At 46.0% G+C, this 71,772-nt stretch overlaps 2 long non-coding RNA genes across 7 annotated transcripts; both read right to left on the bottom strand.

The window, feature by feature from the left end:
- Positions 1-20,445: 20,445 nt before the first annotated feature.
- On the bottom strand, positions 20,446-23,970 carry LOC114087693 (uncharacterized). The gene is made up of 3 exons (XR_003581877.2): positions 23,358-23,970; positions 22,178-22,880; positions 20,446-20,810 (listed from the first exon to the last, which is right to left on the bottom strand). It is a non-coding gene; the product is annotated as an uncharacterized lncRNA (long non-coding RNA).
- Positions 23,971-30,435: 6,465 nt separating this feature from the next.
- LOC114087727 (uncharacterized) lies at positions 30,436-59,987 on the bottom strand. 6 transcript variants are annotated; one of them, XR_011708288.1, is made up of 7 exons: positions 59,718-59,987; positions 52,149-52,188; positions 41,565-41,680; positions 40,092-40,675; positions 35,521-35,663; positions 34,821-34,945; positions 30,436-30,707 (listed from the first exon to the last, which is right to left on the bottom strand). It is a non-coding gene; the product is annotated as an uncharacterized lncRNA (long non-coding RNA). The 6 variants fall into 6 exon arrangements; XR_011708289.1 differs by lacking the exon at positions 30,436-30,707 and having other exon boundaries at positions 33,652-34,945; positions 40,092-40,184; positions 40,280-40,675; XR_011708291.1 differs by lacking the exon at positions 30,436-30,707 and having other exon boundaries at positions 33,652-34,945; positions 40,092-40,184; positions 40,335-40,675.
- Between the last annotated feature and the right edge of the window lie 11,785 nt (positions 59,988-71,772).

Here is a 71,772-nt window from a genome sequence, read left to right as displayed (position 1 = left end):
GGGCTTCCTCCCACCTGCCCCAGGAGGTCTGCAGGCCAGGCGAGGTAAGCAGTGGTGCCCCAGGGTCCCTGCTCAGCCTTCATGTGTCCTGAGGCAGGCCGGGTTCCCAGATCTGCTGTCTTGAGTCTTCTGTAGGGCAGATCTCCGGGCGGCAGAGAGCTTGCCCACCTGGGGAGGGGAGTGAGGGGACGCAGCAGGGTCTGCAGCTCTGGGGGCTCACGCTGTCCTTGTTTGTGATCTTGTCCTCATACCTCAGGACTAGCTTTGCCTGCCTGGGAGGAAGTCACACGACTGAGCAGGCCCAAGGGTTTGGTTGATCCAAGGTTTCTCCAACCCCAGCAGTACTAACATTTGAGTCTAGAATCTTCCCTGTCATGGGGCCCACCCTGTGTATATAGGAGGGCAGCTGCCCTAGATGTCAATAGTGATCCTCTTGTTATCACAATGAAAATATCTCTAGGTAATGCCAAATGCCAAAGAACCGCCTGTCGAGAATGGCTGGTTTATTCTGATAACTCTAGAAATAATGAAAATTTTGGAATTAAATCCAACTCCTTCAGACCAGACTCCAATCCTCTGCATTGAATCCAGAATTAACCTAACAACCTCACGTTATTTAAGATGAGCCATGAAATGGCCACACGGATTGGCTCAAGGTGGGGACAGTGCCACATGGAAAGGGCCATTCAGTTATGTCCAGGAAGAACACAGGTGTTCTCCTCCTGTTTCAGGATTCTTGGAGGGGGCATCAGAAACAGTCTAACATGATACCCCACACTTTGAATGCAGGCCCCAGTGAGCAGCAAGTACGAAAGCAAAGCTGAGAAAGATCAGCGCCCTAAATCTCTGCCCAGTCAATGTGCGTGGGGCTGGACCACTCCCACTCCTTCCTGCCATCTGTAGACTATTGTGGCATCAGAGGGTCGATGCAGTGAGGCCCCAGAGGAATGCACATCTGGGAACCACGGCGGGAGGGGGAGGGGGCCACCCTGATCCAGCACTCAGTTTCTCCCTGTTGTGCTCACGCGCTGTCTGATGTCCACTCCACTGGGCGCCTGAGCACCCAACTCGCCCTGTGGGAGAATGCTTTGGCTCTTGCTCAGAGCATCATGCTCACATGCACCAGAGCCACTGGACAAACTTGCCATCACCAGCCCCTGTGGTTTCCACATTATTGATGGTCCTAGGACCAGACCCAAAGATGAGTCATAGGAGTTAGTTAGTCGACTTGCACAGGGAACGTCCATCCCCCCTGCTGGGAGACCATATGTTATTTGATGCTGATTTTCAATAAGCAAATCCATTTCAAATCCAGAAAACATTCCAGGGGGAAAGGAGAAACCCTTTCAGACTGCTTGCTTTCAACTGTGTCCCTCCCCGGAGGTATGATCTTCTTGTAGGGTAGGCAGAGTTCCAAGGACCCATGCCCTTGAACAATCCCTGCCCCTTGAGTGTGGGCCAAGGCTGTGGACAGGATAAGATATCACCTCTGTGGTCGTGTCACACATGACAAAGGGATTTTTGCAGCTGCAAACAGAATCCTTAAACAGTTGCATTTACACAAAGGGAGACTGTCCTGGGTGGGCTTTATTCAATCAGGTGAGTTTTTACAGTTTCAAAGGCTGAGACAGAAGTCAGAGAGAGACATGTTCCTGCTGGCTTGGAAGAAGCAAGCTGCCATGTTTGAACAGCCCATGGAAAGTATCCATGTAGCCAGGACTTGAGGGTGGCCTGGGAGCTGGGAGCCACCCCAGCCTGATAGCCAGCAAGGAAATGGGGACCTCAGTCCGACAACCACATGGAGCTGGATTCTGCCAACCCCCTGTGAGTTGGGAAGATGCCATGAGCCTCAGATGAGCTTGTGGACCTGGTTCACTCCTCCATTCAAACCTCATGAGGCTGAGAGGAGACTCGGCTCCACTGTGCCCAGACCCCAGGTAACTGGGTGTATGGCGATAAAAAACAAATGCACTTCATTTTGTTGCTGGACTGTATCTTCACTTTCTCCCCTTATTTTCTGTGTTCTCAATGCTCTGCACCTGGGCCTTGCTGGCTGTGGGGAGACTGCCCCTCCAGGGTGAGGCAATCCCTAAAGACAGCAAAAGACTGGCCCTGGAGCATGCCTTTCCCATGCATGCCAGCCACTATGGTGCCCACAGGCTGAGCCAGCTTCTCTTTGGGGCCCTTGCCCCAGAGTCCAGGAGAAGTGTTCATACTAGCCAACCCAGGCCTGCCTGGCATTGATGCAGCCTCACACATCCTTCAAAGCCCACCTCTACCTTTCCCTGGAGCCCCCTGCCTCCTGACAGACCCTCCCCATGCCACGCTACATCCTCAACCCCCAGGGGTGGTGTCTCCTCCTGGGAACCGCACGCAGCCATCTCTGCATCGAATGGCACTTGTCTCCTGACCTGTCATCCTCCCTGTTGTCCTCACGGTACTTCAGGGATACCAACCCAAAGCTCAAGCCCAACGGGTAGGGCCATGTCGGTTCCGTTCTTTTCTCTATGCATTCTCCTCGGATCCTTCCAAACTTCAGACGTGTAAAAAGTGTCCTGACTGTAGATGATTAAATCTTGACCTTGATTGGATTCCGACAGAAATTTTTTAGTACTGAAAAAATCCTTGACAAAGGAGAAGTAGCACATCTTGGCTTTTATCCCTTCTTACAGATTTTAGTATAAGCCAAACAGGAAATAGAAGGATGGGGAAGGTGTTGCCAGACCAAACAGAACAATAGGCAGGCTTCCACGTCAGACGCCGGACGGTTGCAGGCGGCCAGTATCCTCTAATGGAAAAATTCACAGATGTAACAAACATAAGTGAGCTTCACACAATGTGTTTGTCAATACCTTTGTGATGGTCCTATGCTAGAACGGCCATCGGAGGGCTGGTGGGGGCCAGCCTTCATCCAGAGTTGACCACCCCAGAGCTCACCACATGTCTTTTGCTATGTTTATCTCAGAGAAAAGTGAACTTCTTCTCTTACTAATGTTTTAAGCATTTTCCTCTTAGGAAACAAATGTAATTTAAGCAAATGATCTAACACCTACACTATTTTTTGCTTATAATATAAAAGGGTTACTTCTTTGAGAAAGCCAAGCTAGTTATTTGTAAACTGATTCTTTTCATTGGTAAGCTGCTGATTCTTTACAAGTGTTTTTATTGCTACTGTAGCCATGTTGACATTGTTAGCTTTATCTATGTAGCATATTTTCTCTAAGAGGCAGATTTCAGAGGCTAGTCAGGTTTGGATATAATTTGTTGCAAGTTTTTTTTTTTAATTTTATAAATAATAGTGTCAGAGACTCAGGCATCTGCAAATGAACTGATGACTACTATAAACACAAATGTACACGCCCTTGTGTATGACCACACAAATCCCCATATCTTACTCTTTTCAATATACCCTTGGAGGGTGTGCAGGTATGTGCCCTTGTATGCAGGTATGTGCCTTTGTGCCTATATGTGCGCATGCATGGGTTGTGAGTGATACTCAATTAAAGGTGGTCACTTTACATTACAGAAGCAACCCTTTGGAATTAGACATGCCCGTGATGGACATCAGTGCTGCAGCTTACTGACTTCATGACTATAACTTCAGATATTTAAATATATTTGTGCATCCACTTAGCTTTACAAAGAGAGTAATAATTGCTATGGCACAGAGATACTAAAACAAAGGTTAAATGTGGCTCCGTCTGCCTGGAATTTCTTTTGCCCTGATCATGCCACATTGGTTCCTTCCTGTCGTTCAAATGTCATACAAATTTAGAAAGGCTGACCCTGACTAATTAGCCCAAATCATCTCCCCAGTGACTCTTACATCACTTGATTCACAGCACTTGTTCATATCTTATTAGATCACATTCATTTAATTAACTGAATATGTGTTTGACTCCCTCTGCAAGAGAATAAGTGTCATGAGACCAGGACCTTGTCTATCTTATTCACTATTCTAACACCCAGTGCTTGAACACTCCCAGTAGAGAGCAGTCACTGGATAAATACCTGTCAGAAGGAAGGGAGGGAGGGAGGGAGGAAGAAGGGGGCAGGCAGGAGGCAGAAGGGAAAGAGGGAGGGAGGTGTTATCAACAGGACGGGTAGGAGAAGGTTGAATTGTCCAGCAAATGATCGTCACATGACTTGGGCCCTGAGATGCTTCATTTTTCTACCTGTGATTTCTGGCAAATTTCTGGTATTTCTTGCAAATTTGAGCCTCCTTTCTCTTATCAGTAGTAAGAGCTTCTACCTGACAGGGTGGTTATGAGGAATAAAGGAAGAACAAGTAAATACGTGCAGAGTATGTAACAGAATACTCTGTGTCCTTGAAATATTAACTACTGATATTGTGTTGCTTCCTTCAAAGGATATCAATTGACACAAGCTTTTGAGGTCTTACTCCAATGCAATCTACAGGTGATTGTCAGGAATTCATTCAAATAATACATTTCCTTTTAGAAAAGTAACCATCATGATATCATTAATAAATGAGAAAACTTTCATCCGTATTTGTAGTTTTTAAGTCAATAGGACTAGAGTTAAACTTCAGCACAAGGACTGTGTGACCCCTGAGTTAGAAATTGTAATCCCTTTCACTGTTGGGTGGTGGAATCAAACAAATCTCAAGTAAGCCGCACAGAAAGCTATGCTTAAGTTGCTTTGAGTTCACCTTTGTGTTTCTGCAGGGACAGAGAAGGCACCTTGAATTTTAAGTGAGAACAACAGTGAAATAATTATGTAAAATGCTATCAGAAAATGAAAAGCTGGTACTGATTTTCTTTTCATTGTCTGGAGTGTATACAGGGTTATTTCTCCCTGAAGCATAGTTTATTTTTTTTTTAAAATCTCTTATAACAAAATTGCTCAAGGTACTCTAAGGATAATTTTCTGCAAAATAGATTGAATTCTGAACAGCGAGGACAGGGCAGGTGCTTTCAGCCAGCATTGTCTTTTAATTGGCTAAGGCAAAGCCAGGATGCCATCCTCCCACTCTCCTTGCCCTGGTTTCCTGTTCTCGGAGCTTGCTGAGGATTTGCCCACCTGCCCTTTTGGACGGAGAGCTCCATTTATAATCCCAAACCATGGAGATGGAGAGCCTCGGGCGCTGGTGGGCAGCCGCCGTGGCTGCCTTCCCCCTGAGGCTGCCCTGACGAGATCAATGGGGAATACTTTGGTACTGACCTGAATAGCAGCCACTTCATCACATCCACAGCTGGCCGGGCTGGGCGGGCGTCGCCTGTGGCGGTGCCAGGGTCTTCCCTGGCTGCTGTCTCCCTGCTACTTTCTCTGCAGCTAAAGCAGCTGGAATATCTGCATCCACACACGATCCACGGCTTTCACTGTTGCCAGTTCCATAAGGAATCCGACCATGTGAACGTGGATATCTGTGGGGCTTCGGGAGGTGTGAGCCGGCCTGGGGTGTGCTGGAGGTGAGGCTGTGGTGTGCGCAGAGCAGCCTGACCCAGCAGGAGGACCTGCATCCTCAGGGTTCAAGGGAGATGCTTTTCCATCCTTCATCTTCTTCATCTTTCTCCTCTCGAAGCTGCCCCCAAACTTCCTCTGTTTTGGTTTTGAGTTTTCTGGAAAGAAGATTATTTGACCATCAACAGCTTTCAATAAAACGATCACAGCCAGAGACTCTCCCTGTCTGTTTCCTTCAGGAGACTCTGTGTCCCCTGCTGTTGCCTCTGACTCCCCCCAGCAGCTCCCCAGCCCCACATCTGCCTTCCCCCTGGTGGGTGCCTGAGCGGAAGTGCACCTGCCTACCCTCCTACACAAGAAGAGGCCCGTCCTGAGCAGGGCTGCGCTGAGGCTGCTGTGAACTGGACCACGGGAAGGTGCCCTGCCTGTAAGAGCTGGAGACCTCAAGGCACGATGCATGGGGTCTGTGCCTGAGCACAGGAGGGACATCGGAGTCTCTGGTGTCTCAGGAAGGCCTTGGGCACGTGGGAGGCCCCGACTTGAGACAGTGCTATCGGTGGAGAAGAGAGGAGAGGACGATCCTGGTGAAGGAAAACGAGGGGGCAGCTCAGAAACAAGAAGAGCCAGTGAGATCCGAGGCCTGTCCAGCTTCCAATGGGAACAGCGACCATTCCATTGGAGAGTGATGACCAGGTCCCAGGGGCCACTGAAGGGCGGACTGTGAAGCCTCAGGTTTGGAGAAGGGAGCTCCTGATGGATTCGGCAGGTTTTCTCTCTCAGTTGTTAGAGAGTGGGAGAGGCCCGTTTTCCACTAGGCAGAGCTGTCAGGACGTACCGCCTGCTGCTCGTGGGAGGTCATTCTGCATGCAGTGTGACAAAGGAGCCGAAGCTGGGGACGACCAGATAAGGGGCTACTGCAATGGTCCAAGTGCGTGACGGCTTGGGCCTGGACTAAGCTATGGCCAGGACAGAAGAAGAAGGGAAAGTGGAGAGTGGCAGATGTTAGGCCCAAATGTTAGCCTGAAGGAAGGGGATAAGCCACCCTATACAGAACGAAGGCCGTGAGTGGGACTTCCAGGCAGAAGAGCCAAAGAAGGGTTAAACTCCACGTCTCAGGCTTAACTGCCAATGTCCCCCAGAGACAGGAAGTGCGGCTGCAGAAGCTTCAGGTCCTAATCAGCCCGCACCGGGATCTTGCCAATTATAATGAGTTTCTAAGGGGCACATGGCCAGAGGAAATGCCCCTGAGTTTAAGTAATAAGCGATGCTCTGCCATCCAGCCCAGGGGCACTGTCTCTGATCCTTGGTTCATGCCAGGATAGTGTCCCACTGGCCGAGCAGATCCGTGTGTCAGGGCTTGATTTACTCCATCTCGTTTAGCCTTCCCCCAAACCCAGGGTAGACTTCTCCCTACACCACCATTTTACACATTTAAAACACAAGAAGCAAAGCCAGCCCAGGTGGGCGGGGCTAGGCACTGTGTACCAGGGCTCGCCTGCCCGAGTGCTGAGTTGAACTCCACCTCTACCCACAATACCAGAGGGTCCGTGGTTCTCTCTCCGAACTAGTGGGCATAGACTCAGAATGTGAACAGAGAGGTCCGCAGCCCAGGGAAAGCAGGAAACCGCATGGCTTCAGAGAGTGTCAGCCAGGTCAAGAGCAGCAGCAACTGACACTGTGGAACCTCTGCCAGACACCACTCCAGTGCGGTCCTCTTCACCATCTGCTAAGCGGGCACTGGCCTCACACCCAGTTTGGCCCCGGGAGGTTAGACCCCCTCCCCCAAGCTGACAGGTCTGACAAGGTGGAACCAAGAGGAAATTCAGGCTTCCAGCTTCAGAGCTCGCCTTTAATGACATACTGCTCTCTCTACGGCCAGGTTGAACCCCGTAGTTAGCTTTTACCTTCCTTCTCCATGTGGAATTGCAGCAGCCTAAAATTTTCCAAGATCACCCAAAGAAACCTCAGAGTCAACCTTCTATTCTTACTTCTTTCAAAAAAATAAAAAAGAAAGAAAGAAAAAGAAAAATTGATAGAAAAGGGTGGTCTTACACACAGAGCCCAGCAATAAATCATGTTTTCTTCTTTAACAGGGAAGGGCACATAGAAATGAAGTTAGTTTTTGGAGTTCCCGAGGATTACAGGGCATAGAACCCTGATCACAGATATTGCGCTGCGTAAGAAGGCCGACTGAGATGGGGACCTTAGAGCTGATTTTAGGAGGAGCTCATGCAGGAATCTGAGGTCTTATTTAAGAAACAAGCAGAGGATAGAGTTCAAACCTGGCACAGTGCTGGAGTAGGAGGGGTGGGGGATGTCACAAGGGTGGAAGTCAGGAAGGGGGATTCTCAAGATGAGGGAAAGCTCTGCCCTAATCCCTGGCTGACCTCATCCATGTTATGGTTTGGATGTGAGGTATCCTCCAAAAGCTCACGTGTGAGACAATGCGATGTGAAAGGGTTGAGGGGAAATGACTGGGTTGTGACAGCCTTCACCCAATCAGCCAATTGATCACCTGATGGGATTATTCAAGTGGTAATTGAAGACAGGTGGGGTGTGGCTGGAGGGGCATGGGGGTGTGGCTTTAGGATATATATTTTGTATCTGGCAAGTGGAGATCTCTCTCTCTCTCTCTCTGCTTCCTGATCATCACGTGAGACTCTTCCCTCCACCACACTCTTCTGCCATGATGTCCTGCCTCACCTCGCGCCTCAAGGAATGGAGCCTGCTCTCTATGGATTGAGACCTCTGAAACCATGAGCCCTCAAATCAACTTTTCCTCCTCTGCTAATTAAAACAACCCACACAAGGTGCACGTTCACATGGAAACCATTAAGGAAACAGGAAGGAGGTAGCAGCCAGAGGTGAGGGAAGTGAGAAGACACCTGCAGTCACCAGAGGGGAGACGGTGGGTTCAACTGTCTCTTAGAGCCACATTCTTCACTAAGTCTCTAAAACAAACATCCACAATGCCCATGATCAAACAAGACATCGGTCAGTGTGTGAATACATAGAAAAGGTGACCCTGTAATAAACAAAAGCAATCATTGGCAACCAATTCTAAGAAGACTGAAATGTTGGAGTTAAAAGAAGAACTGTGAAATACCTATGATAATTGCACTCAAAGACTTAAAGGAAAATATGGTCATAATGAGAGAGTTGATTATGAATCTTGATAGGAAAAAAGGAAACCAAACATGTAGGAAAAATAGAGAAAGAAATGACAAGTATTATTATGTATAAGCAAACAATTATAGGACTTAAAAATCTGAGAAGAAAAATTACAGCAGATTGGAAACAGCAAAATAATAAACAGATGAGGTAAATAGAAAAGAACAAAATCATAAAAATAAAACTAATCACACAATTAATTTCATAAACATGGGTGGATTAAATGCTTAAAAGGTAGAAATGATTTGATTGCATAAAAACATAAAGTTTAACTATATGCTGTTTACATTAGTCAGGGTTCTCCAGAAGAACAGAGCTAAGAGGTGATGTGTGTGTGTGTGTGTGTGTGTGTGTGTGTGTGTGTGTGTGTGTGTGTGAGAGAGAGAGAGAGAGAGAGAGAGACTGAAAATTATTCATGCTACTGTAGAGTCTGGCAAGTCCAATGCCTGCTCAGCAGGCTGGACAGATGGAGAAGAGCTGATGTAGCTCTAGTTCAAGGGGAGAAAACAGACATAATTCCTTTTGCCTTGGGACTTCTCAGTCATTTTTCTCTGAAGACCCTCAACTGATTGGAGGAGGCCACCACACAATGGAGGATAATCTATCTGCTTTATTCAATGGTCACTGATTCTTTGTTAATCTCATCTAAAAATACCTTGATAATAACATCCAGACTGATGCTATACCCAATAGCTAGGTACCACAACCTTGCCAAGTTGATGCATAAATTTCTGAACCTCCTTATCTCCTTATGGTCTTGGCTGATCTTTGGTTTTTAATTCTTCTCATCTTTTCCCTTTCATTGCAGCCTATATTTGGATTTTGATTTTCTGATCTTGTTGCACATGGGGAGTGTCTTCTTGTATTCTATTGAGAATGAAAAATTGTTTCCAAAATAATTTATTTCTTGTTTCTCCAGTAAATACTTTTGAGAAATCTCTGCATTCTTCCCTGAATCTTTGGGGACATTTTTCTTTCCCCACTTTTGGATTTTTTATTCTAATTGACATTATATTATTTTTTATTTTATTCTTTGATTCTTCATTTAAAAAAAAAAAAACACATTTATCTAGACTTGATCAAGACCTGTAGGAAAATGTGCGAGTTGCTCTTTATTGTCGATTGGATTGCTGGGTATATTGGTCAAGGATCACAGGAAAAGAAAACGAAATGCTTCTAGTCCATTAGAAAGGAAAGTGATTTATCAGATGGAATTTTGAAGCTCACAGAATCTCAGTGAGGTCTAGGGCATAAGATTTAATTGCCTCACAATAAAAAATATAGCAATCAAAGAAATGCCCAATCACTTGGAACTCCTCTCTTATTGCCACCATCTACTGGTCTGTACCTAAGTTTCTAGGAACCAAACTTCAGAAGCAGCCAAATGGCCTCAGGGGAACCAGTATATCAACCACCTTGTTTACAAAGACTTCCAGCCTGGAACCTGGCGAGAACCTCACACTGCTGACATCCTGCTAGTCTCAAGGTGGCATCTGCTTGGCAGAAGCCAGTCCACATATAAAATCATGGCTCTAATATGTCAGGTTTTAATTTCCTAGCATCTGCATACTGGAAACTAACCCAAAGGAAATGGGAATGGAAGTTGAGAGAGCCAGTAAAAATCCTGCTTCACTAAGAATGTTTAGTAATGGATGGAAGTCCTGCACCCACGGCTCCGGTGTAGGAAGCCTTCATCATGGTGGCTTTGCTGTGCAGGAGCGACCCCTACATCATACACTGAATTTCCTGGGACTTTGTACCAAAAACCAAAAACCAAACAACAACAAAAAAAAAAAAGTGTTTTTTTTTTTTTTTTTTTAACCACAATCACTTCTTGCTCTAACTCTAGGGTACCTGCCACCTCCATCTTCCTCAACAGAATTTCATTTTCTGAAATAAAATGTGTCACTAGCAATTTCCTCCCCAAACCCTCCATCACAACTCACCATATCCACTCATTTTTTGGTTTTGTTTTGTGAGAATTTCAGTCTCTTAGTGGAAACACAAGAATTTCAGTCTCTTAGTGGGGAGAAAAGGAGAAGGAAATCAGCCTACCAGTGCCATAGAGAGCCAGCTCAGGTTCTGGGCTGGTGCAGTCCTGAGTGCCTGAGTTAGGAACAGAATTTATTCAGGGATAACTTTGGGTAAACCATTGACCTTCTTAAGGGCATTTGGAATAAGTTTCCTGTGAGATTAGTTTTAGAGGTAGTGTTCTCTGACTATAAAATTTGAAAGTTATCTATTTATATTTCAAAAAGAATTTTTTCTTAACAAAAATGATACGTGTATTTGGCAAATTGTGCTGGAACAACTGGTTACTGGCACGCAAGGAATGAAAGTGGACCTCTTCTTTACTTCATGTGCCAAAATTAACTCAAAATATATCTTAGGCCGGAAAGTGAGGATTAAAATTGTAAAACTCCTATATTTTAAAAGAAAATATAGGAGTACATTTTTTCTGAATTTGAATTAGGAAATATATATTCTTAGGTAAAATACCAAAAAAAAAAAAAAAAAAAGAAGAAGAAGAAGAAGAAAACACAAGTGGTAAAAGAAAAACTATGGACTTCACAAAAATTAAGAACTTTGTGCTTTAAGGGATGATGTCAGCCAAATGAAAAGCCAACCCACAGGACAAAAGAATATATTTACAAATCACTTACCTGAGGAAGGACTTGTATCCAGAATATATTTTAAAATGCCACTTGTCACCCAGCAATAAAAAGACAGCCCAATTAAAAACAAATAAATTGAATAAGCATTTCACAAGGAGAAATTAAAGTGATCAATAAACACATGAAAAAAAAATACACAATATCTTTAGTCATTCAGGAAATACAAATCAAAACCACAACGAGATACCACTTCTCACCCAGTCGGATGGAATGAGTTAAAAAGGAAAAAAAGAAAAGATAAATGATAATAAGTATTGGTGAGGGTATGGCAAAATCACAATTCTAATTTCCTCCTGACAAGAGTATAAAACAGTGCAGTCACTTTGGGAAATAGTCACATGGCTTCTCAAAACACTGAACAGAGAGTTAACATATAACTCAGCAGTTTCACTTGAAGAACATGGAAGATATAGGTCCACACAAAATTCACCCATTATTGTTCATGGCAGGATTATTCATAATAGCCAATAAGTGGAAATCACCCCAAATGCCCATAAACTGGAGTATTTTCCAGCTAGAATGGAATACAAATGTGTGGTAAACATGAATGAGCCTTGTAAACATTATGCTAAGTGAAAGGAACTAGTCACAATAGTACACATAGGATATGATTCCATTTTTATTAAATGTCCAGAATAGGCAAATTCATAGAGACAGAAAACAGATTGGTAGTTGCTTGGGCTCAAAGAGGATGGAGAAATGAGAGTGTTTCCTAATAGGCACGGTGGTTCTGGAGGGGTGATAAGATGTTCTAAGATTCAATGGTGCAGGGGGCTGGGCTTGTGGCTCAGCGGTAAAATGCTTGTGTCGCATGTACAGGCCCTGGGTTCGATGTTCAGCACCACATAAAAATAAATAAATAAATAAATAAAGGTAAAAAAATATGATAGTACTTATGGTTGAATGACTCTGTGAATATACTAAAAATCCTTGAATTATCACTTTAGAAGGTTAATTTCATGGCATGTGAATTATATCTCAAAAAGCCTTTTAGAGACTTTCACTTAAACTTTACAAAAGGATTTGCTCATTTAGCTCAAATTTACTCATGATATGATCATTGTATGAAGTAGTTGTGGCTTCTACATAAACTATGAATCAAAGAAAAAAATCATAAAAGGGATTAATAACATTTTGAATTGAGCCAAAATTTAAACCCAACATTCCAAAATACATAGAATACAGCTAAAAATATAATCTAAACTTATATCTTAAAACATTAGAAAATGAAAAAAGTAAATCTCAACTAGAAACAAATAATAAACATAAAAGTAGAAATCAATGAAATACAAATACAAAAAAAAAAATAAGAAAGAACCTACAGATGGTTCTTTGAGAAAAGTCAGAGAAATCTAAAAACCTCTTGCTAGAATTATCAGCACAATTTATCACACCAGGAACCAAATAGGAGCATCACTACAGATCCTACAGACTTGAAAAGGATAGTAAGAAAATACTATGAGCAAATTTATTGCGACTGATTCAACGACCTAAACAAAATAGGTAAACGTTTTGTCACAAGGGTGTTTTGGTGCTATTGGAGATGTGTTTACTCCTAGGAGCTCTACATAGAGAAAGTGCCACTTATTTTCAAATAGTTCAGCAGAAGGTCAATAGTTATTGAATCTAAGCAATGAGTATGCAAATGTTCATCGTATTTTTTTAATCATCATATATTTATATTTATATCTATCTATCTATCTATCTATCTATTTATTGGTAATACAGGTTGGGAAAAATAAGTCAGGCTCAAACACTTTCAGTAGGGAGGCCAGGTGTCATTTGAAATGGTGGTGGGAAGGACAGTCCTGACTTTCCACTCAGAGGACAGGCCTACCTTCCCTCTGTTGGGCCCTGGCTTCTCATGATGCTGGTGGGCTCTGGGACTTCCTTCAGGATGAGTAAATGCCGTAGTCCGGCTGGGCAAAATAACTGAGAGGTGACAAGCAACTTGAAGGTTGAAGCAGGAACTACTTTATTTTTGCGAGTGATCTCAGCAGGAACTGAGAACTCAAAGTAGCAGGCACCCAAGGTAGCAGGAAGTGGCAGAGGTACATATACCCAACTAATTACACAAAGCTTAACTTAATTGACATCATCTAGACACAGCAGTCAGTCATTAAGGAATCCTCATCATCTTAATGGCTTGCTGGCGTTGGCTCACAAACCACTCCTCCTAGCATACTGCCAGGCGCCAGCTTAAGTTGGTTGTGGCCCTCATCAAGTAAACATGAAGACCTAGCTCACTGGGAGGCAAGTCATGCCCCTTTCACTAGCAGCAAAAGCCAACAACAACAACAAAATACTGAGTAGTTTTATCCAGTCCTCCGGCTCCTAGGACTAACTTGTGCAATGTCAGGACAGCCAGGCTTGGGTTCTGCTTTGCAAACAGAAGCCTGACCTACTTAATTCTTCCCAGGGATAGAAAACTCACACAGACATGAAACTGGCTTAATTGGATACTACGTACTCACCAGAGCTCTGTTTACTCAAATCTCCCATAAACCTAGCCCAGTATGAATGAGAGCAGCACCAAGAAGAAAAATAGAAGGGAGACCAGTAGAGTAGAGCGATCAGATCAGGGATAGGGAAGTGGGGGAGGGAAAAGGGAGGTACTGGGGAGTGAGATGGATCAAACTGTGTTATGTACGTGCATGAATATGGCATGGAGAGTCCCACTATCATGCGTGGTTATGATTTACCACTAAAAAACATGATGTTCCAGGTGCTGCTCAGGTAAGATACAAACAGATCAATCAGCCCTAGAAGTACTTTTTCCAAAAGTGATGTTGCTAATTAGGCTGAGAGCAGCTTTCTTACATTTCCAAGAAGCTGCATATTTGGAAATTTGCAAAGATGATTTGTATTCTAAAGCAAAGTTGGGTGAAACAAGCAGAATTTCCCATATTTTGATAACTCTCTTTGTGATAAGAGCATCTGTGGCTAGGCGTGGTGGTTCACGCCTGTAATCCCAGCAGCTCAGAGGCTGAAGCAGGATGATAGTGAGTTCAAAGCCAGCCTCAGCAAAAATGAAGTGCTAAGCAACTCAGTGAGGCCCTGTCTCTAAATAAAATACAAAATAGGGCTGGAGATGTGGTTTAGTGGCTGAGTGCCCCTAAGTTCAATCCCCCTGGTATCCCATCCCCTCAAAAAAAAAAAAAAAAAAAAGAGCATCTGTGAAGGAAACTACTGTGAACTTACTGATTTTAGAACTGTACTAGGAAAAGAAGTCAGTTATTGGGGGTTTGCTGTGGACCTTGGGTCTGGGCAGTGTTTTGGTGTCTAGTGACCCTCCTGGTCCTGAGTGCAGACATGCAAGGGAGTGCAGGGTGGGAAGAACACCCAAACCTCTTTGCAGGATGTGATCAATGCATCCTTCTTATTTTCTTATGATCCATTTGTTCAATGGCTTTTAAGTTTTATACTGAAAATCATTGAAATTTCAGAATGAGAAATGTTCCCTTTATCTTCCAGGGTAGCACTTCCAGATCCCCAGTGGATGCCTGAAGCTGCAGATAGAACCCTGTGTATATTGTCTTTCCCTACACATACATACCCATTATCAAGTTTAATTTCTAAATTAGGTGCAGGAGAGATAAATAACAATAATAAAATAGAAAAAGTATAATGATTTACTGTAATAAAATCACCAATATCACTACTCTTGTGCTTTAGGGTCACGATTATGTAAATAGGGTTAATTGTATACAAACACTGTGGTATGATGACAGTCAACCAGATAACCCAGTAACTAACGGGCAGGTAGTATACACATCATGGATACATTGGACAAAGAGGTGATTCATATCCTTGGCTGGAAAGTGCCAGATGGTACAAGATCTCAGAATGGTGTGCAATTTAAAACTTATGAACCATTTGTAGAATTTTCCAGTTAATATTTTTGAGTGGCAGTTGACTACTAGTAACTGAAACAGTGAAAAGCAAAACCCTGGGTAAGTGAGGACTGTTGTAATTCTACATTTGTAAAGAAGTCCTCTGCAATAACTGATTCTTCTCAAAGTTAAGGAGACTAACTGTGGTTTCCCCTGTCTTGGTGTCTAATAGGTAGGTATTTGACAAAATGTATGTGTCTACCAAGGTGACCAACAACCCATTTTCTGCATCCAGTGAAATCAAAGCCTTTCTTGTTCGCCCAGTGATGGACGTGACAGGAGGAAGCGCCCTCCAGAGTCCAAGAGAAAACCCAAGGGACGAGGTTAGATTTCTCGGTCAACTCGCACCTGCCCTTGCAGAGCAATCCCTGGGGGTCACCTCATAACACCTCAGACAGGAAACGCATCCCACGCCATGAGTCACAGGTATGGGTGGACACAGGGTTGCAGCCGTTAACAAGCGACATGGATGCAGCTGCCCGGTTGGTCTCCAAGGCAAGCAAGTCAAGGGGGTATATCCCACCAGGTGACCTGGGCCCTCCTCTGCATTCAATTACCTCCTGCCTCACCTGTGCTGGGATCCTGGATCCAGTAGGATCACAGGGTCCTGGAGGGTTGGAGCCACATCAGAATGTCCTTGGACCTGCCCCCCCATTGTGGCCACCTGTGAGGCTGCTCCTCCCAAGTGCTCAGCTGACTCAGCACACAGATCAGCTGGTCCCACAATGCCTTTTCCAGGGCCTTTGACTTACAGCCATCTCTATGGAGAGGGGAGAGGGGCGTCAGGGATATAGGATCAGATGCAGAATCCGCGTCCCTCCATGGACGCACCCCAGTGAAGACACCTTCCCCAGGATGGAGGGGGGACAGAGTGCAGCATTCACCTCCCCAGGGAAATGGATCTCCAGCTGTCCTGCACCTGTGCTGTGAGAGCAGGGCCCCCTGCTGAGCTGCAGAGCAAACCAGAGGCCCTAGTGCCTCCCCCAGCACCTGCAGCCACCCACCTGGCTCAAACAGCAAAGGTAACACCATCCTCAAGTTCACAGAACATTCCCCAGAAGGCTGCTTCTAAAATAAATACCTACAGGAGGGGCTGGACTGTTCTGTTTTCTTACTATTTGTGCCTCCTTGACAATGTGGAGAGCAGATCTCAGCCACACATAAATGTTGCTTTTAATGACAGCTCAGGCTGGGTGGGTTCCAGCTTGCAGGTTGGTGTGTGTGTGGCACTGTATGAGTTTCCTGTGGCTGCTGTATCAAACAAAGCTCCACAGACTGGGAGTCTTGACACAGCAGAAGTTCGTTCTCTCACAGTCCTGGATGTCGGAGTTCTGTCTGCAATCAAGGAGTGGCATATTGGCTGTTCCTGGGAGCTCTCGGGGCCTTTGGGACTCTCTGGTGCTGCTGGGAGCTGCCCACCCCTGGTGTTCCCTGGCTTGTGGCAGCTACACTTTGCGCTCCCCTTCTATCCTCTCATGCTTCTTGCCTGTGTTTTTGCATCTCTGTTTTCTCTCTTTGTAAAGACAACAATCTTTGAATTTAGGACCCCTCCTAATCCAGTATGACCTCATGCCAACAATCACACCTGCAAAGACCCTGCTGTCACACTCTGTGGCTCTGGGAAGGACATGGGTTTGGGAAGAGGCTATTAACCCAGCACACAGAGCACCCAGCGCTGGTTTGCCCCTCCCTCCTGCCCTTTGCAGTTCTGCAGAGACCCCTGTGACCCCATCACAGGACGTGGAGGAGCCTCGGGCCACATGTTCTGGGGAGAAGGCCTGGACCAAGGGAGGATGGGGCTGGGGTGCTCTCCCTGGTGACTCCCTCTCCAGTCTCTACAGTCCTCCCTGCCACTAGGGTCCTGTCCCTCCCCCTTGGGCCTGGATGATTCCTGAGCCAACGCCCCACACACAGGGTCCTGTGGGGGCCAGCACTCTTCCCCTCACCCAATAGCATGGGGTCCAGTGGAGCCACAGCTCTGGGAGGGTGAGGAGGCCTGTGCTTCCAGGAGGGGACACTGGGGGGTGCTGGGAAGGAGCAGGCGGCTGGGCTCTAGCCCTGGGCACAGGGCCCAGATGGGCCTGAGACCCACAGCACACAGGTCTCCTGGGGCTTGGCCTCCCTGCAGGACAAGAGGTCTTAGCTGGGCTTCGTGTCAACTGGTGGCAGAGACCTGGAGATTTAGTCATCGCAACTGTGTTCTAGAAGCTGAAGACAGGGCGAGGGCTTTGCTTTGGAGCCCCAGCTGGGGATTTCTCATGGGCATTTTCTATCAGGCATTTGGTGGACGGTCCAGTCTCTGCTTGGGGAGTCAGGTGCCCCCAGACAGGTGGCATTCCACAGACCCTGCTCCCTACGCCCCTGGTCTCCCCAGAGTTAGTGGACAAGGTGGCATTCACCTCCCCGGGGGAATGGATCCTCACCTCCGACCATCCTTCCCACACCTGAATGGATGGGTGAGAGCCGCCTTCTTTCCTTATCCTGTTCAGAGAACCTGCTGGTGCTGGGTGGCGGAGATGTGGTTGAGCTGGAAGGTTCTGTCTGGTGGCTGGAATTAGGTATCCAGGAGGCGCGGGAGGGAGTTGTCCTTTTGCATCAGTTTTACAATTACTGTGTCCATTTGGTTCATCCTAACTGTGTTTCAGACTGGAAATTTCATCAGCAGAGAGAACACGAGGGAATATTCAAGAAAAAACAGCCTCAAGGTCCTCTTGCCTTCTAACAAAACTTGCTTAGGACGTGCAAGCTCATTTTCAGATCAGCCATGGCTGCTACAGAAATGCTGAAGCAGTCTCTGTCACCAACAGGTGTGTGCATGGCCATGTCTGCTCAACATAAATTCATCTGCTTGAAATAAATCCATCTGCATTTTTATCCTTCAAGCCTGACCTTCCAACACGATTTCACATCAGAGTGGTGTCTCGGTCAGGACCTTGTCCACCTGAAACCCACACTGGACCAGGTCCTGGTTTCTTCCCGTGGTAGTTGGAAGAAACCAGCCATAGAGAGAATCACCATTCCTGAGATTTCTTGCACTTTCCTCAGGATTTTAAAGGCCTGACCTTGCCTCTGTGGTGGGTGGAAGAAACCTGGGGCTACAGACATAGAACTTCTGAAGGCCCCAACACAACACAACACACACATGTCATGTGGCCAAAGTTCTAGAAGTCAGAGGAATGCCAACCCCTGCCTTTGCTTCTTGAATATTCTTTCAGAAGTAAGCCAGAGCTGGGCATGGCAGCACGTGGTTTGGGAGGCTGAGGCAGGAGGATCTTAAATTCAAAGCCAGCCTTAGCAAAAGCCAGTTTCTAAGCAACTCAGTGAGACCCTGTCTCTAAGTAAGACACAAGATAGAAGTAAGCCGGAGAGTTAAGTCCATCTTTTGATGATTTTTAAAAGGCGGCCTTATTTATGGGGTATCTGGCCATATCCCAGATTAAAAGGGACCTGTGGTTAGCCTTTGACAGCTATGGGTGCTTAAGAGCTCCCTCTTCTCCAGACCAGTTGAATCTCATTTAAAAAGCAAGCCAAGCAATATAAAGGAAAACACGCTTTTTAGTCTCACAGGCTTAACCCATCTGGAACCGGGAAAGGCCCCCTCCCATCAGGTCCTGTCCTTTCTGGCCAGGACTCTTGCTCCCAGGTCACCTGTCCCCTGACAACAGACTTCCCACAGCATCCATCATCCATTGTCCAGTGGGAGCCTTGTGGAGAGCCCCAGCAAGTCCTCGGCACCTGACTGGGGACTTCAGTGCCGCTGGCAGGGGGACCATTCACCAGCACAGCTTCCAGAGTGGCCATGAGCTCTTCCCACAGCCCCTGTTCCGGAGCAGGCTGTCACGGGGGTGGGAGCCTCTGGGCTCTGTTGGATACCTACGGGGAAGGCCCTTGAAATACTCCAATCTCAAGATGTTCCAAAGTGCAGGGTCTTTGGGTTTTGTCAACCAAGAGTGAAGTGGTTCTGGCTGCTGTGGTTTGGGTCAGAAACGTCCCCCAAAGGCCGTGAGCTGACGGTTGGTCTCCAGCTGGGGTGCTGCTGGGCGGTGACAGCGCTCAGAGGGCAGTGGAAGGAGTTGGGTCATGGGGTGGGCCTTGATGGGGATGTTGGGAACCCCACCCCTCCCCTCTCTCTCTGCCTCCTGGGCACCATGAGGTGAGCACCTTCGCTTGGCCACAAGCTCCCACCATGATGTTCTGCCTCATCCCAGGCCCCTAAACAACAGGGCCAGCCGACCATGGACCAAAACCTCAGAAATCATGATCCAAGATAACCTTTCCTACTCTTGAGTTGATTTCTGCAGGTATTTTGTTACAGCCAAGGATAGCTCACTGACACACTAGTCAAAAACAAAGAAAGTCACATTTCTCCAGGGATAATTATAATTCCAAAGTGAATCCTCACAACGCTAAAGGTAAGTGTTAATAATTCCCCCATTTAACAAAATTTTTTTAAATTTTTATTTATTTATTTATTTGAGAGAGAGAGAATTTTTTAATATTTATTTTTTCGGCGGACCCAACATCTTTGTTGGTATGTGGTGCTGAGGATCGAACCCGGGCCGCACGCATGCCAGGCGAGCGCGCTACTGCTTGAGCCGCATCCCCAGCCCACAAATGTTTTTTTAAAAAAGGAGAACTGCAGTCTTGCAGAGTAGGTACAAAGTCAGAGTTGGAATACAAATCTAAAAAAAGCAGGTCCCGGAGCCTCCTGACCACTGTGTTGCAAGGTGAATCTCATGATTGTCCCCGTGTCTCCTTAAGGGGATCAGAGAAACCAGCTTCCCGAGGGGTCCGAAGGCAAAGGTGCACCATGGATGGGGGGAGCTGCTTCAAGGAGAAGTGTGTTCCCTGACTCTCTCTGCCTGGAGGCTTGGCCAGGTCCCATGGTCTTGCAAGTCTTCCCAAATTTTATTATCTGTGATCACTTAATGGGCACTTGATACTCTTTTCCTTATAAGGATAATCAATTTTGGGCAAAGGTTTTATAAAGGAGTCATCGGAAACCTTAAAATGATGAAGAGAAAATGCGGAGTTTAGGTTGGTAAGATTGTCCAGGTTCTGGTTGGTGATAAACGTGATGTCTCACTCTTTTCCCAAGATCTCTCTACTGGAGTTGAGGGTAGAGAACTTGACCCATCCAGAGGGTCTCTGCTCTGGGGTGACCTGCTGACCCAAGCTCCTCCCTGGGTGGCCCTGCCAGCCTCAGCACCTGACTCTAAGAGGCCCTGAAGACAGTGCTATCTGTCCAGTCATCTTCAGGGGTGGCCTTTAGGGACGGGTGTCCTTCAGGGACGGGTGTCCTTCTTTGGGCTCAGCTTGCTACCTCCACTGTCTTCAGCCACACCTCCCTGCCCTGGTGTCTCTGCAGACTCAGGCTCAGAGCCTCCTGGTGCACCCCTGGGACTCCACCCTGGGCTACCCACTGCAGAGTCTCTCCCTCCCAAGAGAGAATAAGAACCCTCAGCTGAGACCAGTCTGGGGACCCGAGGAGTGCAGAAGCTCAAGACCCCTGTGGGACTCAGGCCCTGCCAAGATGTCCAACTCCCTCCAAGACAGCAGGACCCAGTCTGCAAGTGCCCTGGTTATTCTCTTAAAATGGTCACAGTGGGCTGAGGAAATGACAGTGGTCTCCAGAAGATCAGCCAACCTAAGAGAAGGGAAAGAAAGCTACAGCCACAGGCCCTCAGAGTGGCCCAGGGTGTTGTGTTTTGTGACCTTACAAGACGCAAAACCACACGTACAGAGGAGATTCCTCAAAAACCCTGGAAGAGGCTCCCCTGCCTCAGAGCCTTCTCAGGAGTGGGATTCTCGGAAGTCAGGGGCCTTGTCCTCTCCTTCTCCCGAACCTCTGTCCACTGCTCTCATCTTAGTGGGCTCCTGTTTCCACTGGGCTTCGTGGAAGCAAGCGTGACCTACAGGGTCTTAACAGAGCTTGTGCGGATCTTTGACCGTCCAGATTGTCTCCTGCCCACCTGGCCCCCACTGTCCCTGGTGGGGCCTGCTCCTTCCTGCTTCCTCTGCTGCAGACAGAAGGCCCTCCGCCCAGCTCAGCCTCTGCCCTTGGCTCACACTGGCCTCATTTCCTCTCTGGGTCTCTGCTTACTCAGCTTACGGGTCCCCTTCCTGTGCTGGGCCCTGCCTCCTGCTCCACCAGGTCCCTGCAAGCCGGCCCCAGTGCGCATGAGTGAGCAGCACATGAGTGTGTGTGTGTGTGTGTGTGTGTGTGTGTGTGTTGTGTGTGTGTGTGTGTGTGTGTGAGAGAGAGAGAGAGAGAGAGAGAGAGCGCATGTGTGTGTGTTTGCTATCAAAGGAAAACTTATTTTGGCTGATAAAATTTAGAAACAATATCTTAAAACAACGAAGGTTAAAAGGATTATAAAATGAGAAACAAATAGTCGTAAAAGTGTGCAACTCCCTTGAATTAATCTAGAACTTAGGACTAATCTGAAAAAGAATGATGAGGTTTTAATGGTGTGTTGTCATTTAGATCATTTTTGTTAGCATTTTAAGAAACCCAAAATGTATTGAGCTAAGTATGAAATGATTCATACAGATTTCCAATAACTGCTCACAGCTTATAGAAACGATCTTTTACTGTTTGATAGATCTTTATCCGTGTCAAATGTTGATTTTTGAGTAAGAATGGGCCCTTTATTTAAATGAAAATGTGATACTGTGTATCTAATTCTAGAGGTTCACTGATATGGAAATAATGTCCTCAAAAGAGCTACTATTAAATGTATATTTGAAAAATACCATTTAGAAATTATAAAGTTGTCAGACTTTAGGAAGAGCAGCAGCAGCACCATTTAAATAATAGTGGCAAAGCTAAAAGGGGTGAATCAAATGTGCAAAAGATGAAATAAACACGGGCTGGGGATCTAGCTCAGTTGGTAGAGGGCTTGTCTCACATGCACAAGGGCCTGGGTTCAATCCCCAGCACCAAAACAAAACAAAAAAAGAAGAAGAAACAGGTCATGAAAACTGCTGGTGGCCCTGGGTCCCTGCGCTCACCTGGTGTGACCCTCCTCCTTCCTGGGCGTCCTGATGACACAGACCCCTGCCTCTGGGACTCTGAGGGCTGCAGAACAGCAGAAGCCGAAGGACCACCTGAGCAGGGCTGGACTTGGACTTGACATTGTCGGTGCTACCTGTTGCCCCCTTTTCTCTAGTGGACTCAGGGCCTGCCAGGTTTCTTGAGCGCTTCCCTTGTGGGAAAGAATCTCCTTTAGATAGAAGGAGTGTCATCCTTTGCCTGTCTTCACCCTCTCCTTGTAGCAGGTGTGCGTAGTGCGTGGTTCTGCACACGGTGGGAAGCGTCGTCTTCAGTTCTAAGCCAACAGAAGGACAGGGATTTAACATGGACATGCGCAGTGGATACCGTCTCCACTGAGGGAAGAGTCAACCTAAGAGTCAGTGGGATAAGCCCATCGCCCGTCTCCCAGTGTAATGCATTGATAAGGTGCAGCTGTTCCTGTGAGGTGCTTCTGCCAACATGCACAACTTGGATCTAATCTTGAGGAAACATCCAGCAAACTGAAGTGAGGGACCTACTACATGATGGCTGCCCCAAGACGAGGGCTCCCCGGAGACCACTGCCCCACAGTCTTCCAAACCAGAGGCCGAGAGGCCAGGAAAGACCAAGGAATCGTTTCAGAATGAAGAAGCTCCGGGGGAAGTGATCATCGAATGCTGGATTCTGGATTAGATCTTGCACCTGTGAAGAAAGAGTCACAGATGACATTATTTGGAAAATTGACTAAATTTGAATAGGACAGGGGATTTGATAAGGGGGTGCCAATGTTAAATTCCAATTTTGATGGCCAGGAAACCCTGGGCTATTTAGGGGTCAGGACCAAGGGACTTCAATGTCTTCAACTCGTGTCAAATAAAATCGCCCTAAGTTCCTCCGCCACATCCTTTCCTGCCCTGGAGACTGACCATGGCTCCCGCAGGTGCTCCGTCCTGTCCTGGTGGAGGCTGCAGCCTGTGGGGCCTCAGCAGCAGCCCCTCCGGCCCAGCTCTGCATCTGCTCGCTGCCCACTTAGCTCCTGAAAGGTCCCCGTGTCGGGGACTCAGGGTGTGCACGGGCTTCTCCCATCCAGGCCATCTTCACCCCCTGCTCTGGCCAGGATGATGTGTGAACGGCCTCAGGCCCCGCTATGAGATGCTTTGTTTCTGAATTGCCACCCACCTGGTGGCTGAAGAGAGCAGATTTTCTTCCCTCGTTCTGTAGGCAGGGTCATGCTCCCTCGGAGGCTCTGGGGCCAGTGTATCCTCTCTTCACGTGGCTTCTCCGTGTTTATGTGTCTTCTTCTTCTTTTTTTTTTTGTACTGGGGATCCAATCCAGGGAAGCGTAGCCACTGAGCCACATTCTCTCCTCTCTCTGTACCCACTAGACCTCCTTTTCCCTTATTCCATATCCCCATCCTGGGGAGGGGGAGGTTCCCGTTCTCAGGTTCCCCATGCTCCTGGGGGACTGTGGCTTGTCACGTAACTCAGAACCACTGAATTTCCCTGTTTTACTTCATCTCAGTTCTTTTGGCTCTAAGATAAAGAAAAGTTATTTTTTCTTTTGAGACAGAGTCTCGGAAAGTTGCTCAGGGCCTTGCTGTGTTGCTGAGGCTGGCCTTGAACTTGAAGCCTCCTGCCTCAGCCTCCCAGTCATTGGGATTAAGGGTGTGCGCCACCATACCCAGCTGGAGTCCTCTATTCTTTAAGGGTGCCAGTCAGTGGACTTAGAGCCAATCCTGATGTAGTGTGGTCTCATTTGTATCCCCAACTACTTCAACTGCAGACTCCTATTTCCAAAGAAGATCACATGCTGGGGTCTCAGGGGGCGTGAGCTCTCGGGGGACTATCCAACTACACGGGGCATTGTGCCCTCTATTCCTAGTCTCTCCAGGTCATTTGCAACCCCCCAGCTTGTCTCTCCTGGGTTCCCGTGTGATTTTGGCCCGGTGTTCATTCTCTCCACATACCCTTGAACTCTCCGAGGATTCCCCTCCTGTACCCAATAGACCTCCTTTCCCCAGACAGGCGAGCCCCTCCCACACCCAGTCCTGCTCTGGGGACCCAGGCGTGTGACAGGTATCAGTGTCCCACACATGGATTCCACGCAGGATCCCAACAAGGGGAAGACGTGCCTGGCTCTACTTGCCAGGGCTGAGGTGAGGCCATCCTGGGGAGATGGAGGTTCCTGCTCCCAGGTTCTCCATGCTCCTGGGGGACTGTGGCTCGTCACATAACTCAGAACCACTGAATTTCCCTGTTTTACTTCATTTCAGTTATTTTGGCTCTAAGATAAAGAAAAGTTAATTACTTGCATATTTTATCAACTGAAAAAATGCAGACTGTATATTTTGAGTCCTGATCAATTAGGACTACTTGCCCAAAGGAACCAAATTAATGATTTCCTTCACTTTCAAGTTGTGAAGAAATTCTGGCCGACTTTCTAATTCCACCTTTATCAAGGCCAGACTTTGTCAAAACAAGAGCTAGAGCGGTGATAGTGACTCTGATTGTTGGTCATGACAGACCTCTGTTCCATGCTTGGTCTCAGGAGAGGGTTCAACTCATGAGCAGTGGATCAGGAAGGTCCCTCTGCCACCCTCCCATGGAGGTGAGAGTCCCAGCCTGCTCCTCTTGGCCTGGTTGCCTGGGTACATAGCTTGGGCAGAGGTGTGACCAATTTATTCCTCCCCCAGTTTAAGTCTCTTACCTTTGAAAGTGAAGAAAAAACCGTTTAGGATCTGATCTTCATAAGACAAAACCAACTGTCTTGACCAATTCTCTCCCCTCTCACCTGCTTATCCATCGCTAAGATTCCTTCTGTTTCTATTTAAAAGGTGAGTTAGACAGATGAATTAGCACAGCGTGTGGAAGGAAGCCCAGACTTCAGAATGAGACACTGCCGGTTGAATTCTGCTCCTGCCACCTACCAGCGTCTTGACTTTGGGAAGTTCTCTCCCCTCTCTGAGCCTTCTCCTGCTCACCTGTGATGGTAACCTGGAAAGTCAAGTCGAGGCACTGGAAGGAATGACGGATAGAGGGTGTTCTGTGTGAAGCCTGTCAGAATTCAGGGGCAGCTGGCTCCTTCCGACCTGTCTCTTGAGGTGCTCTGATTTTGGAAAAGTACCAGTGCCAATGTCAGTCCTGCCCTCCCACACAGAAATCTTGAAGGGATCATTACTCACTCTGGGCTGTAAGCCTGGGGACCCTGTGCAGGCCCTGACCTGGCCATGCTCGGAGGGGAGAGCCCGCACCTGCACCGCCCAATCCTGCTTGATCCTACAAGCTTTGCTTCCCAGAAACTCTACTCCCTTTTTGTCCTTGGATTTACTTTCCCAAATGACAGGAAGTCATGTCCTCTCTCCCATTCCACCACGGGAAAGAACTATTGAAAACAACTGCCTTACGAGAAGTTTGAGAAGATGTTAAGTGGAGGCCACCAAAGCAACACTCAGGCGTGTCGGGAAGGAAGCCTGTTTTCAGTTAGCGCAGCCCCTAGCTAGGGGACATTAAAACAGCTTCGGCAGAGTTCATGTTATACAACGATTGCATCACAAGCGGGGAGCCAGCATCTCAGCATCCGGCAGGGAACCAACATCTGAAATACCTTTTCCCTTAATCCCCTTCATCCAAGAATAAACACTGTTAATGAAAGTTTCAAGAGGAGGTAAGAAAGAATTTGTTTTTCCAGTTCCTTTAAAGCATCTGTCCTAAAATAGGGGGCCATTCCTGCAGGCACCTCTCTTGCCTCTTCAGGCAAATGTGGCCAGGGCCACGGCTTCCAGAACGTTCTCTGGGTGCAGAGAATCAGGACCTGGCACCTGGCACGAGAAGCAGGCACCAGAACCGTGGGGATGGGTGAGCTCACAGGTTAGACCTTGCCAAGAGACATACCCTTGAACTCTGCAGTCCTGTCCCACCATGCAGAAAGCTTACAGGGGATCAAAGGGTTTTTCGTTTCGAAACACCAGAGCAAATATTTCTAAGACTGTCTTGAAAGCCTCCTTGGAATTAACATCAATCACTCACTATATGATCAAAGTGTTATGCGTCCAAGGCTGCTCTCTCAGCTGGAGCAGGGCTTGCTGGTAGCACTGCGAGGGAATTTGAGAGCCCATTCGTACGTCGGAACAGAGGACATACCTGAAGACAGTTCTTTTCCTTTGCAATAGTATTTGTTGCATCCTGGAAAGTTCTGTTTATGGCTTTACCATGCGCTTCAAACACCAGGCAGAAAATGAACATGCAAATGAAAGTAAACAAAGTAAATAGGAAAGTGCATGGAAAACTTGTCAGAGAATCCTATTTTTTTCTGATTGTGTAAGTAATACCCATGTTCTTTGTAGAAAATGTGGACACTTAAAATTGATCATGCAAAAGAAAATAAAAATCACCCAGCTAGACCACCAAAGATGGAGTGTTTTCTAATGTATATGTTTTCCTTTTCTGTAAAATTCTGTGTATGTTCTATTCTTAGTTATGTTGTGCTTTTTTTCACTTAATTTAATAATATATTATAGTATCCTAATGACCAAATACCTAGGAAGCCCATCGCCCATATAATATTTCTTTTATCTAAAACATTTGTTTGAATTTTGCTGTCGGACTGGGAGTGTAGCTCAGTGGTAGAGCATTTGCTTAGCATGTTCAAGGCCCAGGGTTTGCTCCACAGAATTGGGGAAGAAATTGAATTTTGCAGTCTACTCTAAAATATATCCATCTGTCTTATTATAAAATATATAGCCTATGAAGAGAAAATGTACATGTCTCATAGGTAAATCAATAAAATGCACACTAATACAAAATGTAAAATACAAAATTAATATATACAAAGCATGTCAAAATAAAATCTAGAAATATATCTAACTCTACATATGAAAGCTGCTATTTTTCTGCCTTCTGTGAAATTTTACTTTTATGCCATTTAAACAGTTGTGCTTACCACATGCTTGGGAATTCCTTTGCCCAATTCAAAATAGCATTCTTATCCTACTCAACAGGACTGAGAAAAACCGGATGGCAAGCTATTATATGCAGCCCCTGCTCCCGCCCCCCGTTACCCACGCACATCAGGAAGAACAGCACCCACCTAGGGCCCTGGCTTCAGGCCCTGGAAGTGGATTCACTCAGGAAAAAAACTTCTTTCCACATCCGGGACTGTTCCAAGGCACCCAGCCCTGGGCAAGTGGTCGATTTGTGAACAAGAACAAACTAAAATCCATGAGTGGCAATTTTTTTCTTTAAAACATCTGTCCTCACATTTCGCTTACAGATTGGGCACCCTGTTGGCCTGTGACTAACCGAGTCACCGCGGGGCCAAAGGTGAGCCACAGACAGGTTCAGAAGCGGTCCCGAGGGTCTGCTCTGCCTCTTTTCCTGGTTGTTACTTCACGCTGCCCACACGTAACCAGTGGTGTTTCCTCCAGGCTTAGCTCTTGGGTCGTAACTAAATGTGTCAGTATTTCAGGACACAACCCCAGAATGTCACTGCTCCTCATTGTGCCACCTGGCCTGGACTGACAGCCACCAATGTAGGGGACCAGGCCATATGTACCCTTGGGCATCAGAAAGACCATGAGCTGAAAGAGGGAGGAACAACTCCCGGACCCTGCAGGTCACCACTCACTGGAGGAGTGGACCCCTCTAGCTGAGGAGGTGGGTTAGGCTCAGCCTCAGGCATCCCTGGCTTCTGGGTGCTCCCTTCTCCCTTGTCCTCCTCTGTGCATGTCCAGATGTCCTATTTGATAAGAATTAGTCATATTGAGCTAGGGCCCTCCCTGATGAACCCATCCTAACCTGATAATTTGCTAGGAATCTATTTCCAAATAAGGTGTCATTCTGAGGTACTGGAGCCTAGTCCCTCTCTTGGGGAACAAAATTCAGCCCTGGGTCTCACACAGCCACGTGCTCTGCATCCTTGGTTCTGAATCTAAGCTTCTGCTGTGCTCGAGAAGCTGAGTACACACGTCTCATCAGGCCCCCCCACCCCAGCATTTTGGGGGCCCGAGGACCTTTCTAGGACTCATGGAGATCCAGCAAAAGAAGTTAATCCCAGCAGGCCATAAAGAAGGTAAATCTCAACCCAGATGTTTGCAACAAGCTAGGAACTCAACGGGCAAGCCCCAGGTGGTTTTTCAGAGTCAGATCTCAACCAAATTTGTCCTTCCCGTTGCTTCACCGTTGCTTTATGAATGCTTCTCAGTAATTTGCCAATTGTGCCTGAGCTTAGAAATAAATGATGTCCACGTCCTTGGAGGTACTTTCAGAGCCTGCCTCTAGGCCTTGCTCAACAAAAGGCTGAAATTCCAAGTACCAAATGATCAGAGTTCTCTTCCTGTAGGACTGTCTTCCTTTACGCGAATGAGTAGCCACAACAGCAATCATCCGTGGGACGCCATGACTGCAAAAGTTATTTGTTTGTGAAAAGTAATTAATTATGTAATTATTTTTATTTATTTATTATGATCTCTATTATTTACTGTGCTGGTATGTAACACAGTGAGTCACAGGTGTTGACATGCCATGTTCTGCCCAGTCCCATCCACGCTGAGTGGATACCAAATGATGCTCTTGTGGAACATTCAGGGGAAGCTTCCTGGGAACCGCTGATCTCAATGTTTTCATGAACAAACGCGGAACCTCGTTTTCTGGTTGCTTCTGTTTAAAGACACATCATTTAATATTTATTTTGCATATATTATTTTATTAAGTGGGACAGCAGCACTGTCACTTGTACCCGAATGAGTCAGACTCTCATCCTGTGTCCATGAGTCACACTGCAAGCCTCCTGCACACAAGAGTGACAGCCAGCCCCAGCACTACACTGGGCAGGGGGTTACACAGTGCAATCCCTGAAAAATGGAACAGCAGGCAACAGACCATAGGAAGGACACTGGTTATGGCAGACCTGGAACAAGAAGCTTGTCCCCGATGGGAGTGTGTGTCCAGCCAGCCACTGTCCCCTGACCTGGGCACCACCTACGTATTTGTGAACCAATGGGAAGAAGCCTTGAGTCTAGTTCTCCATGAACCCCACAAAGTGAGAAGTGTGTAAATACAGAATCTGGGAATAAGTGTAGACTCACACCTGGGCTGTTAGCTCAGAATCCAGATGAGGGGTGGTGGGGGATGAAGGAAAGACAGACAGACACACACAGAGAGGGAAAGGTGGGGCAGGTGATTCAGCAAAGGCATGACCGACCCAGAGCTGGCTCAGCACATTTAGTATATAGGCTCCACCGAAAGGTTATTTGTGGGAAAGTCTCATCCAAGCAGGCAGTCTGAGGATGCGGGACTGGCAAGACACTGGAGTCATCTTGTTTTGCTCACAATTCTCTACGCCTGGGAGTTGGTGTCTGAACTCAAGGCCTCCACTGATAACACTTTTCTTACACAGTCTCCACCTGCTTCATTGTGCGTGTTGACCTTCAGGGGGACCCGAGTCTTTGTCAGCAGCCATGGTAAGAGAATGACTGCAGAGAGAGGAGTCCTCTTAGCAGCCCCTGCCCAACTACACCCTCACTGACCCGAGACTGAAATACACTTCCCTGTGCGGAGACGTGAGATTCTCGGGGTTTCAAGTTATAGAGGCTAGCTATATGTAACTAGAACATGCCAGGAATCGAGTATTTACAACCCAAGACGACAATACAATACTTAAGTTACAAAAATATTGAAAGTCATGTCTGGAAAGGATGCCTCTCAATTTCACTACAGACTGGCATCTCTCACCAGTGTGCACTTGAAGGATCATCTAATTCAAAGGTCTGCACACGTTTTCTATAAAGGATCAACTAGGGAGTAGGTATTTTTGAGTTTATGGACCACATATACCTCTCTCACAATTCCTCCACCCCTACAGCATGGAAGTCACCCTGTATATACAGGCAATGTGTCACCTAGTGGGCATGGGCTGATTTGGCCTGCAGGCTATAGTTCACCAACCCAATTTAACTTCTCAAGCCCTTATTTCTCCATCTATAAAAACAGCGATGTTGGGCTGGGGTTGTGGCTCAGCGGTAGAGCTCTTGCCTAGCATGTGCGAGGCCCTGGGTTCAATCCTCAATACCACATAAAAATAAATAAATAAATAAACAAAATAAAGGTATTGTGTCTAACCAAAAAATAAATATTAAAAAAAACAGGGATGTAATAAATACTATTCAAAGTGGTTGTTTGGAGGATGAGTTAATGAATTAGTTAATATGCAGTATAATACTCAGTTTTGTGTTACTCTAACAAAATACATGAGGCAATTAACTTAAAAAGAGAAAAGGTTTATTTGGGTCCATAGTTTTGGATGCTCACAGAGAGCTCCATCACTTTGGGCCTGTGATGAGGCAGCACATCATGGCAAGAGCAAACAGAGGCAGGAAGGATCCAGGATCCTACAATTCCCTTTGAAATGGGCCTTAGGATTTTCCATTACTCTCCAGCACCCAAGAGTCCATAGCACCTCCCAGTTGTGCCACCTGGGACCAAGTCTTCAACTCATCTAACTCTAGGGGACCTTCAGCATCCAAACCAACGTGCCTGTGGGAATAGTTTAGCATAACATACACCATGTAATAGTCATAAAAATATAACAGTAATCATTGCTACCGTTGTTATTTTATTAATTGTTGTTATTATTTATTTTTATTGCAATACATCTATGGAGCTCGGGGGTGTGACTGATAAGTAATGAACGACAACACCAGCTGTGCTGGTGACTTCCTCACAACCGTCCTCTAGGGAGAGTGTCATTGCCATTCACCTCCACAGCGGGGAAACTGACTTGTATGGCCGCTCGGTAACCAGTAGGAGGCAGTAGTGCCTATGAGCACAGTCAGCCTGGCGCGGCCTCATCCAGACCCTGGTGCTAGGGGATTCCCTGTCACAGACTGTGTTCCTGTCTTCCACGGGGCAGCCAAGAACGTGCGGCCTGGTGAACATGGGCATTACCATGCGAGGGTTCATGGGTTTGTTTTTAGCAAAACTGCTAATAATGTTACCGAGAGAGTGTAGAAGGGAAGCAAGGGACGCTCAAAGTGCCTGGAAAAGCCTTAGAAGGAGGTGCTGCCAGCTGCTGTGTTCACTGCATTAATTTTGAAACTCCTGGGTATGTCAGCAGATGGTGACACAAAACTTCTCACTCATTTATGTGCATGTAATAAAAATGCTGTTTTCTATGAAAAAAATCAAAACAGGACACTTATTTCTTCTCCTCTCCTGTTTTCTTCTACAAATTAAGATTTTATTTATCCCCGTCCACGCCTTCCTTTCCTTTCCACTTTTTTTGTAAGTTACAGATTGTCCTTCTGTTCTTTGGTGACACTTTAGCAGACATACTTGATTCTAATATTAATGAATTTCTTAGCCATTTTTACCAACTATAGAAATAGTTGAGTTTCCTTTACGTCCAATTGTTCCCTCCCACTTTCAATACAATAGTTATCTAAGAGTTTAGTTGGACCTCATTGGTATATTTTATATTTATTTGCAAATTAAAATAGTCCCTAAGTCACCTATAGTTATTTTACCTTGACTTGTTAGATGTACCTATATGTTTACCAATTATTTATTTACCATAGTTTCTTGTCATATTTTTATTCTCTTTATGTTTAATTTTTAAAATTAAAGTCCATATTTAAAAGTTTGTGGTTCTTATTAAGGTTTTGTGTGAACAAAAATATTATTTCATTCTTGCCTGTGAATAGCAGCTTATTTGCATATAAAATTTTGCAATATTTTTTCCTCTGCGTATTTTAACTACATTATTTCACCATTTCCTGATTATTATTTTTTAAGAAATCTGTACTACATAATTTGCTGTTCCTTTGTAGTTGTTCTGCTTTTCTCTCTGGTGCTTTTTACTATTTTATCTTTGGTTTAGCATCCTGTAGATTCACTTCAATGTGCCCCTGTGTGGTTTTCCTGTTTAGGACTCAGTATATTTCTTGGATCTGTCCTTGAAGAGTACTGGAGAATTCTCAGCAATCGTTTATTTGAATGTTTACTCTTCCCTATTTTTTTCTATTTCCTTTCTATAATACTCTATAAAAACACATGAAAGTTGTATATCATATATTACATTTCTTTCTCTATGTTCTAAGTATTCTTCCTTATATGTATCTTCCAGATCACTAATCTTCTCTCCAACCATATCACTTCTTTGCTTATCTGCCAATTGAGATTTTTAATTTCAATGATTACATTTTATTTCTCAAAGATTTAGCTTATTCTTTTACAATCTGTTTATTCCTTTTTACTAGTATCTATTTTTCAGCCTATAACTGGAATCATTTTAAACACACTTACTTTATATTCTCTTTCAGACTGTTATTTATTTATCCCGGGTTACTCTGGTTTTAACACTGCTACTCATGTTGTGCCTGCTGACCTTTGAGTGCAGGATATTTCATCCTCATATATTTTAATTTTTAATATTGAGATTTACTTTTTTTCCCATGTGCTCTGTTATGAGAGTGTTTCTCAAAAGAGATTTTATCTCTGCTTTTCTCAAATTCCAAAGGGACACACAGGTATGGAACAATTAGTATACTCATTTCTTATCCAAGGAATTCCAGGGCAGAGTGGGAAGTGAGAATTTGAGCCAGGATCCTGTGCTTAGGAAAGGGCTGTATTATGAATTTGGGGGAGATTTCTCTCTTCATACCTGAATTCAGGCACAAAGAGACTGACTTCCTTATAATCCTGTTCTGCTGCCCAGGTAATTTCCTGATCCTATCTTCACAGAGTCATACCCCAATCAGAGACCCTTAGTTCCCACTCTTATTTATGTAGCTCCAAGATCTCAATTCTTATCTCTTATGGGCCATGAAAATTAGACTTTCATATTTTTTAAACCAAAATCCACTTCACCCCTACCTGCCTCTGCATTGGGTTACATGTTTCTGATATTTCCATAAAGAATCACCAATGCATTTTTGGAAAAAAAAAATACTATGCAGCTTTTCTAAATATTTGCAGTGTGAAGCTTTTTCAGGTAATCAAGCTGCCATAGTTCTGGCCACTGCCCTGACATTTGAAGGTCGATGTTTATCATCTGACCCAGGCTGTTATGATATCCCAAAGGATACTCTCTTAAATTCAGCATAAAGGTGAGCTGGAGGGCTAACACGTGGAATATGTTCTCTTCTGAAAACTCAGTGTAACACATCAGGTGGCCTTCTCCATTTTCTAAATGACAAGTTATATGTGTTTTGTTTTCTCAATTTGCCCACCAATACTAAGGCCTCACTTTTCTTGTAAGAGGACCACAGGAAAACAGTCTTATGTTTTGCAGTAGCCAATGTGGTTCTACCAGTGCCCAGCAGATGGTGTGGCTCTAACCAGTGTCCAGGGCAGGGCCTGCATGCAGGAGGCCATTCGTCACTTAAAGCAGGGTTGTGTTGAAGTGTCTGAGCTGTGTGAAATCCGAGGTCGTCCAGGAAGCCGATAGATCCTAATCTGTCCCCAATAACACACTGAGGTGTTGTCTGCCCACACAGTTCCATTTAATTTTGTTCAATTTCCTCAAAAGAAAAAAAAAAAGTGGTTTTCTTGACAGCAGAGAACAAGAGGTCATAAGCAGCAGAGGGGGTCAAAAGTCTGCCTGTTCTGGAACATTCCACCAGGTAGTCTTTCCTTGATGGTAAAGCACCATTTCACTGAATAAAACTAGTGTTCCCTCCCCAAACAAACAAACAACAAAACTCATTCCCAGTCTGCTTTGCCACTGCACGGAATTACCTGGATTTTTCCTTTTCTTAAGAGGAACTCCTGGCCCCTGAGCCAGCAGCCCCCACTTTGAGAGAATGAGAGCCCCACCTTCATGTCTCCCAATGTTGTGGGCCATGTTAAAACAGCTGGTGCCGTCCCTGTACACACCAAGGATGGCACAAGTCCCCTGTGAGGCAAGGAAGTCGTGGAGAAGAGCAATCTTTCAAACCCAGTCTCGATGCCTTGACTTGGACAAACGGAGCTGCTCACCCGAGATCCCACTGGACACCCAGCCACGGAGGGACAGGTCAGAACCGCCGTTTGGAATGCTCCCATGTTGGACCGTCATCAGAAAAGGAAAGAGGGGTGATGGGAAGGATTTGGCTCAGGGTGGGACGACTCTGACATCAGGCCTCAGAGTGGGATGGGTTGACAGAGAAAACTAAGCCTGGCACAAGGCCAGGAAGCAGAGGGACACTGAGCTGGAAACTGCTGGCCCTGGAGAGGCAGGCTGCAGACCCCGAGCCGCTGCCCCCACCTGACCTTCAGACAGCGTCCCCAGGGCTCTGCTGGACATGCCTGCAGCCTGGGAGCTCAGTCAGGGCTGTGGAAGGACTTTCCCTGTGGATCCCACTGTCTTGATATGGAGAGAGGGCATCACGGTGAGCGCTGCCCAGGCCCAGGACGGAGTCTGCGGCTCAGGCTGGGTAAACCCGGGCACTTCTCCTTGACGTGGGCCTGTGTTCTCCTTGCTTTCCCTTGTCCCATTGCTGCAGACCTTTGTGAAAGAAGGTGGTCCATTTCCTTCACCACTGTCTGACCCAACACCGTGGAGTCCCATCTGCCCATCTTTCTGCCGCATTCCGGGATTTGCGATTCTGCTTTGGGTTCCTCCTGGGTTCTCTGTGCCTCGTTTTCCCCACCTGTCCCTTTTTTTCCCACCTGTGTGATGGACCGCGGTGGCGTGAGGCACGTGTCCTCTGGCTTTCCTTGCCAATCAACGTTTGCATCTTCAAATTGATGGAGTTTTTGTTGAGCTTCTTCAATACAAATTAAAACTCTGATGGCTAAGAAACCAAAAACAACGAAATTCCCATCAAACATTGTTCTTGAATTTCTATGAAATCTTATTTGGGTTTTTCTTTCTGTGCGTAAGTATCAATGATATTCATTCTATTATTACCAAGTCCACATTGGCAACAGAGAAAGCATTTTTATTTCTCCAAACACTTTCTATTTAGGATCATTGTACTGAATGTGTGGGGATCTAATCTAATATATTTGTCCCTTGGCCTCCTGGTCCCAGCCCCCAGGCCCCCCTGCTCCCCCACCACCAATGGATACAAATTCTGCAAATGCTCAAGTCCTTACATAAAATGGCACAATATTTGCACACAACTTAGGCACATTCCACAGTGTCCTTCAAAATCAAGGCTAGATTGTATCTAATATCTGATATGATATAAGTGCTGTATAAATAGTTGTCATACTGTATTGTCTAGGGAATAGTGACGAGAAAATCATCTGTACATGTTTAGTACACATGCATTTTTAAAAAAACAGTTTCATTCATGGTTGGTTAAATCCATGAATGTGTTGCTTGAGGAAATTGAGGTCCAGGTGTACTTTGTTGGACATTTACCAGGGATGATGGTAATAATGGGGAGTTAGATGAGGTCCCAACTTGTGCAGAGGAAGGATTACATCTCAACTGTTTTCCTAACGGGGGGTCCCTTGATCTCTAGGACACCAGCTGACTGTAATAGCAGTAATCCATTCTTCAGCCTGTTGTGAGAAAAAGGGGAGAATGTTTAACTTCTACAACTATAGAGAATTAGTGAGAGCCGAAGGCTTCAGATCCGGTCCCCTCCCTGCAGTTAAAGGCTGCAGACAGTGGTTCTCCAGTGAAGCCTGTCAGCCTCTGGGGACATGCTTCTGGAATCCAGTGGGCAGAGGCCCAGAATGCCCCTGAACTCCTGAAACCTGTGGGACAGCTCCCATCTTCCTCAATAAGCAAGGACTAGGGCCCAAAATATCAATGTGACAATATGGATAAATGCTGCTCTAGTAAATTATTTTTCTAAAAATACCAGTGTACCACAACACACACAACATGAATAATCTAGAGAAATTGGAATTTTTTTTTTTCTGATACAAGGGATTGAACCCAGAGGCACTCGACCACTGAGCCACATCCCCAGCCCTATTTTGTATTTTATTTAGAGACACAATCTCACTGAGTTGCTTAGTGTCTTACCATTGCTGAGGCTGGCTTTGAACTCCCAATCCTCCTGTCTCAGCCTCCGGTGCCCATTGAGAAATTAGATTTTTAACACCTTCATTGGATGTACAATTTACTTGCCAGACAAGTTGCACCTTGGAAGTGTGGGATTCAGTGGGTTTTGGTTTGTTCACAGAGTTGTGCCATCACCACAATCAATTTTACATTTCCATCACCTCAAAAAGAAACCTGATACCTCTGAGCCATTCTGCTCCTGTCTTGCCCCTGGCTGCCCACCCCTCCTGCCCTGGGCAGCCACCAATCTTCTTTCTATCTCTAGTGTATTTTTCCCATTTGGAACATACATATATTTTTTCAAAGAATTACAGATTGCTAATAATTCTTCTGTAAGTAATCAGTAGACTGTACTAGTGAAGCCATCTGGGCCTGAGATCTTTTGGGGGTAGTTTTTAGCTAGTAATTCAATCATTCTACTTGCTAGAGGTTTACTCAAATTTTTAATTTTCTCTTTCTTCTTGAGTCAGTTATAGCTAGGAATTTATCCATTTCATCAATGACCTTATCCTTTCATACTATTTTCTTATAGTACTTTTTATTTCTGTAAGGTTAGTGGTGATGTTCCCTCTTTAATTCTTGGTTTGAATAATTTGAGTCTTCTCTCTTATTTGCTTAGTCTGTTGAGCTAAAATTTGGTCAATTTTGTTTTTAGTGATTTTTATATGCTTTTCTAATTTCTGCTTCATTAATTAGTGCTCTGATTTTTTTTCTTACTTCCTTATGCTGACATTTATTTTTCCAGTGTCTAAGGGTAAAGTTTGGGTTGTGGATTTGAAATCTTTTTTTTTTTTTAAAGGTAGCCCAGGTTTTTTTTTTTTTTAATGTTTTTTTTTTTTTTTTTAGTTGTTGATGGACCTTTATTTATTTATTAATTTATATGTGGTGCTGAGAATCGAACCCAGTGCCTCACACATGCGAGGCAAGCACTTTACTACTGAGCCACAACCCCAGCCCTTGAAATCTTTTTAATGCAGGTATTTATGGCTATGTATTTTCCTCTATGCACTGTTTTATCTGCATACCGTATTTCAGCATGTTGTATTTTTATTTTAATGCATCTCAAAGGATTTACTAATTTCCTTTGTGATTTCTTGTTTCACCTGTTGATGATTTAAGAAGTTTCCTTTTGGGCTGGGGATGTGGCTCAAGCGGTAGTGCGCTCGCCTGGCATGCGTGTGGCCCGGGTTCGATCCTCAGCACCACATACAAACAAAGATGTTGTGTCCACCGAAAACTAAAACAATAAATATTAAAATTCTCTCTCTCTCTCTCTCTCTCTCTCTCTCTCTCTCTCTCTCTCTCTTTAAAAAAAAAGAAGAAGTTTCCTTTCTACATATTTGTGAATTTTTACCATTTTATTCTATTATTGATTTCTAATTTCACCCATTGTGTTCATAGAACATACTTTGCATGACTTCAGACTGTTTAAATTTTACTTAGGCTTGTTTCCTTGCTTAACATATGGACTATCCTGAAAATTGTGTCCCTGGTTAAAAAAAAAAAAGTATGTTTGTTATTGTCCAGTGAGGTGGTCTATAGATGTTTGTTAGTTGTAATTTGTTGTTCTGTTGTTTAAATCTTATATCTTGTTTAGTTTTCTTCTTAGTTGTTGTATACATTATTGAAAGTGAAGTTTTAAGTTCTCACTACTGTTATTGAATTGTCTATTTCTTTCTTTAATTCTTTCAAGTTTTACTTTATGTATTTTGGGACATTCTTGTTAAGTGTATAGATAATTGCTATGTTTTTCTCATAGATAGACCCTTTTCTCATTATTACATGGGCTCTTTTTCTCCAATAATGTTTTTTTGTTTTAAAGGCTACTTTGCTGGTATTTGCATACCCACTCTAGTTCCCTTGTGATTAACATCTTCATCCTTTGACTTTTGTCCTATTTCTACTTCTGAATCTACATTTTGCCTTTTTGTGGACAGAAAATACTTGGATCTTCTTGGGTCTTTTTAAACCAGATCTGATAGTTTCAGCCTTTTGATTTTACTCTTAAGCCACTTGTGTCTAATGTTATTATTGATTTGTTTGCATCTGTGTCTCCCATTTTACCTGCTCTGTTGCATGTCACATTCTGTTCCTGTGCCCCTCCTTTATTTTTGGATTGTATTAAATGCATATGTTTAGTGTGATATTAATCCCTTTAGTGATTTTTAATAAATATTCTAATTCTTAGTGATTGCTGTAGGCCTTCAGAATGTATCTTAATTTGTCAGAATTGACTTTAGATTTATATTAATACCAGTGAAATATAGAAACATGTTTCCTGCATATTTTCAGCTTCCCTTTTATATTATGGTATACATTGTTTTTAAATATGCTACAAACCTAACCTAATAATATATTGTTATATATAAAGTTTATATAGTTTTATGTCTTTTAAGGAAGCAGAGAGATAATGCATATTTATAGAACTTATTGTGTTAATTTTCTCATTTATCCTTTCTAATTCCCTTGTATAATTAGGCCACAATCTGGTATCATCTCCTTACTCCACAATGGCTTTTCTCTCTGCTACCTCCTGTGTCTGTCATTGACAAAGATACTACATTTTTATAAATTATAAGGAACAGATTAAATTATTAATAAAAAAGTGTATATAGTGTGGTAAAATAATTACCCTGAGTTCCTGGTAGATCAAAAAGAAACAACTTCGTTTCTAGCAAGATTTAATACTGATAGTTAAGTGACTTCATGACGTTGTTATCTGTTCAAAGAGTCACCCAGGACTAAGTCCAAGTCCTTAATGACAATTTTACATCTGGAGTCACTTTCTGGAAGGGCAAAGATGCATTGAAACTATCACAACTTTTCCAATGTCAGCTATCCCATGGTTAGGGGGAACCAACTGGAATCCTGCCAGTGGTATGACTAGAGAGTTGCTTTATGCCTACATAAATCTCTCAAAAAAATATGGGTTTATGCATAAAGACATGGTATTTGGGAATAATGAGCAAATGCCTTTTATAGTGTTTTATATTTCCTAATTTTAGGATTTGTTCAGCATCTTAAGTTTGACAAATCTAAGAATGTAAACAGATGCACAGCTGGCAACAGAGAGGGGTTCTGTGACTCATGACTGAGCCATCCAGGTAGAGGATGCCTATCAGGCAGGTTAGGTGTGTTGCCCGATCACCTTCCCTGTGCTCAAGCAGAGCACATCATGGTGGTGGCACGTGGCAGAGCAAAACCACTCACCTCATCAGCCAAGGAGCACAAAGAGATAGAGGAAGGGGCCAGGGTCCCACAGCCTCCTTCAAGGATGTCCCTGCAATGACCCAGGGACCTCCCCTTAGGCTCCACCTCCTGAAGGTTTACCACCTCTCAATAGCAGTACCTGGGGGACCAGGACTTTAACACATGAACCTTTGGGGACATTAAACATACAAACTGCAGCATTCTGTCCCTCACTGTTCATTCACTTCATGGCCACTCAGCATAACCACTGGAGGTCCACTGCCACGGGTCTGCCAGACCTTGGACCAGAAGCCCCCAAACTGTGGCGCTTTCCTCTGTGTAAGTTGACCATCTCAGGTATTTCATGATAGTGAAAGAAAGCTGACTAGGACGCATAGTTTCAGACCATTTCCAACCCATGAGGAAGGATCCCTGTCAGTTTATGCAGCCATGCTTCCTCAAAAGTGATTTCCAGTGACTGTCCTTAGCTACAAGGTCCTTCCTTCCACAGGGGATGGCTTAGTCCTAGGTGGGGGAGAAATGTGCTTTTCTCCTCTTCACTGTTCCAGGAAAAATACCCATTTTTACTCCTAAGGTCATGAAATGATTGAGTTGTAAAGCCTGTGTTTGGAAGTATCTTCAGGACAGGTGGCTGAACAAAATCAGCTTGTCTGCCATGGCTGGAGAGGCCCAGAATCAGGCAGTCTGGGCAGGGGAGGGTAACTCACCAGGACATCAGGCCCCAGGCTCCTCTTGACCTTCTGCTCGGTCACCGGTAGCACCAGCTCTTGCTCCTTGTGAAGAGGCTGGTCAGTCCATCACTGGCAGGAAGAAGGGAAAGGACGATGGGCAAACGGGTCATGTCCAAGACAGAACCACAGAGGCAGGACAAGCCCTCAGCCAAAGCTGGGTTCACCTGTTGTGGCTGATGCACCACATGTGTCCACCAGGAGTAGGAAGCGATTACTCACGCGGAGAGGGTTTCGAGAGAGGGCAGGGCAGACTCGGAGACAGTTTGAAAATAGCTTGATGATAGGGTCAAGTGGCTGCCTGGCATTCACTGCAGATGGAGATGAGGCAGAGAGAGGGCTCCCGCACCTGGGCAGGGCCTGCTGGGGCCCAACGTGCCTTCAGTTCCAATGGAGGGAGCACCTGGCCTTCTCACCAGTTCTCTGGATGTTGGGCAAAAGCAGAAGGCAGAGTGGTGGGCTTGGAAACTGTCGACGTCTACAAGGGGTCAGACTCTCTTACACCATCTCATCTCCATGCTGTTCTGCTTGAACCTCAAGGCCTGCACTGCCCCGAGGGAGGACTGTTGGCACAGAAAGAGTTGAGGATGAGGCTGGCTGAGCAGGCAGCAGCAGCAGCAGCCTCACCCACCCAACAACACGGCCTTGCTGGGTCCTGGTTCCTTAGGAGATGTAGGGATCCAGGCCCATTTTCCACCCATGGCCAGGTCCTGGGAGCCACCGTCTCATGGCCCTTTCCAAAGCAATGAGGAAGGACCTGAGAGATGCCCTCGGGCCACAGCAGGACCTGGAGCATCTATCCGGTGGCAAAGGCAAGCATGCCACACAGGCACCCTAAAGCCCGATCACACGGTGCATCCTTTTGTTAGCTGGAGAGACGGAAGGAGTGCACAATTATAAAAAGAAACAGCCAATTCTGACTTCCAGGCTGGAGACTATCATGTTTTAAACCCCAGGAGGAACCCCTGAAAGACTCTTCATAGGGGGAGAAACTTTCCCCAGTGAAAGGAAAAGAGAGGAGGGAAAAAAGAAGTGAGAACGATGTGATAAAGTGTTTTCCAGAACACTCTGCCCAGGGCCTGCTGTGGAAAGAGGACACAGGGAAGCGGCCTCCACTCTCTGGGTCTTTCCCCTTTCTCTTACTCAGGAGGATGTAACTCTCTGCTTACAAATGGTCCTGCAGTGGGGAACCAAGCCACTTGGGAAGATCTATAAGTCAAAGGCATGCCAGTGGATGGGCAAAGGTGGCCATAAAGGCCTGCGGTTTCTGGGCCAAGTCCATCTGCAGAGATGAGCCTCTTCCCCTGGGCCATGGAAGCTGGTCATCAGCTCACTCCCAGAGGGGGGAGGAGGACTTGTCTTCCCGGAGCTGCAGGAGGAGCCTTTGGAGCCAGCTGTTCGTGTTTGTAGTATTTGGGGAGCCAGTGGATCTGGGGACTTATCCACACTTACCTCTAGGGACTCACCCAGAGACTTCTTTGGACATTGATATCACAACTTTGATGTCTGCAATCATCGCTCAGTTCCCAGGATGCTGTTGTGTGACCAGTCCAAGGTCACAAAGCCGCCTAGCCAGAAAGGACACAAATCCTATAACGAGGGCCCTCCACGAAGGCATCCTGGCTCCCGGAGGAGCACCCGCTAGCAGCCCAGAGGACTCCGTGGCACAGAACCTGAAAACAGGAGCCTGAAAGCCTCTTCTAGGATTTGGATTTACTTTCCCCCATTATTCCCCCCACCCTCTTTTTTTTTTTTTTCTGGAGAGCTTAAACAAAACTTTCCATTGTAGCTGGAAAGGAGGGAAAGGTACTAACTTCAACCACATTTTTTGGTACTCTATAAAAGCTAAATAAAAATAACAGTTAAAAAAACGAACAAGGTACCATCTAGAGGTGCGAGATTGCTGCAGGCCCAGGGGCACGCTGAAGACCGAGAAAGGCCCAGGCTCCGGCCTTATCTTAAAAAAAAAATCTGGGTACAAAGAACGTGCTACCACTTCGGTGGGGACGTCGGCTTGGACCCTCTCCCCTGCGCCAAGTAAAAACAGAGGGCGTTCCTGCCATCTGCGTGCTGCGACTGCCCTGCAGTGGAAAAAGGACATTTTTGCTGTGAATTTATCATTTGATGCAGATGTTTGGCCAGGGTTTCCTGATCTTGTCAGCAAAGTTGATGTTAAAAAATTAGGACAAGAATCATGGTTTATTTATGTTTTCTTATGAGGTGTAAATTTGCATAAATGAGAAATATTTTGACTAGGGTTCCTTAAAGGTCTTGTCGTTTGGGGTGCACAGCCTACTCCTTCTCCTTTTCATTGATAATGTGACTTTTTTTTTTTTTTAACCTGGGAGTGTGGGTCCTGTCTGCCTGCCCCCGCCACCTCTGTTTCTCACAGGACCTGCCTGTTTGTTACACTGATGACCGATTTCCCATCTCTTATTTTCTTCTTTTGAAATGACCATCCAGAAACGTAGACTTTGACCGTGGCGTGACGTTGCAGATGGCTAAACCCCTTTTGACCTCTAGACTTTTCAAAGTCTGCAAAGGATAAAAACAAGGAGGAATTTGCCAAGTTCATCAAGTCGAGGGCTTGGAGACCTCATGGCTGGCTTTGAATGCCATCTGTCACATTTTTCTGATTGGAAATGGTTAAAAAGTAGCTAGGAAGTTCTGGAAAATCAAAAGGGGTCGTGATAACAAGTTAAGCATTAGCAAGGAAGTTTTTCTTGAACTTGGGTAAGAGCGCATGGTCTGGGCCTCAGGAGTCATCTTACCCCTGTTTTCTGTTTTCCTTTTCAAGGTGGATGGATGCTGCCCGCCAAATCCATCTGAGCTGTTGAATATCCATCATGTTACAGGGAAGCCATTCCTTCTTCCAAAACAATTTTAAATTTTATGGAGTCTAAGTTAAAACAGAAGCATTTATTTTCTTATGGGTAAGGTTCCTGGAACACTCTATGAGGTAGATTTAGTCATTTTGACCAAGTAACACTTGACCAAACACTACTTTTAAGATAGAATTCTCTTTACAAAGTTTTTTAAAAAGAGAGAGATTTAAAAATACATTTATTTTGCTAATGAACATCATACTCTGGTATTTGGTCTGTAAAACTCTGTTTTCCTGAGACTCAGTTTCTTGCAATGACCTCTCCATAAGCAGCCTTCATAGTCAACCTAGGGTAGCAGCCATGGGTGTTCTGATTGCAATAAAAATTACACATGTGTATTATTGTTGCTATTGAAATTAATCAACGCTCTCCAATCTGGTGCATCTGTTTAAATTATTTGCAGATTCTCTGTGATTTACCAAAATTAATGAGTATGTAGATACCAGAAAAAAAATATGTCAGGATAGAGAACATCATGGAACATATTGTACCTTATTGTAAAATAAAAATAGCCTTGGACGGCCCGTGGAATGTGTTCTCGCAGCATAATCAGTTCTTTACTGTGGTTTCCTGCCAGCCGGGGAGCCCTGCGTCACAGAGAGTGGATGCCAAGGGTCTGGTTTGCACTTTGGTAAGACATGTTTTTCTTGCTGAGAGTTTTCAGGTTTGCAGTTTCCCCAAGTGCAAAGCACCCTGGTCACCTTCCCATGTGCTGTGTGGCTTTGTTCCAGAAGTCTCAGCAAAGGTTGGGGTTTCCGAGTTCAAACCACCAGTGGGCAGGGTGAGCCCACGTCTTTGGGATGTGGTCTGCCAGACACCTCCAGTCTGCTGGTGAGCGCAGAGGTCTTGGGCAGCTCAGTAGAATGTCCATCTTCTGTACATGAACTTGGCCTCCCAGCCCCAGCCCTCAGCTACCCAAGTCATTACAATGATGTGCTGAAGCAACTCCCTGAAGAAATCTTGGCAAAATGTTCCATCAAAGTGATGGGGGATTTCTACCTGCGACCTATGACACCACTTTTCAATGCACACAGGTGTTCAGGGTCCGTGTGTGATGAACTGCTTTCTTCTGTCCAAGCAAGATGACCTGTGGGAGGCCAGTGAGCACCTAGAGCTCCTGGCGCCTCCGGGCTTGGTCCCCTCTAGCTCACGCGTGTTCATGGGCCACTGTTTCGTGCAGGTGAGGCTTGAATGGTGCACTTTACTCAGTGGCTCCTGGTTATTTACTCAAGAAGAAAATGTCATTAGGGAACCAGAAGTGTGACCGTTACACTCTTCCCAAGTCAAGTGGAAGTTGATGCCAAATGCATACTGTTCTCGCTGTCACTTTGCTGCTGGCTTCTGCCTCATTGATAATGACCTAGGGTTGCCGTGAGCCAGGCTTTCACATGGAGGAAGCTGTGGAAACACCACACCCTGCCCCTCAGCACCTCCCTGTCTGCAGCAGTACTCTCTAAAGACAAACCAATAGACACGTGGGGGCAAGGAGTTTAAAAGGTAGGGCTTCACTCAACATGGGGACCACTGAAGATGCCACAAGTGGCTTTATTTCAAGTTCTTTGGTTCTTCAAGCCCCACAAGATCTCTTGCTTCAAGCCCTTGCCCTGTGGCTCTGCCAACTCCTTCCCAACACTGACCCTTGTTGAGACCTGTCCCACTGAGGCCCTTTCTGTTCATCTGCTTGGCCAATGCCCCCATCCCTGCAGGTCCCTGGTGGCCTCATCAGCCACACCTTCCCACTTCCCATCACTATCGTCCACTCTGTGTGTCCCCCCCACCCCCGTATTGCCCTTTTCAGACAAAGTATATATTTAACACTTGCTTAGAAGATCCAGGTTAAGAGAAGATGAATATTCAACTGGGCAATGGGTTCTTTGCCCACTGTCATCTCCGTTACGTATGGAAGAGTGCCTGGCCCACAGGGGATGCTCAATTAAAGTTGGACAGTTATTTATTTTAAAAAAAACATAGCTAAGCCAGATGTGCCATGTACAGGAAGAAGCCAATGGTAGAATCCGATCAGTTCCTCTCTGCCTGCTGTGTACCCACTTCTGCCTCCTTCAGAATCCTACTCACTGAGGTTAGGGAGGTTGCTTCAAATGGTACATTTTAGGTCTGGGGATGTAGCTCAGGGGTAAGTCAGTTGCTTGGCATGCATGAGGCCTGGGGTTCAATCCCCAGCTTAAAAAAAAGAAAGAAAGAAAGAAAAGAAAAAGATTTCAAGGTTTATAATCTTTGATCTGCTATATCTGCCTTTTAAAAAAGCCAGATAGTATATATTTTCATACTGTTCTTGCTGTCATTTTTCTGCTGCAACCATACAACTCTGCCATCTTAGTAGGAAAGTAGCCTTCAATAATTCGCAAACAAATGGATGTGGTTGTGTTGCAATGAAACGTCACAAAAAAAGAAATAATGAGTCCAGCTTCATTTGAGCAGGGGGCTATCATCTGAGGCCCTGTATTAGACTGTTATTGCCCTAAAATGACCATTTCCTAAAAACAGACTGAGGTTCAGTTTCATGTCTATCTTTGGCCACTGTGACTTGGACAGAGGTTTGCTAAGTGACTGTTGGTCTTAGGTATTCATTTATTCATTTCATTTCAGATTAGATAAAGCCCTGCCCACTTAGCACAAGTACCCGGCACTTTTTCCCCCTCTTTTTTTTCTTCATTTTAAAAATAGCATCGCATCTTGGTGACCATCTTGTTTACATAAACTAAACCTGAGACGAAGTTTCCAGTGCCAAGCGGCGGCTCAGTGAGATCTTTGTGGTTAAACTGGTTTCTCACCCACCAGATTCTGGAAGAGGAGAAGAAGGGATTGCAGGAGAGGAGGTGTGTTTTGAGGAGGGATCAATATATAATGGAAACCAGACTGCACCGCCTTCATCCTCCCCCAGCCCCACAGCAAGTAACCCTTGTGTGGGAGTCAGGACCCAAGGGTGGACTTCAGGCCCTTAACTGCAGGGGGGCCAGGAGAGACAGCATGTTCCAGCCCCAGCTCAGAAACCCAAGCCCAGCAGGACCCGAGGATGCAGACCTATGGCACGTGCCCTTCCTCATGTGTTACCCAACAAGTTTCCGCAAAGACACACCTTCTATTCCAGCCAAGCACTGCTTCTGTCTGACCTGGATGAGCCCTAGAAGAACTGGCCATAACCTCCCTGCCAGAGGGCAAGCTCAGAGAGTCCCTTTAGCCTCCACTGCTCCATCTACACAGACCTGAGTCCTGGCAGTAGAAAAAGATGACTATCCCTGGTTGCACCCACTCCCCGCATGCCCCATAGTTCAAAGCGGCCCAGGTAAGGAGAGGAAGGGAACCATCTCCTTCTGACCCCTGGAAAACTGTCCCAGCCCAGGCCCTGGGGGCAGTAGCATCAGTGGCTAATGAGACAGGGTGGTTCGCTCTGTTGCGACTTTTGAGGTATTTACTTTGTAGAACTAATGGCTGCCAGTAGGTACTCTGGACCAAGAACAATCTTTTTTTTCCTCTTAATAAGAGGTAATCTGAGTAACTAGATTGTGGGTTGTGTTCAGACCAGAGGGCCAGCTCAGGGAGTCAGACACATCCTGAGGACCACAGGGGCACTGTTGGTCTCAGAGGCTCTTTACAGAGTCGGTGACTCATCCAGATCTGCAGGAAGAGGTCCAGCCAGGACCCCAGCAGGTTTCTATAGGCACCGTCATCACAGTGGCCCAAAACAAGGCAGGGAGAAGAGCTCAGCAGGAGGCGAGAGCCACTGGGACTGGACTCTGACCCCAAGCTCCTCAGCCTGGTCTGCTTCCAGCGTCCACTCTGGGGATCTGCCTCCTGGTTCCCAACCTGCCTTCATTCCAATCATCCCAGGGTCTTAAAAACAGGATCCATGTTGGGGCCCCACTCGGGCAACTAAGAGTCTCTCCTGTGATTTCAACATGCAGTCGGGGCCGGGAAGCCCTGCTCTGCAGATAACATCATGATGTTAAAAATACTCCTGGAAAGAAGTAAGGAAGGGCACCAGCTGCCCAACACCCTGTCTCTTCACCCAGGAACGTCCCCCATAGAGCTCTGTGAAACCAAGTTATTAGATCATCTTATAAATGATTCCATTTGTACACAGTGAGAAAGAAAGAAAAAGATGAAAGGTGTTTTACAACTGCAGGTCAAAAAGGACACTGCCCAGGGCCTGCGGCCATGGATGGCCACTCAGTTCTCCCCATAGTGTAGGCAGTTCTAGCAGTGCCTTGATGCTGAGATGACCACTAAACTGAGTGCACAGGTGACCGTGACGTAGTGATCAGGGCGTCCACTTGGAAGAGAGAACAGGATTTGATTCTCTGCCCTTCCATCAGGATTTGACCTTGGGAAAGTGACTTAATTTAAGACATGGTTTAATCTTCTATGAACTGAGAAGAATAACACTGAGGTCACAGACTCTGCTTTGTTACAGTTATATATTAGAAAACATGAAAAATTTAATAATTAAGCCAATTGGTAGACATAAAGCACTTCAGTCAGATTCATGACCCATAGTGAACCTTCAACAGACGGCGGCTGTCGCGATCAGGACCTTAGGCAGCTGTGTTTTTGGACAGGAGTCTTGTTTGTTGCATGGGATAATGACTCAAGAAGAAAAATCAAGCTTGCTCATCCAGTCTGGATTTTTCTGGAAGCTGTAAGCTCACTAGTGTTTTTTGGGCACATTGCCAAATGCAACAAGATCCAGAAGATTCGGTTACTGTGGACCCGCGACAAAGATGAACTTCTGCAGAAAGCAGGCCAAAAATTTCGGGAGCATCCTACCTTCTGGGATTTCCCGTTGGTTCTTGGCAGTTCATGTAAGGAATATGGGCATTGCTGTCTTCTCTAACATCCTCTTAAAAGCCAGGAAACCAGCTACAGAGGCGTGGCTGGAACATTTTTAAAATCAGTGTTGTTAAGCACAGAGATAAAATGTGACTGCCTCCAATGCTTGATTTTAATTTAAAGATAAAAATATATTTAAAAACCTCCAATTTCAACAGACCATTTGGGAAGTAAATTATGTTTTATTGAAGTTGTCCTATGTTATCACAATACTTGCTAGCGGGTACATGCGTGTGTTTGTGCATATGTGTGTGTGTGTGTGTGTGTACATAACAGACATGTATTATCTGTTTGTGAGAATAGTAATACCAGTCCCATCTCAGATCGAACATCTGAGTTTTGCTCTTCACAACAGAATCAACGTGTGTTTGAGGACCTCGTTACTTAGCCCTTCTGACAGGAAACTTTTAATATTGGAAGTTATGCTCAGCTACAATTTTAAGAGGAAGGCAAAGCCAGATAATGCACTAGGAAGTGATGGATGGAAGGATGAGGGATGGACAGACAGATGAAGTAGAACACTGGAGTCAAAGACGTCTCTGTCATTCTGCATGCCTGTGTTCTTCAGGGCCACCTGTAGAGGTAGCCAGAGGAAGAAAGATTGGGGTTACTGCTGACACCTTCATTTCATGCCGAGTCAGAAAGTACCTGTTCCCTGTAAACACGTGCATGGTACAGAGTGTGCCACTCAGAAGAGGAGCTTTCAGCCGACTCCACTCTCTGAGTCTGAGGAGGAAACCCAACACCTTGCAAACATCAGAAAGTGCCTGGCTGACGCAGGCTGTCTCTTAACTCACATTCTGACCCCGTGAAAGGTCAAGCGTCATGCTTCCAGACCCAGGCCTTGTTGGCCCTGCAGAGTGAATTCCTATCATACGAGCGGAAGTTCTCACCCTCCACTCCCTGCTGGTGACCTCAGGCATCAGCAGGACAGCGAGCAGCACCCACACGCCTCCCCTTATCTCTCATCTCCACACTCCCATGCTCGGCACCCGGCTGCACCTGGCATTGGCTGGCCGTCGACAGGCAGCGCTCCATCATCGGGTGAGGAGCAGAAGGGCTGTCCAAGCAGCGCCAAACATTATTTAAGTTTCTATAATCAAGATAGGAGATAGACCCTCCCACTTGATTGCCGGGAATACACACATCCAATTACAGTAAGTTATTATTAAGTAACTTATCACCACAATGAAAGGCACTTCAGAAAAATTGGCATGATAAAACTCAATTTCCTAGGGACAAGCTGATGAAATTCTATTTATTCTAGTAATCTAAACTATTCGACCCCTCAAGGAATTTGAAAAGAAAGATTCAGAAAACCATGCATGGGACCTGCACAGCTGTCCCTGGGAGCAGCAGCAGCTCTTGCAAGGGATGCGAATCCTTGAAGGTGTCTCAAGGCAGCTCGGGGTCTCTGCACGTGAACCAGACAGTTGAAAACCCAGCAGGTGCTGATGGGGCTTGAGTGCACACCTTCTTGGTCCCATAATTCAAACAGAGGAAGAAAGGAGCCCCCGGGTACTTGCATAAGGTCATTTCTGGATGTGAGTTTGGGTCAAATACAGTGAGCAACCTGCCTTGTTGGCTGAGCACACTTTTGGCAAGAAGGACTAGAGTGTGACCACCTTCACCATGGAGCACCACTGCAGGGCACCCAGAGTTCCCCTGCCCCCTGTCCCAGCTGCACAGGAAGCCTGGGAGGTGAACTCATTTCCTTTAGTTCACTAGTGCAAAAACCATCACAAGAAGCCAAGGGTCTCGCTGCAGGTCTGAAGTTGCAGCTCCAGAACTTGAACCCAAGGCTCTCTGAGTCTAAATCTGCGTTCCTCCTTCCCTGGCCTTCCAAACTCCTCTCCTTGCCGGAAAGAAAGGGTAGATGAGTCAGTGGCCTGAAGCAAGTATTATGTTTCAGGTCCAGTTTCTCTCTTGCTCTCCATACCGTAAAATAAGAGTGGACTCGTAAGATTAGATATACTGTAAAGCAATTTGAAAAACAAAACGATGTTTGCCCAGGAGATTGCAAGGAGTCTACATTGATAATCCAAGCACCCTTGTTGGAGTGCATGTCCGACAGGGTGACTAATAAACCACAGCACTGCACTCCGAATCACTGGTGACTACTAAGTGCACAGAGATTTCGGAAGGGAAGTGAGGTGAGGCAAGTGTTCAGTGATTACCATAAGTTCCCCAAGAAAGTACGTGGAGGAAGAGCAAGTCATCACTCAGTTCCCGCTGGGCTGAACCCGACGGCAAACCAAAGCCAGTCGAACGGAATGGGTGACAGAGACAGAAAGTATTCTCCAGCATGTGATCCAGAATAAGTACATGAGGGTAAAATAGCCCAGGAATGTTTCTTAATGAGTGGGTAAAGGATTCCAGTCCCTCCATGTCCAGTCTGAGAGGGCATGTCCCAAAGCCAAGGACCCAAGTGTTGGGTGACTTTGTCCTGTGTGGATCCTCCAGAGGCTGCCAAGGGCTCTGGATGTCATGAGCATGATGGGGGACAAGAGGTCCAGGGGCAGCGTCCCCTTCTGTTCCACCTGGTCATCTGTTACACTGTTGAGGCTCCTCCAGGCAAAGCCCCATTGATGAGCACCCAGCCTGCCAAGGAAGATGGGGTCCCAGCTGAGACCAGGAGTCGCGACACCCCCTTTCTACTCTCACACTTCTCCAGTGTGAAGTGCTGTTGAATTTACAGCAACTCGGCTGAGGTCTTTCCATTGACATCATCCAGCCAATTTGCATTGCTCACTTTTTCCACAATAACTAGAATATTTGGCAAAAGGGTACCATTTTGCAATGGGAAGGCTTCCAAAGTGAGAACCTAGTTGTTTGCTCAGTTCCCTTGCTAATAGGAAGCACCTAAGATGTATCCTGAGACTTCTCTGAGCTCTCCTGCATTTATGCCTGGTAGAAGTAAGGATAATGACACCGAATCAGCATTCTAGTGACATTCCTGTGTGGCCATCAGAGGTGGAGACTACAGGGATTCATGGGGAAGCATTCAGGGTGTTACAAACCCCGAAGTGGCTGCCTAGTGATATCACTAAATGACCAAAAGGGGGGAAATAACAAGTATGCCATTGGGCTCTGCTAGAGGCCATATTCTGAGCCAGGGACAGTGAGAATTGAAATGTCATGGCAGGAACTGTCAGAGAGGTGAGGGTTCCTTGACAGGCTGATGAATCTAGGTGATGAAGGACAGTACCTTCATCCAGCAGCTAGAATCAAGCACAAGTCCCTTCCAGTAATACCGCTACTCTAAAAGGACAGATTCCCAGTACAACATGTGGTTGATCACCAACCAAGGACCCGTCGCTAAAATACAAAGGGAAGCTGTCGACTCATTCACTATTTTCACCCCCCAGTTGAGCTTTGAAATCATTCAAGGTGATTGTCATAAATGTCTATCATATTCTATCTTAAATATTGCAAAAGGGGCTTTTATAGTATTGGGTTCAGACTCAACCCACCGCGTGTCACATGTGCTTGGCCATCGGGTGCAGAGAGGATGCGTGCTCACAGACACCTCATTTCTGGCCTGGCAGGTTACCCAGGAGCTGATGCAGAATTGCACAATGAGACAGAGACAGGAGAAGTGGGTTAACACCAACCAGCCGGCTACACACTGCCAGGCGGATGACAGGTTGGGACTTAAAGGAAGGTGGAGGCACTCTGATTACAGGGGCTGGACAGGCTACCTCCACGCGGGCCTAGTCTTCTCATCACCAGCTCACGTGTCGACAGTGAGAAGCCGTCATCACCGTAGGCCTTTCCTGGATGGGAATCGCCACTCACCAGTTCCCTTAGTAAAGCATGTGTGAAGTGAACCAGGAACAAATTGTGTGTATTTAACACGAGGTGTCGGCTTGCACTAACAACAGCTAGCACAATAAAGTCCAGTTGGAATCAGGCCCAAGGAAACCTGATCGTCACTGACACGGAGTCCGGGACCAAAGCCACATAGCCAGGAGGGACCGAGAACCACCAACCAATTCCCGAAGAGGCTTGACCCAAGTGGGGACAGAAGAAATAGAGAAGATTGGTGGAGACCCGAGGAAGGACAAGGAAATGGGACTGTGATCTAAAGCCCCGTGTTAAAGGTCCTCAGACCTTCACTCCTAAGCCGTTTCTCCCCAGCCTGTCACTCACAAACTTCTGCCCAATCAGTAAGCCTTAGAGTTACCGTAAGTTCACCCTCTTATGAAAATTACCTTGTGCACTGCTAATCAGCCCATGTAATGAGTTGATCAAGCAAAGAGAGATGTGATATTTTAGGACAGCTATGCTCTGGGGTACTTACCAATGCCCTCTACTGATCAGATAACGGAGGCCACGCCAGCCTAGGAGGAAGGAGACCAGACTCTGTGAACTGTCTTTGATCACCAGGCTGATGTCCTCCCCACCTACCTTCCTATGCTCACCCCTCACCACGTTTCCTTTAAAAGAAGAGCCCAGACCCCCAAACTCTCTCACTCTCAAGCGGGCTGCAAATCTCACCCAAAGGATATTCCTTGCTTTCCCAAATAAATTTCCTTGCCTCTAACTGACACATCCTTAATTTCACCTCTGCAATGTTTGTCAAGAACCCCTTTCCCCTGAGTAGAGGTTTCCCTCTCTGGGAACTCCTTGGACCTCCCCTGGAGACAGGAGGCTGACGTTTGTACAGACAGTCTGCATTTTGTGGGTCTAACTTTTATTATTATTATTATTTATTTATTTTTAAAAATGTATTCATTTTGCTTAGGTATATATGTCAGCTAAATGCATTTTGACTCATTGTACACAATTACAGCACAACTTTTCATTTCTCTGGTTGTACACAATGTAGCGTCACATCCTATGTGCAGTCTTACATGCACCTAGGGTAATGATGTCCACCTCATTCCAACATCTTTACTGCCCCCATGCACCTTCCCCACCCTCCCTCCCCTTTGCCCAAAGTTTCTCCATTTTTCCCATACCTCCCCACTCTCCATTTTGGATCAGCATCCATTTATCAGAGAGAATATTTGATCTTTGGTTTTGGCATTGGCTAACTTCACTTAGCTTGATATTCTCCAACTTCATCCATTTACCTGCAAATGCCATGATTTTATTCTTTTAATGCTGAGTAATATCCATTGTGTATATATACCACAGTTTCTTTATCCATCCATCTATTGAAGGACATCTAAGTTGCTATGAATATTGATGTGGCTGCGTTACTATACTATACTTATTTTAAGTCCTTTGGGTATAGACCGAGGAGTGGGATGGCTGGGTCAAATGGTGGTTCTATTCCAAGTTTTCTAAGTAACCTCCATACTGCTTTCCAGATTGGTTGCACCAATTTGTAGTCCCACCAGCAATGTATGAGTGTGCCTTTCCCCCCCCACATCCTTGCCAACACTTATTGTTATCTGTATTCTTGATAACTGCCTTTCTGACTGGCGTGAGATGAAATCTTAGAGTAGTTTTGATTTGCATTTCACCAATACTTAGACTTCCTTAACAAGACTCCTAAAGCACAAGAAATAAAATCAAGAATTAATAAATGGGATGGTCTCAAACTAAAAGGCTTCTTCTCAGCAAAAGAAACAACCAATGAGGCGAAGAGAGAGCCTACATTTGGGGAGCAAAATTTTGCCACCCATGTATCAAATAGATAGAGCATCAATCTCCAGGATATATAAAGAACTCAAAAAACAAACACCCCAATCAATAAATGAGCCAAGAAAATGAACAGATACTTCTCAGAAGATGATATATAATCAATCAACAAATATATGAAAAAATGTTCAACATCTCTAGAATTAGAGAAATACAAATCAAAACTACTCTAAGATTTCATCTCATGCCAGGCAGAATGGCAGCTATCAAGAATACAGACAACAATATGTGTTGTAGGTCTAACTTTTTCAACACGCATTTTCCCATTGACAATGTTGGGTTTTACAGATGCCCAAGAGAATGTCCATTTAGTGCTACCAAAGATATCAGGCCATATTAACACTTTTGTTTTCAAATTATTTTTTATCATTTAACAACTGACTACAGAGGAGCTGAGGAGGCCTGGAGGGATAGGATGACCAGCCACAGCCATCCACCCGGGCTGGGGAATTTCCTAGCACGTTCAGTGAAGGAATAACTTGAGGTAACATCTCTATTAAGTAATTTTTGCATTTTTCATAATTTTTGAGCTATCTGGTTAAAGGATGCACAAGCCCTAAAACAGCCTCCCTATTTTCCCCGAGCACGAATTCTCTGGGTTGAGGTTGGTGGCAGGAAAAAGAGGAAGCCTCAGGTGGAGGTTGGAGGCTGTGCTCAGTCTGACTGTCTCTCCCAAGGGACCTAGGAACAATGAGAGACAAGGGATTCTGCAACCAAATTCATTCTTCTCGTGATTCTTGCTGTCTGGGCTCTGCGAAGCAAAGTGAGATCTCCATGCTAGGCCTTCCCATAGGTCAGGTCGCTTGGCGTTTAAATCTTGACTTAATTATCTTATCTTCTCCAGTCCCTTTTCCTGGAATGTCTACAGTCCTTCTTTAATTCCACCTATAGAAACTTTGTAGGTTACAGTCAATTGTTCGTGCCCCTGGAAGCCTACCAACAGCTCTGGGGGGAATTGCCCTTCCGGTGGGCTTCTAGAATACTCCAGTGGACTAGCACTGACATACCAGAGCATGATTAGCTATGTGTCTATCTTTCTGCTCAACCGTAATTCGCATAGTGTGGGGACTATGGGGCCTTCTTAATTCAGCAAGGAGAAGGCACCAAATTTAGTTACTAATCAAACTAAATTAACACAATATCAGTAACAAGGGGTTAGTGATAAGAAAACCCTGCCAAGATCCCCTGGCCCTTTGAGTAACTTATCGCGAGCAGAGTAAATCACATGCATCTTAAATTCCCAATTTTCCTCCTGAGATTCCTGATTTTATTTGGGCTGGGAGACTGGAGCACCAACGGAAGGGAAGTGCCCAGCATTACCACGGTGAGCTCTGGTTGCTGATTTGCCTGCATTCCCGAGAGGGCCTTTTACTGCATCCGGGGGCCATTCCTGTGCCTCTGGGCATGACTTCCAGTGGCCTGCTGCCCCTGCCCTGGGGTATGGGAGCCACTTCCATGGCAGGTGCAGAAAGATGCCAGCTCCTAGGGCCCCCTTCTTCCCTGAGCCAGAGACTGACTTGGCAGGAGGGTGAAAGCCCAGCCCCCTCACCTAGGATGCTGATTTCACTCGGAACTTCCCCTGGGATCGGGCAGAGATGGACTTGGCCTTGGTTACCATGGTGCCCTGGCTTTCTTCCTCCCGTGACTTGCTCCTCTGTACCCCTTTGGGTTACCCCAGGAGGACTTCCTTAACAAATCGCACATGTATCTTGTCCCAAGTTTTGTTTCTAGAGAACCTACCTAGGACAAGAGTGCAGTTTCATGGCTGCCTAAGGCCAGCTTCTTGCCACGAAGGACAAGACAAGCAGGTCCTCGCCTCTGGCCTATAGTCTTGCAGGGGTTAAAATGGTCACAGTTGACTTTGCACAGCTGGCTGTATCTCCAGGTGCCATTTGCCCACCTCTGGGTAGGGACAATGGGAGCACACCAGAGGCAACCATGTTGGCCATGTTGGGCTTTACCTGCGGGTCTCTGAGCCCATGTAGTTCTGGGAGGTTCTGAGTCCTAACAACTGTCATAGCTCTCCAGAAATAGCTTTCTATCTAACCCGACTTAAGCAGAATCTATTCAAAGGTAAAAATGTATTTTTTTTTTCTTTCATCACACTTCAAGGTTTTTTTATGTCTCAACTCAAGCCAAGATGGGAATTGGAAGTACTACAGCATTTTTTTTTTCCCTTTTGGAAATTATTCTTGGGAAATGGGGCTCTTGAAGATGCTGGTGCTTATAAACTTTTCTACCCAGTACTCAGCTGTCTTCTCAGAGATTCATATAGAAGTGCAGGTTTTAGATGTATGATGTGTGCAGAGTTGAGACGTACAAGTCTTGCTTTCCATTAACTGGAGGAAGGAAGAAAGAGGGGTGGGAAGAAAGAGAAAAGGTAAAGAAAAGGAGGGAGGGAGAAAAAGAGAGAGGAACGGGGGAGAGAAGGTGGAAAACAAGATGATTTGGTGATTATGTTTGGTTTTATTTTAGGCTGAAAGATCAGTAACATATTCCATCTTCAATTGCAAAATGATTAGCTGTTTCATGTGATCTTATTCAGTAAATCCCAGGCCCTAGCCCTTATAACCATGTTAAGAAACAGATTTTACTCCCTGGATGGGACGGATATCGGGGGACAAGATATCATTGTCAGGACTGAAAGTTTTCTTATTTACCTCAGCCTCAAAAATTCCCAGAAACCGACAGATCATTCCATTATTAAAACACAGAAAACAAAGTCTGTCCCCTGAAACAGATGTCTCAGAGAGGGTCATTATGGAATTTTCATACTCACTATCAAGCCCTCTAGTTATGCCTTTCTAATGTTTCACCTTCTTTGGTGAATGTGGTCACATGGGCAACCCTGAGACCTAGTGGTTGGTATGTCACCAAATGAAAACAGGTAAGCGCCACCAAAGTGAACAATATTGTCCTAACATTTAATTTTTTTATGATATTCGTGCTACTTAGGCATCATATTCTTCTTGTATCATCTTCAAGGCTGTGTCATGAATGAATATCAGGTCTTCTGTGCATGATCCTGCAGAACACAAACTCGCTAGAGTGCTAAGCTATGATCATATTACTTGATGCTGAAAGGAATGTACACATGCATATGTATGCCCACAATAGTCTAATTTGAGAAAAATGTAGAATAATATAAAGTGCATGGACTAAAAGTCAGAAGAGCTGTTTTGAGCCTGAAGTCATAGCTCTGTAGCTCTGTGACTTTGGTCAAATCACTTACCCTCTCTGTCTGTAATTTCCTTGCCCTTAAAAGATGACAAATCATGCTTATATTTTGGTCTGAGGTCAAAGTAATAATGTCTTTAAAAGTCTTATATGGTGAGAGAGGATATTCAATGTTAATTTGCTAATTGAAGCTGAGTCTGGATATAGTCATCAAATAAAAGAAGGTAAGAATTAAAGTTTGATTATAGTAAATCAAATCCTCCATTTACAATCTTTCATCATTCCACTTGGCAAATGTGTGTGTGTGTGTGTGCGCGCGCGTGTGTGTGTGTGTGTGTACTTTCTTTCTTTTGAGGGTCCGTGACATGCCAGGTATCCCTGGAAGCTTGAACTGTGATGAGGATGAGGTTGGTAACCAGGACAGCTATGGTCAAGCTCCAAAATGGAACACAGACAGTCAATGACAGCGTTTGAGGGGCTGCTAAATGCCACACAAAATAGAAAGGCGTGCTGAGATGCAGGATCGGTTTGGGGCCCCCTCAGATGTGGACCTCCTGGACAGGTGCCATGTGGGTGAAGACCTGATGGGTGATAAGGAGTTGGGCCGTGAATGACGAGCAGAGAGAGGACATGTGGGCAGAGTTGTCTGGACAGGGGACATGTGAGCGTGTCACTGTCTCCTCTGTGACAGACACCTTGCTCCTCCTGACATAACCTTTGCACCAGCCACCTCTTAGGATTTACTGGGATCATCGAACATTCTGCTGCAGGAAGTCCAGGAAAGCCTGCGCTCCGTGGACTGCCCGACCTGGTGGCTGCATGAAGACCCCTGGTGTGGGAAGGATCTGTAGCTGGGCCATCGAAAGACACTCACTGCCTGGTTTACAGGGGACCCCAGAAGATCCCTCCTTAGGCATCTGCACCAAGGATGTCACCATTCTCACAAAAAGGCTGGACCCTAGGTAAGTCCTGCATGAATCCCCAGCCCCATCCCCACAATCCGGAAGAACCCAGTTTTTCCTATCTATCTGTCCAACTATTTTATGTGGGGTTTTCCCCCCCAATTAGGGAATAAAAAGGCAATAGAAAAATCAGAAAACAATGTTGCCCTCGGTGACATTGGGCTTAGGCTTCCTGGCCCAGGTTTGGCTCCTGCGGGTGTGCCCTGCTTGCCCAGGGAGGTGGGGAGTTCTGTGAATATGCATTTGAGGAGAGGAGAGGGGAAAGACGGCAGAACAGAACTGGAGGTAAGGGAGAGCTTGCTAGGAAAGGTAATCTGGTTATTTATTTGTAGTTTACTTAGGTCAAGGGACCTTAAAAATGGCTTTGATAAGAGTGGCCAAGGTTTCTTCAGAGATTAACTGGCATTCTTTAAAAAGGGCATCTGCCCTGTTTTGCACAGGTGTCTGGAGAGCCGGGGACTGGGTGCCCTCGGAATCCTGTGCTGAGCTGTAGGTTTCCTTAAGACCTGCAGACACCGCTGACATCATGGACTCCATTCTCAGATTCCTTCTCTCTCTCTCTCTCTCTCTCTCTCTCTCTCTCTCTCTCTCTCTTCCCTTCCTCCCTCCTTCTCTGTCCCTCCCTCCTCCACTGCCCAATCTCTCCCAATCTCTTTCTCTCTTCAGTTCCTTCAGGTAATTCCTCCTCAAACTTGTACCAACTTGTTTTTGACTGACAGTGAGCAGTGAGGGAGTCCTCTTCCTTTGGAGAAACCCTCAGCACCCACCTTCCCCAGGGCAACCTGCGTCCACTGAGCCTTCCCTTGGCTGCCACAATTCCACGTCTGTCCAGGAGCCTGCGCCTTCCATCTCTGCAGGTAAGAGGCACACGCTTGTGCCCACGCTGGGGCGTGCAGCGTTTTAGAGGTATTTTTGAAAAACTTTCCTTCTAAAGGCAATGAGAAAGTTGAGATTCTTTTGAAACTTAACTTAAATCATTCAAGACGTCCAAGCTTATCTGGGGGAAGTTAACAAGTGTTGTTTGCTTGTGGAAAACGGGTTTTTCCCTTAATGATGGGGCAAAGAAAAAAGAGCACTTTATTCTTGCCTGTGAAACAGTATCCAGATGTTGTCTTGCTTGCCGGGGGTGTAAGGGGTCTAGATCACGGGAGAGGAGTGACTTTGACTTCTCTCTGCAAGTGTTTTTCTATCACAGCGTCTGTCGGAGCCTGGTTTTCAGCGATTCTATAGCTCTTTGGCTAATTCTCTAGCAGTCATTTTCCTTTGTCGGTGAAGAAATCAGTTTAGGTTGCCGTAAGGCGAAACCTCATGGGAATATTTTAAAATCTGTTACCTATCCTTATGAGAAAAGAGGTTACGTAAGCCTTCTGTGGTAGGTATAAGGAATGTAAACAGTGCTGACTTTGGAAACACTGTGAACTTCGTCCACGACCCATTGATAATGCTTTTTATAATCTGTGTGTGATTTCAAGCGAGTTTGGACTATTCTGAGCTAATAAATGTTACCCTGGGTGAAATTTCCCCGTGGTTCCTGTAAAGCCTACTTTGTCCCCTCTCTACTTCCGCATTTCGTTGCCTGAAGGAAATCAGAATTTGTTGTTCCGCAGACGTTCCTTGACCTCACAATTGATTTCAGTTACAGGTTAGGAAACTTACAAGAAATGCAATACTTCAACTTCAGGGAACAAAAGACCCCAAATTTCTACTGAAGTGTTCAGGTTAACTTCTTTTCATCTAAACATATCTTAATTTCCCCCACTTGACCTGTCAGAAGGATTTTTGAAAGACTTAGGAGTGACTCTCCACGTTCCTTTCCTGCAACCCCCAAATCCCCCACTCTCTCCACACTCACACACAGTGGTTGTCCTTCCAGACTCTTCCCCGTTTTGTCCCTCGTGAATGTTTAAACAACTAGGTCACAATCAGTCACAGCCTTAGGTGATAAAGCCTCTGCAAGTTAAAATTGCCCTAAAACTGAAAGAAAATGTCACATGAAACTATAACGCACTTTTCAATGTCATCCTCTTGTGAGAACCAGATAGATATTGGGGAGACTTCCGGCTGAGCCATCAAGCACTCACCTTGGAGCTCCAGAGCTTGCTCTTGCCACACCTTCCTGGGGGGTATCTTTCAGCACTTTCCTCATCCCTGGCTGTCTGTCACATGATGGACGGCCATGCAGGGGGCGAGCCGGGGGTCAGCCGGTGCTCTTCGCAGGAGGCTGACGAGCGAGGGGTTGACCAGGCTGCTGGGTCCTGCCTCAGAATGCTCACCAGGTCTGGAGCAGCCTTTTCTTCTCTGGATTCAAGAGATGCCGAAGTGGTTGGGGAGCTTTGGAGAACAGTGTTGGTGGCGTTTTTTATTCTGGTTGCTTAAGAAAACGCGTTTCTGAAAAGCCCTCCTCCCTTCTGCCCACTCCTTCCTCCCACCCGGAGTTGTGGTCATTTTTACACAAAGTGCTATTTCCCCACTTTCCTCTCCTCACACTTATAACCAGTGCAGACAGCCTGTGTTTTGGGGGGAAGAGAGAGTGGGACCCCAGGCTTCACGTGCCAGCAGTCCCCAGCCAACAAAAGCAGGTCTCTTGGCTCCTTCCCCCAGGGTTGAGCATGCCCCGCTTGGTGCTGCACTGCGCTGCGGAAATCCTGGACGGCTGCCTGTTCTTTCTTGGTGTGTGTGTGTGTGTGTGTGTGTGTGTGATTATACACCTGAATGATAGCAACACGCTGGATATAAGAAAGCCCGCACATGTGTGCTTTTAGCACCAAATAAAGAGGCGAACTTTTCTGATTTAGTAAGCGAATGTCCAGCCCTTCACAGATCCCTTCCTGCCCAGTCCCTCCCATCTGTTCGAGGCATGGCACAGCCCCCTGACATTTTTGCACATGTTGCTTTGGAGTCCAGGGTTAAGTCCAGGGTGTATTTGTATGTGCATCAGTATCTCGGAACCAAAAACCAGTCCACAGAGTGGGCAAGGCACAGCTGAATGGCCTGCCCCTGGCAACACTGGTTGCAGGGCACACCCTCCCGAGTTGCTTCCTCGTCTTTAATGCACAAGTAAGGACCTCCTGTCCTCCCCTGCAGCACTTTGAGCTTTTCACACCAGAGTAAATCCGGTATCTTCAAACGTGTTGTTTTAATTCTTCTTTCAAGTAAAAATAGCTCCACTCCAAAAATAGGAAGCTATTGCAAGGATTAATGTTAGCTTTTATGTTTGTAAAAAAGCTGGTTGATTATTAATGGGCAAATGCAAGAGGCAAACCAGACAAGGGTACTGTCTATGCTCTCATGAGCTCTTCACCTCTGCTCCCCAGGAGCCACCAGGGTGGGTCTTGCTCTGTTCTCTCAAGGACACAGTGCCCTGGAAGGGAGCAGGTGTGACCCAACACACCTGGCTCTTTGTTACCACTCAGGTAACTTCCTGGTTCCTGTTCTACAGACAGGTTAAGGAGCTGTGTGACCAGCAGCCCTTCAGAGGTGAGTCCTAGAAGTCCCAAAGCTTCCCTAAAGTAAGCAGCAAAGAGACCCTGCTCCCCATCTTGAAAGGCGGGATTGATGGCAGAGAGAGGGAAAGAGAGAAACAACAGTAATAATTAATAATTTTGAAATAAAGGCTCTGAGAAAGAAGTTTTATTTACTAAGTGCTACTTTCTTAGATGAAAGGGGAAAAAACAAGAACACAGACATTCCTGATGGAAGACAAATGACAAGTGACAGATGTAACCTCCACCAAATGCTCTCTGGACCCGTTCAGACCATGGAGGGCCCACTCCTGATCCAACCGGGATCCACCTGGTGCAATGTGCCACATTCCCAGGGACTCGGTGGAAAACATCGATGCTCTTCCTGTAAAAGAGAAGGCCGGGCTCTGTGAGCGAGTAGGTCCAGCTGTCCCTGTGATGGGCACTGTTCTTTCAAAGCCAATGGCCCCGGAGACCCCATTTGACTGGAGAAGTTCACCCAGGCCTAATTCCAGAACACAACCTGGGTTTCTAGACCTAAAGTTCTAGAGCATGAAATTCCAGATATTTCAGCCACACTCTGAAGATGGATCAGAGTGGCCTGGTCATGCTCACATCACACACAAGAAGAAAGCAAGCTTTCTATCTAAGTACAAAAGTGCACGCCAGCCTGTCCCCCACCCCATGCTTGTCCAGTAGGTGACAGTTAGTGAAGAGCTCTCTGTGTCCCCTCGGGCCTGAGGAGACCGTGGAAGCAATTAGCAGCACAGGGAGCGGAGCGGTGACTTTGTTGGTCCTTCCCCATGACCCTGCAGTTCCAACCGGGAGCAGTCTAGACTACAGTGATATGATTAAGATAAGCAGGTCCTGGGCTGGTGGAAGACAGTGTCACCCAGAGGCCGGAGTTCAGGGTAATGACAGCCTGAGCCTGCCACGTCACTAACCACTAAGGCACCAGGGCTGATGATGAGGACCAGCACCAGGTCTCGGGGTGCTGAGGGGCCCAGCTGGTTTCCCGTGGGTTCCATCCACATCCTGTTCCACTCAGAGCTGCCCTGGTGTTCGGCTGATGGTTGTGAAATTCCTGTGCATTTTCTCTAGTGCTTCTACAAGAGGCTGATTGAGATTTGGGAGTGCTTAAAAATTATACAGCTTTTTCTTCAAGGAAAATGAGTGCAAAATTGTGGATGCCAACTTGGACAAGGCTCTGGAGAAGAGAGAGTTCCATCAGCTTCATGATCAAGCCATTCTGTATCTCACAAAACAAGGCCCCAAACGTGTTTCTTGAATGAAGGAATGAATCAATTTTTGCAAGCTGCTGGTTACTCAGTAACTCTGAGAAATGAAACGCCAAAATGCCAAGTAATTGTACTTACCCGTATCTAATGATCAGTGATATATGAGAGCTCAATCCTCACGGTGTCTGGGATACTGCACGTTGCCATGAAGGGTAGATTCCTATCCTCCATGCAACCTTAGGTCTTATCTAGGCCCCAGGGAAGGATGCTATCGGAGCTGTTTTCCTAGAGCAGAGTGTGTGGGCATTGAAGTTAATGGTCCATGCTCCTCACTTGGAAAGCCCCTAACTTAAAACCCCAAGAAGGGTTTCCTAGTCATGATCTGAGCACCAGAATGATATTAGAGAATCACAATATTCTCCTTGAATGGACTTGGAGCATGTGCCCCAGCGTAAGATCCGTGTGTCTGGCAAGGTGCCCCCTTCCTCCCCTTTGGTTTTTATTAATGCTGTTTCCAATTTCCGATGGCAGTTAACAGTGTCATTTCTTGCTTCGAACGCTTGCTAAACCTGTGCCCCCCAGGCCAAATAATGTTCTCACTCCACGATGTTTATGCTTTCAACTATGTGCAGATTGATCTCTTGCTCTGGCCTTTTCTTCTATGCCAAAGAATACACAGTCAGGTCCCCAAATCTTGCTTTCTTAATTTACTACCTAAGTTACCATTTGTATCTATTCCTACATTTCAAGAAAAACTAGAGAAGTTTATACCTTACTTCGAATGTTCAGGAAACTTGGCAGCCTGCAGGCTTTGCTTCCAACCCAAACCTGGGTACCTGCTGGGAGAGAAGATATATGAACCCTGGAACACCTGGCTGCTTGTGTCTGTGAATACTGAGGAATGAGAACCGCACCCAGATTCCTTTATATTTCCAGAAGTCCATGGAAAGAATTTTTAAACAAATAGTTAGCTACATCACACACCAACATAAATATGCAGTGATGAAGTTGCTGTGGGTGTGCCTTTAGCGAGAGCATCAGTCATGACACAGACTGCACGGGAGTGGAGACTGTTGCAGTACCAAGAGCTTCTCAATACTTTATTTTTGCTTTATTTTGAGTACTTTGTTTATTAAATGTCAGAACTGTAATTTCAACCAAAGGTCCATATTAAAGACAAAATGGAAAAAAAAAATAAAAGGCCCTCTAAATATGGTTTAAACCATTTAACATGGTAAAAGCATTTCATACCATCCCTAATAGAAGAGTCGGATACGGCCTGGCATGAGTCGGTCCTTACCAACACAAACACCGTAGTGACACAGTCAACAAACACTTCAGGGCATAGTTCCTGGCCCCTGCAGACTGAGGACTGTCTCCAAGAGCTGGAGGAGACCTCTCCAGTACTTCCTGTCTCAGGCCCTGAGGGCAGGAGTGATTCCCCTAGCCAGGAGGCAAGAGGGCAGGCTGTGAAACACAGTCAGGCTTGACAGCAGAGCATCCCTGTCTACCTGGGAGGTCCTGCTGTAAGCAGAGAATGTGCAGAGGCTGCTGTAACTCTAGTCCTGCAAGAACTGAGAAGGTCTTGGCTCAGGCAGGATTAGGGGCTTCTTAGCTTGCAGGCGTCCCTGGAAACATCACAGTGAACATTTAACACATTGAAAACCCCAAGAAGTCCCAGGGCGAAGGCATGCATGGACTTCCAACCCGAGCTGCACATCCACTTACAGGCTGAGGCCCACCTCTTCCTACTCCTGTGCCTGACTCTGCCGGGGATACATGGTCAACTGTGATTGGCGTAGGATGGATGGCAGGGTGTCATGTGATCTGAGAAAGAGCACTGTGATGTTCCGGCTCCGCTTGGCTATAATTTGTCCGTTTGGGGCCTAGCTGACCCTGCAGTTGACCAGCCAGCTTTTGGGACTTCAAAGTGGCTACTTACAGTCAGTCCCAGAGAATGTTTTTGTACTTTGATTGTTTGTCTCATTGTCTCTTTGTATCCACCCTATCCCCCAAAGAATGTAAATGAATTTACAAAGATACACACTCACACATACACACTCACACAAAACAACGTGAATTAAAAATGGATAGTAAAAAAATAAGAGTAATCTCACAGAGATCATTTGATTAAATCATAATTATGTAATTATTATCTGTTTTATAAATCACAGTCAAATATAACCAGTTCCACAATAACAGAATCTTGTTTGTGACTTTTTGTAGAATTTAAGCAAGTCTCGTATATGAACGCATGAAAGACAGTGTCCACTGTCCTCTGTGGATCTTTCTATGCAGCATGTTTTTGTGTGTGACTGTCCACACCAAGGCTGTAAACTTTTCCCACTGTCTTGGACTCAGGCCTTGCTTCAACGTGAGGGAATCGTCCCTGGTCCTCATCTGAGCATGGGCTGGGAGCCTTCTGAGAACTTCTGTCCCATTCCTGGGTGTAGGTGGCTCATTCCACTTGTCCTGAGTTGACAGTGGCTATTTTCTTGTCTCCTTCCCCTGCGGGGCTGCAAACCTTGACAATGGAGATTTTACCAGATTCTTTCTCTGTGCTCCCAGTGCTTAGTCATGGAATCCTCAGGCAATATTTATCGAGTCCACATGCATTGACATGAAAGGCAAAAGTTTTGCTGTAATTACATCTTCCCTTGAACCAAAAACCCCACATCTATCTCGTCCAGCAAACACACACATAGACTTTTTTACTGTAGTGTTTTTCAAAACACACGTATTTTAAAACGGGTAACTAGTTAGATGGGCTGCTAGAATTGTGTAATGGGGTCAGTAAGGAGATATCTTTTATAAGTGAGAAGAAACAGGCCACTGTGCGCCTATGACATTGTAATTGTGTAGAACTGATGAAAGGAAAATGGGAAACATGCAGAGTATTTGGAAAGAAGAAAATGAGGAGACTTGAAATAAAACAGAATCAAGTAATGCAGAGCTAGCAGGGTTCAGCCTGGAAATGTGGGCTGGAATTCCAGTTTGATCCTGGAGAAGAAAACCAGGGAAAGACAGGAAAGGAGGCATTTAACAACCTTGGGGTGTAAGGGGTGATTTGGTCCATGGTACAGCAAACCCAATAGACGAAAATTAGCAGTATTTTGTTCTCCTTCAAAGGCTAGGCTTAGATGTAGTCTGTGTTAGCATATTGTGCGAATAAAGTATTTGATTTTAAATAAAGTAATGTGCTTCAAATTTTAAGTTGAAAAGAATTTTCTAGATTTTTCCCATTTTAAAGATGAAATATTGTAGGACTAAAAGTTATGAGAGCCACTTTCTGTGATTACAAGTATATGCATTTCATTCCAAATGGGAGCAGGGTATGCCGGTGCATAGCATTTCAGATTCTAAAGCTGCAAGAGGATATGCATATTTAAACATGAATTTTATAATTATGGATCTTAACTTGTCTTGTCCAATATCCTGGGAATGTTTCTTGAACAACATTTCTGTGCAGCACTTTGCTTAGTTTTCAATATCTGAAGAGATGGTCTAATGCAGGGTTATGGTCTAATAGGGGGAATACATGTCAAATGAGTTTTTAAACCAACTCCCTTTAAAATCTTGACTGCTTAGGCTCTAACCTTCAGTCGTCTCCACGTAGCTGAGGGCTTGCTCTATAGGAGGCTGGGTGGTCTTATATCTATTCAGAAGATGTAAGTGGACTTAGTCCTTGATCTCAGGGAAACTCCAGGCTGCTGTTGGGAAGAAGTGTGGACAGGAACAGAGGCGACGCAATAGAAAAAAGAAATACCCACAGCCCAAGAGAGAGCGTGGCCCAGCAGAACATGATGAGAGTCACATGAAGGATCTTATCTAAGGGCTGGGGAGAGTCAAGGAGGGAGAGGCGGGACCCCTTTGGAAGGCTGGGAAAGGCATTGGGGTGTTTGAGATGAGCTTGAGGAATAAAGAGGAGTGAGGACAGGGAGAACCCACCCCAGAGGACGGGAGAAGGACAGACATGAGCCACTGAGGGCCAGCAGGAAATTGCAGGGAGGCTGCCATGCCCCAGGGGTGGAGTTTGCTGTGGGGAAGGAACAGGAGAGTGAAGATGGCGGTCATCAGGACACCGAGGGCAGATGCCGTGAGCACCTGCAGAAGGCCAGACAGCTCTCGGCACTTCCCTGCGCCACGCAGTAGCTTCACCTCAACCTCCCTGGGATGAGGCCAGCAGGCTGCAGAGGTTAAGTAGCTTGCTCATGGTTACAGGCTTCAGAAGAGGTAAGGTGGCCTTGGAAGCAAGGTCATTGGTCTGTGGAGGCCACATCCTTAGTGCTGTGCCCGGAGAGGTGGGACTCAAGGGTAGGAGTGTGGACAGGAACAGAGGCTGGTTTGGCAGACACTGAGGAGTCACCGAAGGTTTTGATTTCTGAGTTTCTGACTACATGTAAATATTGGTATGGTGGTGACACCAAGCGACAGTAGGAAGGGTACTTTGAGAGTCTGAGTAAAAGGAATGAAGAGCTGGAACGCGGCGGTGGCGGTAGACGGTCAAGGGGACATGCATCCCTGAGGTGTTGGCAGGTGGGGTCTGGGAGTGTGCTGTGGATGGGGTGCGGGAGTGAAGGAGTTTAAAGACAGAGATGTGGACAACGGTGATGTCAGTTAGGAACCAAAACTCAGGACTAATTTAGGAAAGCAGTCGGAACTCGGTGCTGGACCATTCCGTTCTGAGCAGTTTTCTAGGACGTGCCTGGGGGATGTCCGGAGCCCAGCTGGCTCTCTGAAGAGATACGGTAGGTGAGTCACCATTAAAGTGGTGGGTCTAGGAATCTTCAGGAAGTAAGATAGAGGATGTCAAGAAAGGACGAAAGAGAAACCCAAGGGGAGGAGACCAGGGCGCACATGATTAGGTGAGAAGGAGGGACATCCACCAAGTAAAGGGGAATCAACTCTGAGAGAAGAGCTGAAAGACCCAAGTCTGACAGCTCAGCCGTGAGTAGCTGTGGGGATTTCTGGAGAAGACGTGATCCATAGTCTGCCCTTGGCTCATGATCGGAGGTATGGAGAAGGATGGAGGCGCACACGGCTGGGAGTCACGGGGGAGGCTGTAGGTCTGAGGACACCGAGGAAAGAGGGTGGAGGAGGCTTGGTAGTCCCTGAAACTCACATCCTGGGTACGGGGAGGAGGCTGTGGCTGCCGAGCCAAGGCGGGTCCTCCAGGGCTGGAGGCTGAGGGCTCCTAAGCCTGTTGGTGGCAAGTTTCTCATCCTCTTGTCCTAAGTGTGGCTGGGCCATTCCCCTTCCTCCTTCAAGTCAGATGAGCAATTTCAGAGATTAACATCCATCATGGCTTAAGGCGTATGAGCTCGTCTTAGAGGGATGATCCCTATGTTCCTGTAGTCACATCAGGATGGGATGATGCGATCGTCGCTGGAGACACAAAGGAAGGTTCCAGCAACTCACGGTAACCGGGGAAGTACCTGGCTTTTGCCAGCTGTGTGTCTCAGTTTTCTGAGACACTGAATAAACTGTGAGAATAAACTACAAGCTCATTCTTGAATGTGTTTCCGATAAAAAAAAGGGAAAGATAATGTGGTGTCCAAATTTGCTAATTACTGCCCTGATTAAAGCAAGACTTTTCAAGTTCATTCTTTCATAAGATCAGCAACCTTCTGAACACAGACAGGATCTGACAAAGATAGTACTGACGAGGCAGAGCAGAGGAGGAAGCGATGCCAGTTCCCTTTGGAACCAGAGCTGCTGCTGGCTGTGGCCGACAGACAGCTTCAGGTTTGTGTTGCTGCGGTCGACCTCTGGTCTCCAGGGCTGCGCTGTGATTGTGCAAGACCTCAGCAAAACATGAAGAGATACGTTACAGCAATTTTGAAAAGTATGTAGGTGGATTAAAAAAAAAAAGGCAGCCTAAATTTTCTTAGCCAAAGTCAAATAAGTAACACATTTTGGAAAAATCTAGGTAAGAGAATACCAATATCTGATAAGAGTCCCTGGAACCCTACAGAAACAGAGATGGGAGGAGAAGGAGGAGCTGCCCCTGACAGGTAAAGAAGTGTGACAGACACAGGTCATTCTGATCCCAGAGGCAGCCTGACCTGGTGAAGAGAGACTTCGGTCCTTAGGTGAAGCCCAGGTGTGCAAACAGCAAATCCCAGAGTCCTCAGGGAAAGTGCACCATGGCTCTGAGCCCCAGTGTCCTAGTGTACGATAAGTGGTCAAGGGGGGCGCCTGCTCTCTTCCCTCTCTGTTGACTCCCCATCCTCCTCCTCCCCGAACAGGCTGAACACAGGCTTTGCCTTAGGGCAGTTGGGGAAGAAAAGGTGAGTCAGAGAGACCACCACTTACGGGCTGGGTAACCTGAGCACGTTGCCTAACTTCTTCATTTCTTATCTGTAAAATTCAGGAAAATTCCAACCACAGGGATGATAGGAGAATTATATGAGATTTATTTGTTTATTTTTATTTTTTGGTGAAAGTATTGAGAAAACCACTTCCATGTTGTATAGCAAATATTGTCAAAATGACTAAAAGCAATTCCTCCTTTCCCTGCTAAGGGCCCTATTCCCTTAGGATATAGTTCTGTTTTCTGATATTTTTTTTTTTTTTAAAGACAAAACCTTACTTTATAAAGAAAGTCTGAATTCCAGAGTCTAGGTTGCCACCCTTAAGAGGTCTCCGAGCACCTTTTCTTTTTTAACTGTAAAAGGAGCTATAACCCCTGGTCACTCCTACTAATACACAAAGTTGAGATGGAAAAGAACTAGCTTCCTGGGTTTACTCTACAAACACCGTCATGCTCAGTGAATCAGAAATTGCTCTTTTAATTATTTTTTGAGGTTCTTCTTACTTTTCTGTGAGAAAATATATAGAAGCCTTAGAAAGGTAACTTTCTTCTAAGTTTTATTTGGAGCCGAGAGTGACAAAGAGAGAATATGAACTTGGCACGAAAGCCAGCCCAGCTCCGGAATTCGGGTGGGTCTAGGAAAAAGCCCAGACTTCAGTGGAAAACATATATGGGCGTGTGGGAAACCCCTGTAAACTATGAATTAACTGCATACTGCTCGAGCTGGTATGGAGGAAACCACAGAGCTCTCTGAGATCAGAGAAGAGGGTACAGAGCAAGCTTTGGTCTGAGAGTCTCCCCAGTGACCCTGCGAGCCGGGGTGTCTGCAGTTAGCGCCAGTCTCAGCTGCATCTACTGAACCCGGTCATCGTAAGCACCCGCCCCCCGGAGCTCTCTGTGTGACCTCCTGCCTCTCGCCAGGTTCCACATTGCCAGATCTCCAGTTCACCCTCCATTCCGGCCCACTCCTCCCTGAGGGCCCCTGCTCAGTCTTTGGGATTCGTCCCCCACCTCATTGCAGTCCCCTGCCTGAGAGCAGCTCTTCCCTGGTCCTGCTGGACTCTCTTTATCCATCCTTTCAAGCCCATCGAGGCTCAGCTTTCCAAACCAGTGGAACCTGATCAGTTCTCCACTTCCTGAATTTTCCTTCTCCAGCCTGGACAAACCCTAGAATGTGATGCTAAGTTCTGCTCATATACCAGGGCCCCATCTGAGCATTTGTGTGGTACAGGCAACCCCGACTTCCCAGGTAGGTTAGAAGCCCTTGGTGGGCCAAGGGCCCGATGGGTTTGGCTGAACTAGAACTAACTGTCCTGTCTGAGTCCTGCTTTGCCCCAGAATCAAAGGTGCTGGGCTGTCTGCAGTCCCTGTTTAATGCAGGGTTGGGGGGCAAGGGGTGACATTTCTCTTCATCCAAATGAGAAAACTGAGAGACAGGGAAGCAAGATCACTAGTCCAAAGTCACAAGCCCCATTTCCTCCAGAATGCACCCTACCTCCTCTTTGGAAAGCCCTGGAAGTGGGCTTTCAGACCCTAAGCCACTTCCATGCACAAGGTGGCAGCCAAAAGATTTGAATCCAAGTCTGTCTGGTTCCACCTTGTACCTTATATCACATTACTTCCCTGTCACCAAAGTGCCAACACAGAGTTCAGCATGAATCCCAGTAAATGGATTTGTGATCATGCTGTTTTGTCAAAACCATGGGAACAGGACAAAAATCTGCAGATTTGACCAGAGCATTGTGTTTATGGCAGGACCAAGAAAAAAAAACAAAACACGCACTTCATTCTTTGCCTTATGGGGACAGGGTATAGAAGACTTACAAGAACACTGAGATTTCAGGGAGTGTGTGTGTATGTTATCACCTGGGCCTGATGTAACCCCATAGCCATAGCAGGCACCATAACAATTTCATCTGCAGCAGGTATGTTGATACCAGGGTCCTTCGATCACCAGGGGCCTTTCTGAGAGATGACCCTGCTCTGACTGTGGAACCAAGTCCATCCCTGTGTGAAAAACACCAGAAGCAGCCAAGTCTCAGCTGAGCGGACCTTTCCAGATCAACTCTGTGGCAAAGCCAGGCTGGGCATCTTCCAGGGAACGTGTTGGACCTCTTTAGATAAGCTCAAATTTGGAGTCCAGCTAATCTCTGTGCTTTACTTTAACCTTCACTACATAGAAAATTAAAACTTAAAGGGGTTTCTGAGAAGTTAATCAAACCCTCTCTCCCATTACGGATGGGGAAACCGAGGCAGAGAGGGGCCGCAGGACTTGCCCAAGGGTTTGCAGTACATAAAGAGGTCACTCTCCAGGCATTGCCTTGGCACCTCACCAGGCCTGCCCCAATCCCAGGAGGAGTCTGAAAGGGGAAAAGTGAACCCAAGCTCAGGAGGAAGTAATATCACGGAACTGGCTTGTCGTCTGGAAACAGATGAGGGGAACGAGTGGAAAGAAATAGAAAGTCCATTAAACATTCGCAGACTTTAAGAGGACCTATGAATATATACAGTTATCATGTGTCCATTTTAAAAAGTAAAAATATTTCAAAAATGAAAATTTAAAAAGGTGTATGATTCCTACTTTCCCCAAACCATTGGAACGTGTCCCTGGCTCTTTCCCTGGACTCCCCCATGGCCACGGCAGCGCTGAGATGCAAGTCCTGGGGCGGCAAGTCCTGGGGGCTGAGCTGAGTGGTCCCGTGGCACTTTTCTAATGGGGAAGCAGTGAGCCTGGGTGCAGTGCTGCCCATGCCACATCATCTCAGGCCACCACACTGGGTCATCATCACTCCCCGCAGGTCATCCAGGTCCCATGCCGAAGGTCACCATGGAAACAGATTGTGCCAGGAAAAAGCACCTGGAAGGATGCATGTGGAGCTCACACAGGCGAAGGCACACGAGAGCCAATGACATCACAGGACCCACCAGCCTGCTCCTGTTTGTTGATAATAAGTAGCCACCACAGGGGCTGCTTTCAAAGCAAAGTGGAGAAAACCGCTGACCCCAATGAAGTCCACTGCAGAAAACATGGGGCCATGACAATTTTTAAGCACTAAAGTGTGAGCCTCCACCAGATCATTCTTCCAAGGTTCTAGAACCCCTTAGAGAGAATCCAGGAGAGAGA

Source organism: Marmota flaviventris, chromosome 8 (assembly GCF_047511675.1).
Source record: "Marmota flaviventris isolate mMarFla1 chromosome 8, mMarFla1.hap1, whole genome shotgun sequence".
Taxonomy (NCBI): Eukaryota; Metazoa; Chordata; class Mammalia; order Rodentia; family Sciuridae; genus Marmota; species Marmota flaviventris.
This window is presented reverse-complemented; position numbering and strand designations above follow the sequence as displayed.